A 72,089-nucleotide genomic window follows, 5' to 3' on the forward strand; every position below is an offset into this window, starting at 1 on the left:
ACCTGATGAAGGCCGGACGGCAAAACGACCGAAACGTTGTGTCTATAACAACCAAGATGAGGAAGTCAGTCCGACAATCTCAATCAAGAAATTTCTTACTGATGTGTTTTAAAAGATTTTAACTACCGTGGAATTTCCACGGGACCTGCTAGTTATTATTATTACGCTACGGGATTTCTTCTGTACGTCCTCATCTACATTTTCTCTCTTTTTCTCTTTTCTTTTCATTCCTCTCCTCTCTTCATCGCTGCCACCATTTCCTCCTTAGTCAATATGTACTATTTCTCCCCTCATCTTTATCATTTTATTTCGGTTCCTCTTATCTACATTTCACTTGACAAATTGACACCCTTTTTTCTCTCATTTATTTACTTACTTATCAAATACGAATATTTGGTGTAGCTCACTATATCGAGTAAGTCAGATACGAACATTACTATCCAGCCTCGCTTGAAAACGGCCTATTTTGGGGTTATACTGAATGTATAATGTGATAAAATTAAGTGTGGGTTGTATTTTTCCCTTAGATGTGGCAGCGTACCGGTGATTGTTTTTACATGAAAACTAAGATTTGACACTCATTTCAGATCGTACCCTAACTCTTTATACTATAGTTTTTCCAATCCACAAATCATATTTAATCATAATTCAAATCTAGTAACTAAAAACCGCTTGAATAACAACATCTTTAAATCATAATATAATTTTGAGGAGTAAACTTCACAGCTGATGCTATTTATCCAAACTAACTATGATCGGACATAGAAATACCTGTCTTTGAAGCCAGATGAGAGGCTAAACCTCTTGGTGCTGATAGACCCGTAGATCTGGTCAGTTCACCAATCTAAAATAAGAAAAACTCAGATGTGAAACATGTGTCACTAACCTCATATGTGCACTAAATCGGCGAGGAGGCCTCCTCAGTTCTCGTCGAAACGTTCCTAGAATTGTTGAAACGATCAAATTATCGGTTTGCGAACTTACTGCTTAAGGAGTAGGTAGGCTTTGCCTATCGCACGGCTTCCATACTCCTTTGCCTATAAGCCAGATGTAGAGGTGTGGTAACAGGGTCTCATTAGAGACACCCAGTGCTTAGCCTTGTTTCTTTGCTAGGGCAATGAATGCCGCCCTCCATACACCCGGTTCGTTCCCTCTCCCTAAACCTGGGCATTTGGGGTGCTTGTTTATTACATATGCTAACATAGTTGGAGTAAGCCACTCTTGACAAAGAGGTTTGAGAATACCGTTTTGACAATGCTTCTGGCTGCTGTATTGCGACTGACAGTACAAGGTCATATCTTCTTGGTAGCGCTTCGAGCGGCTGCTCTATCATCAGTTGTATGATATTCGGATGGGTATTGCCAAGAACCCTGCAAAAATATCAAGTATGGCATTCCCGAGCCCTTATTCATGTAGATAAGAAATTGGTCAATCCTCTACTTGCGTTGAATGATGGTGACTATGCGCATTCACTTTCTATAGCACCTCTCACCTTAAAATTAAAATATGAAATAAAATGAAATGACAGCTCAATCCAAATCACACACATACTTACACAGTGATTCGCCTCTTCCCTTGAGGCTTGTGTTTTGAAATATTCGTAGACTTAGATCTAACTTAGACGATGTAGAATCGTTTCGCCTTGGAATCTCCTGGGATATATTAGTGCTATGTGAAACTTACTTGCATCCTATATCTCCTTTAACCACTTAAGCATCTGGTTATCTTCTACTTTGTCTTAAGAACTCTGAGAGACACATGCACGAACTTGGAGACTATATTCGTAACACACTCTTCATGGCTAGAGATCTAAACTGGAATCAGATGATCAGGCCTCCATGTGCTTTAGACAAATTTTACAACATAGCTTTAGCTACTTATATTTATTATCGCACTTCCTCGACCTAGGATTGTACTCTAATCAATTATGTCTCTGACATCATAGATTTATCACTCTTCCTTGACATTAGCGCCCGAATACATGTATTTGGTTACTTTAATGTCATCACAGTGATAAGATTAGCAACGTTAACTACACAAACACAGCTGGGAGCATCATTCATAAAATTTATATATCTTATTCCATGACGCACACAGAGTAGCATTCCCAACTTGTCTCCTAGATCGTCAGGCCAGCGAGCCTAGCTTCTGGACCTGTTTGTAACAAGAGTTCCTGGGGATTGTGTAACAAATGCACGTTGCCCACTTGAGAATGCTGATTATATATGATAATGATAGGCATAACTCTAAACTCACGAACCCAAGTTGAAGAGCTCTTGTTCAAAACTACATTTACGGAGATTCCATTAGAGATAAAAACAAAAGTACCCCATGGGGAAATATATTTTCGCTTCCTGCGAAAAAATTGTGCAAATGAGACCACTGAATGTTTCAAAGCGGCATTTTAAGCACATATTCCCACGCAAAAGTTGTATAGCAAACCCAACTCTCCTCAACGGATCAGTTCTACTTGCGAAATTGACATTTCTCAAAGGCAACATGCATACCGCAGATTTATCGGACGCAGGTTTAGTAAAAATAGACCATAGTTTATTAAAGCTAAAGTAATTATAAGAAAAAATAGCGACAACTAAGAGAGAATATACTGAAACCACCAACACAATGAATTCAAGCTCAGTAATTAGGAACTCGCAATTTTCTGGAAAATTTACAACAGTGTAGTAAATAATGGGCATCAATAATTCCCCGCCAATAACAAAATCAGGAGGTTTTGTGCACTGTAATCTAGAAACCACTCCCTTCCTGATTGTGCTTTGTGGACAGAAACCACACTTAATCATCTGAAAATCACCCCTTCGCTAGTACATAATCCCATACAATACTAGACATTTCAAAATTATGTGGACCTAATCTCATCTCGTCTGTACTATCGAAAACGAAAACATGAAATTGCCCAAGTTTTATCATAACTTTTCAACAAATTCTTTAATGAATCTTGCTTGCCTGACTGTTGGAAAACTACTGCTTTTGTACCAGTTTACAAGGATACAGGAAAAAAAACGACCTATTAAATTATCAGCCCATAAGACTTCGTCGAAATATTTGAGTCCATAAATAACAAAACACTATTCGACTATTTTACAGTTACTAAACTTCTGTCCGACCAAAAATATAGATTTAGGCAAGCCTGTTCTAGTACAGAAATCTTAACTGTAATCTCTGAACTCATATGGAATTACTGGCTGAATACCTAACATAATGAAATCCTTCTTAAATAAGAGAAAGTTTTCCTCGATAGTCGTGCGTACAAGAATTATAATATAAATGCGGGTGTACCTAAGTGGTCGATCCTTGAGCCTTTATTATTCTGATATTCATAAATGGCCTCCCTGATAAAATTATTTCTGAGATCAACATATTTGCTGACGGTACGACGTTTTAAAACCGGCATGCGAGGAAAACGAATGAAAACGTATCTAAGGCAATGGCGGAAACTCTACTGGTAACCATCCAGTCTTTAGAGGCATGAGGAAAAATTACATGGTTACGTTCAATTCTGCCAATACTAAGCTTATTACTTTGAATAATTACAAGATACCTTCTAAACTACCAATATCTATGGATAATTATACATTACATGAAAGTACTTCGTTCAAACTCTTCGAATTAACGTCTCCAGGGAACATGAGTTGAAAGTGATACACAGAGGCCATTGCTGTAACTGTTGCAACGGAGGATAACATTCCACCATGCTAGTAAGGTATTTACGTCTGAAAGTATCCTGCACCTCTACACGGCCACAATTCACCCATGCATGAAGTATTGTTATCAAATCTGGGCACGTGCATCTGCCACTAGTCTCTAATTCCTGGACAGTGTTCGAAAGTAAGTCACCAATCTCATAGGTTCCGACCTGTCAGCTAACCTTCAACCTCTGACCTATCGAGATATGTTGCATCCATCTACATGTTTTACAAGTATTTTAATGGTAGATTCTCCGACGAACTACACGCCGTTATGACGTAAATACTATCGATAAACGTGAAAAAACAGGGATTCTGTTGGGAAGCAAACAAACCCCACCCCATACACAGTAGAGATTGTCAGATACCATAAAAGTTTCTAATCTGAGAGTTTCTTTGCCAGAACTGCTAGATTTTGGATTTCTCTTCCGGGTTACTGCTTCCCCAACTCTACTGACATACAGAAGGTCAGTATAATGTGAACAGAAATGTAAGTTCTCAATGTTCTACAAAATATTCATACAATTTTTGTCGCCAGCAGTTGCATTTGGTTGGTTTGGGGTAATAATGCAATAAAAACATTGTAAAGGATGGAACGATAAATTTGGCGCGTTACAGAAAACATTCCTACCGATTTATTTCCAAATTTTATTGAGAATTTAGTTCAGTTAATTTTACTAATTATGTAGTAGAGCTATCATCTTCTAAATGTCGTCTTTAGCCTCAATCATTACCTCGACACGGGTCTAGAACTGGAAGCATGCCTATTCCACAAGTGCCGGCGGAAATTCACCGAATATTCGACGGATGGTGGCAATCAGGCTGGCTTACATGTTATGGGAATCATGTTGATGATGCTCTCGGCGTATGCCCAAATGAAGTAATCCAGCATATCACCAAACTCTGCAGAACATCCAGGTAAAACTTGGTGTTGACTATGAAGCCGATTTTGGTATTGTGAGATTGCAATTTGGTTCTCACTTGAAACTACTGCAAATACAATAAGCGTGGGTCGTCAGATGCGTTTATCTGTGACCTTGATCGTAAAACTGGCTAGGTTTGGATATTGATGATGTTGGCACTAGCCTGCTGTCATAACTTGGATCAGAAGGAAGGATGAGTGGTACAGTAGCGCATCTCCGATCTCACTCGGTAAATATAGTGCATTATCGTTAGTATTGCGTAATTACAAACTACACCTGTAATCGGTACGTTTGTATCATTTGAATGGAGACATCACGAGATGCTAAAACGTAACGGACATTTACAAAAAACAACAAAAAATGGAGCTCATTGCCGTATTATATTTTCTTCACTAAATGCGTCTCGAAATCTTAAATATATAGTTTTCTCTATGTTTTTTATAGTAACAGAAAATACACTATAGATTCTCAATTTTCCGAGATGTATATCTTTAATCGATGCACTACTAATGATAGCGCGCGAATTTTGTAGGCCGAACCCACTGTGATTACCTTTAACCATTACAGCAAGCAAATTAAATACATTCACATTGTATAAAAAATGGTGGACTATGATTTGGACGTTTTTCAAGGATTATTTAGAGTATATTATATTTTTAACTTTCCTCTATTTTTCAATATAACTTCGAGATTTGTTCACACGGCGCAATATCCATGACACTCCTGTTGACGCACAAGTAATTTGTGAATGTTGTTTCTGAATTATTTTTATATCAGAATATATTTACATTTCTTTGATTGACTTTTTTTTAGTGCCGCAACATTTATAACAATTCTGTTTGGAGACAAGATACATTATATATATATTATACATTATTATATACTTAAACAGATTGGTAAGTATGGGGGCAAGTCCTGGTTGTAATCTTTTTAACACTATACTTGGAACACCGTCAGGACCAGTTGCTTTACTGGAGTCAAGGTTCTTGATTAGCTTGGCGACCTCACGCACAGATATTTGTATGCTGCATAGTCTGTTGTCTATTATAGGAGTTGATGGTCTTCGTCGCACAGGGTAGAATTTGCCGCAATGTTCTTGGCAAATAGTTTGCTCTTGTCGGATGCTGTCGAGATGACCTCTGGTCCATTGATAATTGTTGGGAGAGAACGCACGTTTCTGTTCAGGATCCTATTTGCTATTTGCAAGAACTTGTGGCAACCAAGCCGCTGTTCAGCAACTTTGTATTTAACGGATGGAGCAAATAGTTCTCTTGCATTTTTTATTACTCTTTTACAGTGGTTGTTGGCGTTCTTGAAAGCAGCTTTAGTTTCAGTGCATCTATTTTAGAAAGCAGCTTTAGTTTCAGTGCATTTATATATATATATATATATATATATATATATATATATATATATATATTATGTGTGTGTATATATAAACTACTTCATTTACTCACATAAATTAATACGCGAAAGTATAAATTTATACTTAAAGTTTAAATATTTACTTCAAAAGTGCTCAATACGTAGGTAGATCTAGTTAGCAAGTTATGAAATATATATGGCGATTAAGCTACACTGAATAATCCGCGTTTCATCCACTCTAGGACTCTTCAAACTTATGCTCGAATTTTGTGGTTGTCTTTCGTTTTTATATACGCATCTACCATTGGGATTTTAGTTAGCCAATCAGCTTTCTAGTATCCACCGCGCCCTTCCTATCAGTCAATGAACATGCACTTACCGGACAAAGGCCTATTTGATCTCTGGTTGACCTGTTCCTTTGTGTGTGCTCTATTTAGCCTGGATATCTAGTTTCTGGACCTGTTTTAAATCTAGGCTTGGGTTTTTTATTTCTATTTTTTTTATATTAGTTTTTCTACAAAAAGATTAACATCGTCTGAATGTAGATTAATATATTTATTGATTTTCCCATGTTGATATATTTTTACCTGCCTTAAAATATAACTTCCGAATGATGTTTAAGTTAAAACTATTAAACGAAGAAATGATCTACGTCGATTTTGGTACCCCATTTTTATCGTAAATTGAACTCATTAATAAGAAATAATAAAAAGAAAAATGATGAGCTACAACTGAGCGATATCTCTAGATAACAATTAATCTCTTTGTTCTTTTAGAAAATAATGATTTACGGAAACGTTATTAATCTTCTTGGTCGATTTAATGTAAAATATTCCCGTGTGAGAATTCTTCTTTTTTATCTGTAAGAGACAAAAACTTTTTTTTTTTAGCTCAGATTTGTTTTAATACTTATCGGATGAGTTTCTGTACAAATCATATCTTAGAACACTGCCAGGCATATAAATTACCCTTGTGTGAATTTTGCGAAACAACAAAAATAAAACAAACACAAAAAACAGTAGGCTCAACTCTTTCGCATGCAACGAGAGACGAACTCACAGTAACAAATTGGCTTTTATATATTAGTTTGGTGCAAAAATTATGTCGTTATTGACGGTCAACTTCATTATATTTGCACTATAATAACATTAGTAGAATGTGTATATATAGTTTTACTTATATATATATATATACATATATATATACATATATATATACATATATATATACATATATATACATATATATATACATATATATATATATATATATATATATATATATATATATATAAGCAGAGAGTAAGAGAGAGACAGACAGGCAGAGATGGATAGAGAGTAAGAGAGAGAAAGAGAGTTGGACAGAAAAAGAAAGCGATAGAAATTTATAGATAGAGAGAATGATTTAATCTTTCTTCCAGATAATAGATCGAGCCAATCGAAATATGTGTGCATACGAAGACGAAGAAACTCGAAAGAAATAACAAAAAAGGCCGAACCTGTCGGGAAACGGTCGCTGACATGTTTCGGAAACTTTCCGTTCTGAAGCCACAATTTTAATTAGGTCTTCATGGTGCCATGTTGAATCATTTCCCTTGGGCCATAATTCTAATTGGCGACACTCATTCCTTTGCCAGTGAGAATAAACCAGTTGTCCTTACCGATTACTAACCTCGTCAAATAACAAATGGCGGCGAAAATCTTTCGGTTTCCTTCCCTTTTTACTAGAGCCGCGTATTTTTTGTGACCGCCGGGGGTGCCTTCCTAAATCTGCAGCAACAGGAAACAACTCTTATTCAATAATAGTTAGTGTGGATTCATCACTGACATGAGAATTATTCCATAAACAGTTTAAATTTTACTCTATATTAAATACATATTTTTAACTTCAGGGGCAAGCTTTAATAAGAAGTGAGTATTTTCTTTCTTTATTTGTTTTATGATTCGTTTTGGATACACAATTGTGTCGTTTAAATCTTTAAAATATATATATTTAAATATCTTAAATATAATAAAAGAATTTGTAGTACTTTTTAATCAATGATATATTTTACAATAAACCGTTTAAATTTAAATGTAAATAGTTGTAATAGACAATGTGATGTTTTCATTAATATAATCTCAAATAACGTAGACGTTTATTTATTTGTTTCATTTTCTAAAAATTGCTACTGTATAATGAAGTTTCTATACTGCTGTAGAAAATACTGTCAGGCCGCTCGATGTTCGTCGCTCGGAAAGTACGCTTAATTTTGATATTTAAATAATTGCAGATTGGTATTCATTATTATATCACAAATATTTATTGATTATTATTATTCTGCTAATGATATAGTAACATTTCCAAAGTTTTTTAAAAAGATTGTATTATCAAATATAATCGAAACAAAAACATATATCGTTTGCGTTTATGTACATTTTCATTATTGTATAAACAATTCAAAACGTAATCTGTTTCGATTCACATACTGTTTTAATTGCTTTACTCAATGGTGCATAGATATGAATCCTGATCAGTTTCGTCTGAAACAGATTTCACCACCCATGTTAATAATAAAAAATAACAAAATTACTTACGTTTTACATAGGTCTTCCCCGCTTACATTTTTAATCAATTTTCTATGTGCACATAATATATACATATATATATATATATATATATATATATATATATATATATATATATGTGTATATATGTATGTATATATATATGTATATATATGTATATGTATATATATATGTATATATATATGTGTGTATGTATATATATATATTTATATCTATATGTATATATGTATATATGTATATGAATATATATGTATATATATATATCTATATTTATATATATATGTCTATATGTGTATATATATATATCTATATGTATGTATATATATATATATATGTATATTTGTATATATATATATATATATATATATATATATATATATTTATATATTACTTTTCAAGGTTCCTTTCTCATCTTCGGTGTCTTTTATTTACCTCAATCATCCATATCATTCGCCCGAGGAAGTCCCGCGATAAAATGGGGACAAAACATTGAAAATTTTGTAAAGCTATCACATTTTTGCTTTTCCATTCCCCCTCCCTGATATATTATGCAAAGAAAACGAATACAAGAAAGCTTGTCGGTCTTAACTGACTGTTGGGTTTGACAGTCTGTAGTTTCGTGTCAGGTCATGATATTTTACCACGGGAATAATAGCCCTTTCGAATTTTATAATTATTAATATAATGCATTTTTAGTGAAATGATTTAATATCCCTAAAAGTCACATAACTGAAAACTTTAGAAATGTGGAACACACTGCTACAAATGTAGCAAAGTAAGAGTATGGAAACAAAATTGCTTGGGGAACAAATTAGTTGACGAGTCATCTGTGTTAGCCTTTCCTCCGACAATGGGTTTAATGTTGCTCTCCCTTAAATCACTGTCTTCATTGATAAAATATGATATTTGGCTAAAATAAACTAATCAGCGTCTATATCATATGTGAACACAACATAGGTTAACTTAGTTACTATTCCAGGCGCATCTCGTATATTCTGCGGCAGTGGAATAGTCGCGATTTCCATAAACAAAACAATTGTGACGGAATCCCTGTTCTGGTAGTGTATTGATCAGTAGCGTTGCAATTATACTATTTGGGTTTAACACTGTTTGTCTTACAGGCATGTTTGGATCGACGAAAGAATATACGCCATGCCTTCGACTATATACGTTAGTGCACGAAACCTTCCCACTACTTTTAATCATCGTTTATTGCCGTGTTGAAGTAAGGAGATAATTGCGTACACAAAGGTCTATGCAACGAACCTACCGAACATCGGTGTGCAGCGACATTTATCCGGTTTATATTTAATAGTTGCACGCACGGATAAACAAAGGTGTGCTTATTCCATAATTTAAATGAAAAGCTAAGGCCTCACAAAGTAGGTTATGTTGTTAATGGCCCAAAGGGAGCAAAATACGGCCAGGGGGAGACCAGTAGTCTGCTTTATAATCGGATACATTCAGAGCAAACGAAGATATCTTCGTTGATATTTTCGCGAATTTCGTCAAAACTGTCTGCAATCCCTGTGCTTGACATCTAGAGCGCAATGCAAGATGATGTGGCCGTATCATTCAGATTACAAGCACCGTATAGAAGTTTGTAATGTAAAATTACGGTTTATTATTTTATAAGGCTCACAAAAGGAACCCGTCGCTTTATTCTCTGTGGAAGTAGTTGGCACCCAGTTCTTAGGAAGCATGATGCTTCAACTGAAAACAGCTTCTTTCAACCGGACTAATCCTCGATAACGATATATTTGACAAGATAAGTGTAGTGTAAAACTGAGATTTCGTAACTCGTATGCTTCTACTGGTAATTTCTAAGCAGAGGGAATCAAGGTACGATAAATACTATAGGATGTCTACTTGCACAAAAAATCATGTCTTGAATCTGACCGCGCCAGACATTGCAATTTGTGGTTTGAAATTCGAAAAAAAAAGGATGCACAAGTAGTGCACTCCTCAGCAGATCCTTAACATAATCTTTACAAGGTTGGGTACTGTATGGGTCTCATAAAGACTGAGAATTAGTGGAGCACAGAATTTTGCCAGTGTGTGTTAACAGAAATTAACAGCCCAAAGCCTGTCCTGGTGGAATGTAACGCTGTGATATATAGAAGACTTGTACCCCCTGGTTAGTGTCTTTTCGTTGCAGAAGGGTTTTAACAATATATCAAATTCAACGAGAAAGTCAGGAATTCTATTACATGGCGGCGAAACAGTCAGGCGGTTGACCTTAAGTCGAAGCCGATGCTTCCGCGTCAGAAAAGTCGCACGCTTCGTGCGAAATCTCGTTTTGTGAGGGAAACCTCAGAAAAACACTCGCTGCAAGCATTTGTTATTATGGGGTCATGGAGAATAATGAGGAAGGCGTTGAGAGACAGAGAAACTAACATGATCCCGCTCCAGGGAAATGGTAGCTACATGGGTGTTTGACTCTATAAACGCTTGATTTGGAGGCGATGGGCATGATTATGAGAAACCATCAAAAATAGCTAAATGAAAAATGTAACTTTTGCTCAAATATAAACTGTGTTTGATATCGCATAGTTTACGTGTGTTTTAAACGGATATTGATTATGTCTGCCTCTTTTGACTTTATTGGCGAAAGGTAGAAAAAAGTAATAGTGTTACTGTTATTGGTGTACGTCTGATGTATTTCTTAAATTATATGTAAATAAATAATATAGAATTAATTCTGAAATCACCACCCTTATTAAAATTAAGAATATAAATATCATCCCAAATTTTGAATAATTTTATAAGCAATAAAATAAAATAAAAAATAATGAAAATTTATTAACACATATTAACTTTAATATATAATACGTTTTTTTTTAATTTCAGCGTATGTTCAACTTTATATAAGACAGGCATAATCAGTTGAATAAATATCGTATGCTTATACATTTTTATACATTAAAGCGCCACCGTTGGCATGTATTCTTTGAATAGCCTATAATATTATATCTTTATAGGTTATTAATATTAAACATTCTTTTTCTAAATTATGTTAGCTATTTTGGTCATATTACAAAAGCGAGCTATATAAATGGATCGTAATATATTGGCTTACAAAACAGACTGACACATGAATGTTTCAAGTTCGAATTCAGTTCGATCCTATTTCTCGTAGAATATTTACTCTCGCCTAAAATACGAGATTTTTACTCAAACGAAGGACCGCCTGGCGTAGATCATTTAATTTAAAATCAAACGTATTAAGTGATTGCTCGATAATATCGTATCATTTTAGCCCGAAGCATCTAAAGTTAGCATTGGTTTCCATGATAATTTTCTAGTCAGAATTGTTTTCTAGAAAAGCATCGCGTACTTACAGGAGCGACGAGGAGGACGTTGGAGTTTTACTTAAATGATCTACGTCAGTCGGTCCGTGGTTTGAGTAAAAAGCTCGTATTTTGTATGAATGTTAAATTCTTTATAAAAATTCTGCCGAAGAAACATGAAGTCACTTGAGGTTAAGAGCTAGAAAGAACGAACGATAAGTATCAATTATATAAGTGAGAGGAAAACCGTCACCAGGAAAGAAGCTACTGGAATTGGGCGCTGTATTACGATAATGTATCAAAAACCCGAATTCATAGACACCAGTAAACAAACGATTAAAACAAGTAAAAACAAAAGACGAAATATGTCAGGCATTTTTAAAGAACACGTGTCGAAATAGAGAATAGTTTTTTGCTTTTTATCATGGTGTTCATATGGGGAGCGGCTCTCACAGGACAACACTGCGCCACACAAGATCGCATACTACTAGTATACTTTACTCTATTGCCCATTAGCAGCTTTAATGATAATTTTTTTAGTTGTATTGGCCCCGCTAAAATAGCATCAATCAAAATAGATTTAATATATGACATAGCAGATAATATATAACTCTTCCGGGTAGAATTGATACGTACGTATACAAAGGTTATAACTGAATATCAGTAATAAAGTGTGCCCTTAAACAAATCAGAAATGCTAAAAAGATTTATATTGTAATTAGCTTCAGCAGATATATATATATATATATATATATATATATATATATATATATATATATATATATATATATATATATATGTGTGTGCGTGTGTGTGTATTACATTTTCCTGATAGATTAACTTAGCACGTGCATGCCCTTGGTTATAACACATACCAGCGTTGATGGGAGGATAAAAGATGAAAAGAAAATTAAAACACATATTTGAAATGCCTATATAGATAAGTGTGATTTTATTTCTACCACGCTTATGTGTGTGTGTGTGTGTGCGTGCGTGTGTGTGTATGTGTGTGGGTGGGTAGGTGTGTGCAGGTCTGTTAATTATTGGCTATATTTGAATTTGTACGCAAATTCAGACGTAGCCTTATACATATACGCACACACAAATCACAGAATACACTGACACACAAACAAACACACTCACACACCTATATAACTCTCTCTCCTCTCTCTCTCTCTCTCTCTCTCTCTGTATATATATATATAAATAGATAGATATATACGTATATACAAATATATATATATAAATATATATAAATACATATATATATAAACATATATATAAATATATATAAACATGTAATATATATATATATATATATATATATATATATATATATATATATATATTCCTACATGTGTCCACTAAGAGTATCTAGTAATGTGCATGACGATTTCTCATTTACTATATTAGCATAATGTACATTAGTTTAAGAGGACGACTCTTTATAGATAAATATTTCTGTGGGTTACACCTTATCCATAGTCCTTTCTACCTCTCGATATTTAGCTCGCCTTCGTGCTGGTTGATTCAGCGCATTTTAGTAAATTTCATGTATTTTTTCGTTCGGAAAACATTTTGTACATAAAAATAAAGTAAGGTACGAGTAAATACGACACACACACACACACACACACACACACACATATATATATATATGTATATATATATATATATATATATATGTATATACATATATATATGGATACAGTGAATAATTATATTTTAACAATACATATGTCGCCCACATTTGGTTGTACTTAATTTATCAATAGAAAAAATTATTCTCAACTCGCATTTAAGTAAAAATGCATTTATGTATAAAAATGCAGTCATGTATAAATTACTGAATATATTCTAAACAATCGCAAATCCAATTCAAATAAAATCCCCCACATATTGGCTAAAGAGGCTTTGAATAAGAAAAATGCAAAAATAAAAATAAAGAATGCAGTTTAAATTCCCGGATGGAAAAATATATTAACTTTAACCTATCGCAGACTAAACGCCCACATAATCCGACCTTTAAAGGGAGTTCATTTGTATAAGGATGAAGAAAAGAAAATATATGTATGTGTGTGTATGTATTAAAATATATTAATTATATATATTAAAAATATATTTAAAAAAATGTATATATAATAATATATATAAAAATATATATATTAATATATATACACTATATTAAATATATATATATATATATATATATGTGTGTGTGTGTGTGTGTGGGTGTGCGTGTGTGTGTGTGTGTGTATTAAGAGGTATATTTGAGAGAAAAAAATAGGAAAAAGTGCTGAATACGTTAGTGGAGTGAAATATGTGTTCTTATGTCAATTCTGGAGAATTTTACTTAAAAGTTTTTGCAATAAACAGGACATTTAAATTATTCTGCCGATCTAAGCTAAACAAAATTATAAGGAAATATTCTTTTAAATTACGTATGGGTATAAAAAAAAACAAGAGTTGAAATGCGAGATAGAGAGAGGAGAGTGAGGAGTGAGAGAACATAAAAAAATGGATGGAGGGAGAAATATATTTTAGTTAGACGATATATATATATATATATATATGTATATATATATATATATATATATATATATATATATATATATATATATTGTGTTTGTGGGGGTGTATGTGTGTTTATCTGCATGTACGCCTCTCAGAAGCTACTAAGTAAAATAGGTGAACTAAATGCATAGTAGATAATTTTTGTGCAGTTCGTCTTGATTCTAGCAAATTATTTTATTATTTTAAGTAACGAAAATATATAAGATTTCATTAAGTGTTCCACGGCAAATATCTACTATTGAATTACTACATAAACGTTTGTGTGTAAAATAACATGTATACAATTAAAATAATGGGAATGTTGTACTTCGCCTGGAGAAGTGCATGTATTTGAAAATTAGTTTTTTGTAAGTATATTTTTCTGCCTTTTATTCGCTTTTAGAAATATTTAAAATTACTGAATGATATTGTTTTTTCAATAACTTTCTTTCTTACGTGTTGAGTGTGCAGGGTGTTCTTAGCGTCGACTCCTAATTTTCGGGATTGGAATCTCATTTTTGAGTATGACAGAGGAAAAATATTTTTTCGTCTTTTATGTTTCCTCTCTAGTCGGCTCTTTTTGAAACAAACACAATTGACACAAAATCAAGTTCGATTATTTTTTACGTTGAATTGTTTAATGTTATATATAAGGGTGTCATTATTCTTATTGTTCTTGCCGTTATTAATAGTGAGAGTCTTAGAGAGACTTAGAGTCTTAGTGATCGTTTGTCGTTGAGTTTTACAGAGAGAGAGAGAGAGAGAGAGAGAGAGAGAGAGAGAGAGAGAGAGAGAGAGAGAGAGAGAGGGATGTTGTTGACTTAGAGATTTTTGTTTTATGACGCGATTTATATTTATTTTAAAATGCTCATTCTTAGATGTGTAGATGGAAACTCTTTGAGTGAGGAGACAGTGTTCAGACAGTCTTAGTGTAGATATGAGATGTAGATTCACATTATGGATATGAGATGTGTATGTCAAGACATTTTATAACACAGATATATAGGCATATAATACAATTTTCACTTTACCTTTTTTTTAGAATCACAACACAAAGACGACGTCTACAAAACACATGATGGTTTTATTTCTTCTCACGACCGGCCGTGGTTTTCATCATCAAGAATTCAAAGCTTCACATATTAAGTTTCAAAGTAACCGTCTCGCTTCTAGACGTCCGAATCCTCAGGCTCTCTCTATGTCTCTCCCCCTGCTTCTGTCTGCTTAACTCTAAAGTTTTTCTACCTATCTCTAGAACATTCTATTTTCCATGACGTCATACACACGTGTTCTGGACATACGTGTCCAAAACTTTTCCTTTTTTTACAAAAGGAATTTTGACCTATACTCAGTAACCTATATTTCCAATATCTTAAACACATGTTTATTAAATTATCTTGTAGCTGCATTCTTTCAATTGTATTTCTATAACAAAATTGACAGTGCACATTCTTTTTTTGAAACTATTTTATCTCTAAGCTGTTTTAGATTCCATTTTCTAATTCTCACACGTAATCTATTTCTAAACCTAAATTACGAGGTTCGAATTTCGTCTATTGCTATTTCATTTTCATTTAAACTAAATCTCTCTATTTTTATACTTACATGAAAAGAGGACAACCCTTATCATGTAACATTAACACATGCATGTACAGATAAGTAAATTTTGTATTCATTTGCGATTTTCTATTTTCATTACTCAGTTCGTATTTATAATTCATTTACTATATTTTTTATTTCATCTTATCGTTTTAGTTTTATTTAATTTAACCGCTGTTATGATTCCATTTTCTTACAAATAAAAGTGCGTAACTCGTTACTAAAATTGACAGTTTATTACAGTTGATAATAATTTGTGGATCTTCAATCGAAGTTCTTTATTATCTATTTTAATGTATGTATACACCCATATATATACACATATATACATATATATATACATATATATACATGTATATATATACATATAATTTTCTATTATAATTTTAATATAATCGGATTGAAATCTTTTTTGTTGTGTTTTCTCGTGTCTTTTTCGTGAGAAAGCGTAACTATTCCTATAAAAATGTAGTTTATCTCCAATGAGTATAAGTTTTATTTTATTATTGTAATCATCATCACTATTATTATAATTGTTGTTATTTTTATTGTAGATAAATGTGTACATACTTTTGTCTATTGCGTATTGTATATTGTAGTTTTGTTTTACTGACACTGTATTTAAACGTAAACTCATAACTGTGACTTATCTATTTATTTCATGTATTCTAGTATTGATACGCGAGTTTGTATGTGGTGTATCTATTTATTTACAATGTTTAAATGCCGAGTTTGCAAGTGCAGTATATATTTAAAATAAAGTGTATGTACAATTAGGAAATTATTATTTGGTTCAAATCAAGTGTTTGCACTAGGTGTGGAACTGTTTCCTATCTATGTATTTATATTAATATATATATATATATATATATATATATATATTTATATTGTAAATTATATTATAGGTTTGTAATTCAGATCTGTGTATTATTAGGTTGAGTTTGTTGTTTGTATTGCTTTTTCAACCTTAGTTACCCTGATCCCTTTTCGTGAATGATATTTTTGTTTACATGTCTCTAGTAAGGGTATAGTTTTGAGATATTCGCTTGTAAATTATGTATTGAGATGGTGTGTTCTTTTATACGTATATATATATATTTATATATATATATATATATAAATATATATATAACCACACACACAATTATATATATGCATATATATATGCATATATATATATATATATATATATATATATTCCAAGTAGTGCTTTCTATAAAGAACCCGTTACACATCGCGCATTTTATCTAATCAACGTAAAACTGAGTATGCACGCCCACAAAATTTTATGTTGTTGCTTGGGAAAATCGTAGTGTGCGTGGGTTATTGTTTTTTTTTCAGTTTGAGACCGGAGTATGTGAGATGGATGCTTTGCTATTGTCTGCGAATGGCTCTGCGGATAGCTTATATTCTTTTAGTGTTAAAGTGTTGTTCGTTAAAGAAGCGAGTATTGGAGTGTGTGCGGGATTGTTGTTCTATGGGATTTGTAGTGTTGAGTATGTTATTAGTCGGCTATTCGTTCTGACTTTATATTTCTGGAAATTAAGAGTGGTAGTGATTTTTTTCTATTTCGTTAGTTTTTTTTTTGTTACGGATTAGGTTTGTTTCGTTTATAAAACACACCCTAATTTAGATTTAGTTGGAAGGGCTGATTTATAATTCATAATAGTGAGCATTTTCTTTAAAATGTTGTTTGTATGTGACCTTTTTATTAATGTTTTATTCATGAAGATGAAGTATCCATGGCAAATTGTATGACTGGGCCTAATTTTCTAACTTGAGATTGAGTTAGTTGGCTTAATAATAGAACCATGAGAAGATATATTGTGTAGTTGCAGTTTCGTTAGGAGTGTTATTTTACTTTGTTCATATATGATATTGGGAGTATTCCAAGAGGCTTGAACCCATGGCTCATCCTGACATTTGCTTGGAAGTTTGGTTTTTATATGTGAAATGGGTGTTATAATCTATTATATATAATATTTGTGTGTATGTAAAAGATAGTGATGTCGAACCAATAGATAATTCCTTGTGATAGATGCATGCTATGATGCGGTTTAATGAATGGGTTTGCTGGGAGTGATGTGTAGACGGACCAAACGTTTAGGCTTAGCGATTATTTGTTGTTTTGGAGTTGTTGGGGGTGAAGTCTGTTAATCTACTGATGACCTTGCCATATTTTTTTACGTGACCTGGGTATGTAATGAGTAAGTGGTTGAGTAGTTTGGATAGGAATCCTGATATTTTGTAAAGTGTTCCCTCGATGCTTGATGCGAAAGTTGTGTTCTTGGTCCGTTCTTAAGCGTGTTTTTTTTATAATATGATAGAATCTACTAATGTGTAACATGTATTTTAATATACGACACAACAACCCTATCTTTGTTGGAGGGGAAGAATATTACGTCCTTGTTCTGTAGGCTTTAAGAGTTATTCCTGGTTTTCTTGTGAGGTTGTGTCGGATGTTGAGTTGTTTCTGCAGTAATATAAATATGCCGCGTTTTCATCTTGATGGTGTCCTGCATAGATTTAAGTTAAAATGCATATTTTAATATAATGTATGTCAAAAGAGTACCTGTGTTGACGTAGTATAAGCAAACATTATGTTTATCTTCTGAAAATTTCTTTGTAATATAATGCAAAGTTAAATACACGATGTTCAATATTATCTCTAATAGGGAATATTTTATGAAGAGACTTTTTTACACAGGGATCACCACTTATCGAGCCCAGCAGTCCACTCGAGGATAAGGGTTAATGGTATACATTAGGTAATGTGATTATAGCGTAGTAACCATACGTATTTGGAATTTTGTAAATTGGATTACTTACGGGGATGGTTAATCAAGAACTTGTTTACGTTGGACTTGAAGACTACCAAATTGCAGTCAGCTGGAAAGCAGTCAATTGGAAGAGAGTTCCCCAGGCGTTCAGTTCTAAAGAAGAAGCTTTTTTCGTGGATTCTACATTTAGGTTTGGGCACAGATAAAGAGTGTAGGAAATTATTGATAATGTTTCTGGCTAGACGAGTGTTTTTCGTGAAAGTTTGGCGAGGGGGTGACCATAGATTGAAGCTAATATGAGCAGTTGCCATGAAAATAACGATAAAGTAGAGACAGGCTCGCAACGATTTTCTGTGGGAAAGAGTTTGCAGGGAATAGACAAGAGCATTCCCCACTAAGCTACGAAGTCTATTTTGAACTCTGAAGTGCAACAGTACTCCATCGTTTGCCGTACATGGCTTTTATATAGGTAGAGAATTGCATAAGGTGTGAGATATCTATTGAAGGGATAGAAGAACCACACAATCTTTCAAGCGACCTTGGCAATGGATTAAATATATGTGTTCTACTGCAGGTCAGGAGTAAAGGCCAAGCCCAGAAGCTTGTCAAAACATGGAGCCTCCCCAAGACGACGTTGTCAGCTTTGCTTTTCAGGAGACTACCAATTCAGAAACTTGCAGGTAAATAAAAATTGTGGTTGATATTATATATATATATATATATATATATATATGTAGGTGTATATATATGGGTGTGTGTGTGTGTGTGTGTGTGTGTGTGTTATATGTATATATACTTTTGAATTTGTATATGAACACACACAAACACACCCACATATGTATATATATATGTATATATGTATATATATATTTATATATATATATCAGTAGATATATAACTACATATATAATTATATATATATATCAGTAGACATATAATTACATATATAATTATATATATATATATATATATATATATATATATCAGTAGAGATATAATTACATTTAAACTCCACTCATTCAGTAAAGTTGTATCTCAGATATTACGCTTTTTATTAAAATAGTATAAATCTTTCAATATTAAAATTAAAACACAGTGTATCAAAAAGTTAGTACACTCTCATATTTCTTAAAATATTTAAGTATATCTCTTCATGGCACAATACTAAAAAAATATTTTTGGACACAATGAAGAGTAGTCTGTCAATTAATTTAAGTTAATTAATTTTCCCCTCAAAAGATAATGTTCTTGGTGTTTTGCCATGAAGAGATATACTTAAATATTTAGAGAAATATAAGGGGCGCACTCTCTTTTGTTATTAAATATATATATATATATATATATATATATATATATATATATATATATATATATATATGGGGGTGTATAGAGAGAGATAGAATGATGGATTGATAGATATGTAGATATTAAAAAACACAGTTTATTTGTTTGATTTATATTATTTTTTTAACTTACCACGTCACCAAATTTTTCTTTTTATATTCTTTTACAAACTTGTCTGAGTTGGATTCATATGTTTGTTTTACGTTGGGAGCGCTTTCGACAGGAATATTTCCGTCATCAGCAAGCAAAATGTGTAATTTAGGTTTTTAAAATTAGGTAGTTTGAAAAAATTACGTTTGGTATTGCAATTGTTAAAATATATATATTGTCATGATCACGTATTGGGATAGCGTATTCAATACGTGGAAAATATTGAACAGGGTTAGATTTATATTAATACATTGTGTTAATTTACATTTTATTTTTATACATATTATTTAGACTTTGTGAACCTAAGAATTTGAAAATCTATTGACTGCATTCATAATTAATTAATTTTTTTAGTGTTTTTCGCTTTTATGTATAACGCGTCCAGCAGTTTTTACTCTCTTTATATTCGTATCTCTGTTTAGAATCTTGGTATTAGTTGAAGTGCTGTAATATTGAACCGGAATCGGAGAAGTTGTAGGTACACCTTTGTGACAACGCGTTGGTAATCTGGCAAATGTAGTAAGCAATGCAGGAGATACATTTCAGCTAGCAATGAAATTGACAAATTACATTGTTTTCATTTTCAGCAAATTATACTTTGCGAACTGTTGTTGTTCATGACAAACTTATGTGTTTTTGATTGTTTATGTAGCTGGTCGCGGTAAAATCTCTAAACAATATGAGGAGTTTTTGACTTCATTAATATTATCAGCTAGATTTAAGTTGATAATAGAAAGCATGTTTTGTTTTTTGACAAATGAGTTTTGAAAGTAGTTGCTGAATAAGATGTTATATTTTTAACTTCGCCGAGGAATATATTTGGTTTGAAAAAAAGAAACACTTAACGTAATGTATGAGATATTTTGTTATTGCAATTTTGTAACGAATCGGATATTCGATTTTGTAAATTAAGATGCACTGACTAATGGGTGTAGCTTTTTAAATACAGAGGTAAGGAATCTATCGTTTCTGCTCGTTTCGACCACGATTCCTCGGAATAAGGTCGATAATACCAAGGTCCTAAACAGCGATACTAATGCAAATAGACTTGAAATAGTGGAAGCGTTATACATTAAAGCGAATCAACATAAAATATTTAATATAAATTATAAATGCAGTCGAAACAGGCTTGCAAAATGTGTATCAACATCAGATACGCCTGTGGGTTCATTAACAATATGCGTTTGATCATAGCTCAATGATAAATCATGACAAAGCTCCAATGCATATTCTGTATTGTGTTAGTATGTCAGCCATTTTACTTTGTAAAAATTGAAATCTCCACACATGTGTTGTGTGTAGGGGGAAAGATTAGACAGAATATGGTTAATTTTCTTTATTATATTTTCAAAGATAATGTGTTAATCGTTGTGGGGGACACTATATGGCAAATATGGGTATTTTTTTCTTCCATCGTTCTATCACCATGAAGAATCCCCCTGAAAATTGGGACGAGACGTTGATATTTTCCTAAATCTACAGATTTTTCTTTTTTTTAGGTTCAATCTCATACCGTGGAAGCTATTTTTACTTATAAACAGAAACCATAATTCGTTAAGAGCTGTAATTTGCTACATAACCCGTAGAGATTGAAGTCTTTGGACATGCGAAATTTCAGCTAGATCAGACAACTGAAAGTGGGTCAGGGGCATTACGTATTGCACATCCCTCGTATATATATATATATATATATATATATATATATATATATATATATATATACATTTGTTTACTTTTTGTTTGGGGGGAGGATCCCAACGAAGTGCTCGATTACAAAGAAAAACTTTTTTGATATAACAGCTTAATATTTCTTTATTTAATTGTACAGAAGTTCAGAAAAACATTGGTACCGTCGGGTTCAAGCCCAACATAAAGGGGACCAGTTAATGGTAACACGTAAATGATGTTAGTCTCTCGTCTCTCTAACATCATTTACGTGTTACCATTAACTGGTCCCCTTTATGTTGGGCTTGAAACCGACGATATCGATGTTTTTTCTGAACTTCTGTACAAATAAATAAATATTAAGCTCTTATATCGAAACAGTTTTTCTATGTAATTGAGCACTTTTTTGGAATTCTTTCCCCCCCCAAAATGTAAACAAATACATAACCCCCGCTAGGAGTGACAGTTGAACACTGACATCCCGGAGGTCGAGCACTCTAGGGAAGGAAGCCCACATCACAGAAGAATCTCCTGCTCACATACCTTTGCAAAAGAAGGGAAAAAATGGAAAATGAACCTTGGACTACTCCGATAAGAACATACCAACCCCCAGTAACCAGCTATACACGAGGATCCTCTTAATAAAAATAGAAGAGGTCATCAAGAGAATGAGATGGAAAGTCTTAAATAAGGTGAGCACCCAGAGGAAGACAGAGAAACCACTACTTTGGGTTAAAATCAATTGAATACCCAGGAAAAATAGACGAATTAGATACATTTGAAAAGGACTTATTAGATATTATCACCGGCATTAGAGTTCAAATACAAGCCAAACAAATTCCAGAGGTCTTTAGCCAACGATATAAAGAGACTGAAAAGGAATAATGACACAATAGTATTTTCCGATAAAACCAAAAATTTATATACAATGGATAAAGCAAAGGAAACACAACAGACATTATACTCTATCAACGATAAATACCAAGTAGCAAAAAAGAAACACATAGATCTATTAACTTAGAAGCCACGAACTTAGGCATAGAATATAGAGCTAACCGCCTGGCAAAGAGAAATATATTAAAAAAAGAGAAACAACATGGCTGACGAGAGTCTTACATCAGTTACGTGTTACCATTAACGAGACCCCTTTATGTTGGGCTTGGAACCGACAGTGCCAATGTTTTTTCTGAACTTCTGTAAAATTAAATATATATATATATATATATATATATATATATATGCATAATATTGTTTCAGTGTGCATTACTGATGATGACCAATTATATTATTGTTAGTTTATGTAAGTTAAAGGAATTTACGATGCATGAATTAACTGACCTAATGACAGCATCATTTTTCAAGAAAGACCCCTTTTTTAGATTTAAAGGATTAAAGAAACTTCTCAAAGTATATACATATATATATATATATATATATATATATGTATATATATATGTGTGTGTGTGTATGTGTGTGTGTATAAATGTGAAAGGGTATACGAAAATATAAAACAATAATATTAAGTTCTCTTCCAATAACGACACATGGTAGATTAAAAAGGCGTCCTTAATACTCTACTTAGAGGCTGAATTGAACTAATAACTGATGCCTCTTTTGCTATGGTTAAATGTAATAGCACATTTACAAATAAAAATAATAATGGTAATAAAACTGTAAATAACTATAATAATATTAATGACAGTAGATGAGAACCATACTTGCATCAAGATAATCAAATAACATAATAATTAGAATACCAAACAAAGTCCTATTTCTGCTTAACAGCTAAACTAATTTACCCCTCCAATTTCCTTTTTACGATATTTTTCTATTAGCGGTATTTTTAGTCCGTTTTTTTTTTTTTTTTTTTTTTTTTTGCAAAAGGAATGTCTGCGCGAAATATTTAAGACTTTCAACATTCCGGAAATCCTAAAATGTAAGTCAATAAACATTATTATGGGTTGTTTATATATCAGATCTCTTCCACACTTTTTCCTTGTAGTAGTATAGTTTTTCTACCCTATATTTGTTTTCAGCAATGTTTTAATCAAACTATATATATATATATATATTTCTGTTTTTCTCTGTGTAATATAGTAACTATATGAGACAATATATAATCTGTTGCATTCTTTATGCATTTGGCTATATGTGCATATATATATATATATATATATATATATATATATATATATATATATATATATATATTTACAGACACGTGCATATACATAAATGTGCGTAGGTATATTGTCTTTGTGTGGCTTAGTGAACAATGATTGTTGTTTCTGTGTGAGTTAGTGCATCCAAGTGTGAGCATGTTGGTTCATCTCCGACCAGACAAATCCCCTCGCCGAGGAAGCAAATGACTCAAAAATAAAGCAATCAATCGAAGTGAAGCTCCGGCGGAAACCTTATTATCTGAAGCATGAAATCAATAATCAACGAAACGGAGAGATTGGTGCAAACACCCGACAACTTGGCCGACCGTTATATTGAACATTGGTTCACAAGGCAAAAGCCGTTCGATGAAAAGGTTTAGAAACGGAAGACCACGCACTGAGCGCAAGCTGAGGGGGATTACTCTGACAGGCACCTACGATGGACACCAACACTAATTTTATTCGCGGATGTCTGTCCAAACTGGGATATTTTACAACCAGATAACACATTGAAATATATTGAGTAGAATGAAAGTTGTGTTCACGTCTATTGATTTAATATCACGTTTACAGATTTTTACTAAACCGTTTTGGATCTGCTAAGCTATTGTTTGTCTCAATATTTGAGTACGCTTTTGTTGAAACGTTTTATCTATATGAAAGCTAACCGAAGTTTATTCTAGTTAGCATTTAGATTATCTCCTGATTACCGAAGTCGGTGATGAAAGGTGTAAAGAAAGGAAGACTTGGCTCGATCCTCTCTTTGACCCTTCGATAGTCCCATGGAATGATTTAACCCATATTTTGCTAGTGTTCATAATTCCTATTTTCTGATTCAGTGGAGCTAAAGCACACGTGGTATGGCGCAATTGTATCTCAGTTTTCCTTGGACGTGAATCAGATTGAAAAGTAAGGGTGTATGTAATGAACTCCTATTCACGCCCCATTGCTAGTTCAATGTATTGTAACATTTTGTGTTCATCATAGATGTTAATAAATAACAGAAATTGGTATATGATGTGGGTATTTTAAAATAAATTTGATCTAAATCTTAAATTTATTTTATTTTCCTTAGTTTTTTAATGTATTTTATTGTATTGTTTTATATTAATATTAGCAGCTACAAGTGCATCAAACCTTTAAACAAGGACGGTATATATGTCATGAGCCAGCAGGATAACTATATTTTATAAAATAATAATACTATGGCAATTTGTGTGTCAGGGTGTATAAACCTGGGACTAACTATGGTTGAAACATCCAGGTGAGTAAAGCAAGGTTAACTAGATTATATATGATGTGTATCTCTGGGCCAGTGACATATTCACTTTATCTAGTTAAGCTATAAACATAATACAGGAAAACATAAAATACACTTCAAACTGTAGAATTTTTAGCTGAACAAAGTAAATCAATTAACTAACACAGGATTAAAGATGTGTTCATAACACTTTATATTTGGACGTTTTTGGTCTTATACCGATAAAAGATTGTGTCGAGAGTGATATATATTCCGTCACAATAGGAAGACACAATCGGTTTCTAGTTTTAACAAGGTTTGATTTAATTTTCATTTCTAAATCTAAAGTTGTTTAGAATACTTATATGTGATATTTAGCAAACGTTCAATATTTTTAGTTTAAACAATCTTATTTTGTATAATTCTTGTACAAATGATGTGAACCAATTTTGTATGAGCAATCATTGAATTATTTTGTGAATATATATATATATATATATATATATATATATATATATATATATATATATATATATATATATATATATATCGCGTTAGAATAGCAAGTTTCGACAATTTTCTATAATGTCTATTGCTATAGAACGTGTTTTGGGAGGAACATTATGAAATGTGCCCGATTTTTGTTAAGTTGATTTCAATTATTGCAAGAATATTTTCTCAATAATTTATTGAGGTAGCTAATAAACGGTTATATAAACAAAAACAAAGTACCAATAACATCATTATAATCATCGTTATCAATAATAATAATAATAATAATAATAATAATAATAATAATAATAATAATAGTAATAGTAGTAGTAATAGTAGTAATAAACCATGTAAAATCGTAGACTTTGCTGTTCCAACTGACCCCAGGATAAATATCAAAGAGAATAAGAAACCGAGCAAATGCACAGAGCTAGGCAGACTACTGAAATGGATATGAAAGGTGAGGAAAATCAAAATATTAACAATAATAGTAGTAGCACTAGGAACAACCCCGATAAAGAATGTGAAAATTGGAATCTAAGGAATGGCTGGAAAAAAACAACGAACAACAATAATGAAATATTAAGGAAAACCCCTTGAATGTTGAAACTAACACACGCGAATCACAAACGCAGACCAGACAAACTGCAGCAGAGAAAAGTATGAAGCGCCACATGGAACCAAAAACATTGAAGCTGCATACCTATAAGTTCTCTAACACCACGTCCATCCCCCATTCCCACATCACTGCCCCTCCCTCTAAAAAAAAGCGTGAGAGCAAATAGCCAAGTAGTCAAGGGGAAGGGAAGACAGAGGAGTTAGAACTGACTAGAACTCTACTGTATAAGTGTGAAGAGAACTGGAAAATCTGGGGAGAGTTGTTGCCACTCAACTTCCAGGGACACCACAGGTTGGATTCAATAAGATTTTTGACAACAGCTAAACCCATCCATACAAGAAATCAGTACGTCATAATAGTTAAAAATATTGAAAAGTCTTGTCAGATCTTCGATTTCGCCGTTTCAGCAGACCATAATAGGAATATTAAGAACACCGAGAGACGAGACACCCCACACACACACATAGAGCTAAATTGGATATATAATGTTAGGAAAATGAAGGTCACACCAACAATTGTCGGAACATTCGGAACAATCCCGACAAGACTTGACTAAATATTGAGAAGGATTGGAAACAGGAAAATATATGAGAAGACACAGATTGTAATAATAAAAATGAGAAGTTTAAACATTAATGACAAGCCTTAAATGCAGAGACTAATACATATGAGATACGAACGATCCAGCCATCAAGAAAGTGCAACAGGAATAAAACAGAAAATATAGAACACCATAGAATAAAGAAAACTAAAACAGTATTATGAATTAAATCCCCTGACCCCTGAAAAAATGTATCGGCATACACTGGTATCACAAGAAAGATGAAAATATCGGCTAGAGAAAGTACTTTTCAGATCTCAACTGGATCAGCGCAAAGAGGGTTGGGTTTATAGCGGTAAATGGGTATTGCTATCACGCAAATTTATCAGCAAATCTTGTCAAAAGAGGTAGAGAGTACTTGAAATCTAGAGAAAGTTAGTCTACCTTAGATCCGAAAGAATATCACAATTTGTTTAAAGTGTGTACTACTGCTACTACTACTACTACTACTACTACTACTACTACTACTAATAATAATTATAATACACATAATAATACAAATAATAATAATACTAATAATAATAATAATAATAATAATAAATGAATAATAATAGTCTGATGATAAAAACGTAATAATAATTATTGTAGAAATAAGTGTAATGATATTACATATACATAATGAATATATTCTAGGGTTGCTCCATAAAAATGCCTTCCACATTTTTATTCTCTCCGAATGGAACAAAGGAGTTTGCAAATTGCAATTTTATGATGACTGAATATGCTGAACAGTTCATCTTTCTGTTGCAGATATTGACGGTGGAAGACTATAAGAAAGCAAATTCTGTCATCAACGTGTGTCAGAAAAAAGATGGATCATTGAATTCCCCTAATCCAGAAACATATAAAGCGACTAATATTCACCAGATACTCTTGAACGATTTCGAAGCCGATGCATTTGATGTCAGCACAGTTCTGAGATTGGTGAGTTTTTTCTCTCTGCCAACCGGACATCTAAAGTATCAGGAAGATTGTGTCCTTATACTGCACCGCTTTGTTCTGACTTAACAAACAATGAAATCAACCTGTTCGGAACGTACACGTTTGGCATATTTGTTACGCACGGGTCCTTGGCACAGTGGTTAAAATACTGGGAAAAATCAATTGTAAAAGTGATATTCTCTTGAAGGTTCAATCCCCAGTGTGGGCGACCGAAATATACATTTGCGAATTACTTATGACCTCAATCAAGTAATGGCTGACGGAACAAAAACACGTTATCCCCGTGAAGTAAATAAAGGGTTCCTCTCAAAGTTTCCTCCAAATTCCAGAGTTCGACAGAAACATTCCCGAGTTCGACAAGATACACCTGAAGAAGGTCGGAGGTTATATTGACCGAAACGTTGTGAAAATCACACTCACGATGAGAGCAGTAGTCCGATGAATAATAATACATAGAATAGTCGTTGTCCGGGATTGAATCGGGGTCATCTGATATTCTACTCTCCGATATATCTATTTTCACCAGCAAAGGTAAAATAGCCCATTTTTACTCAAATAAATCAACTGACTGTTCTAGTCGGGGGGAGGGCACCTCAGTGTAGCTGGAGTAAGCCTCACATGCCTCCAACAGTAAATTATTCACGTTATATTGTAGTTTACATTGTACTGTAGAGAATCCACTGATTTCCTGAAATAAGCGGTTTATACTGGCTTCACATAACGTTTAATATGCAGGAATCGTGTACTCTGGTTCAATTGGGCACTAAACAGAAGCATCCATTTTGAGCTCACTTTTGTCTTATCAAAGAACCAAACGTGGGTTTTATGAAATTATTTTTACATAAGTACTTGAATAAAAATAAAATGTTCAAATATCAATTATTATGGTCAAATTCTTATCTAGAAAAGAAACATTTATTTCGAACGCGCAACTGTTTCTAAAAGAATCTACAATTGATTTTATAGATTGCGATTTCTGCTTGTATGGGGATAAAAAAATTTAAATGCGCTTGTAATTTAAGGTTATATAAAAGTGTTATGTTTTCTAGAAAATCGGACATACTCCCTTTAAACTGATTTTTTTCGATTATCGGTCATCGATATTTATCAGAAGCATTCCGACACAAATCCTACGTAAGAACAATTCTAGACCCATCACGTACTTTCGTGTGAAATTACAAAAAAAAATAGCCAAGCTGTTCAGAGTCCATAGATAAAACACACACACTCACACACACACACACGCACACACACACATAGACACATAGTTTCTTTTATACACTAGTAGAGATGGAGATTGAAATTTCCTTGTCGGATTTCTTTATGCTACGCGGGGTGTTTCATTGGATCAGGTGTTCAAGATCATCCTTTTATATTGAACAGATTTCAATGCAGTTTTTGTCATGCAATACAATGTAATATAGAGTGTTCTTCATGTGAATTGTATAGGCGTCTCAGTTATGTTTGGAGGTTTGTCTAATAGATTTTCCATGAGATATTTTGACATTATTCGCCTTTCGTTTCCACTTGTTGCTTTGAATTTAGACTTGACTGAATTCTTTATTCTACTAATTTCATTAATGGTTTTTCAGACCGCTGCAAATTTTTTGTTTCATTTTCAACTAAAAGTCGATTGATTTTGCTACTGAATAGATAATTTTCCAAACGCTAGATATGTACCAGATAGAAATTTCAAAGGGTTTATGTACCATTTTTAGATTGCTTCTCTTGAGTAATTTATTAATTTAATTTTGGAAATTCTTTGAAGCTTTTAATCTTATGTCCTATGAAATATGATTTGTAAGGTTCGATTTGATTTCAATGCTAGTTATGTTGTTTGATCCTCAAGTTTTATGTACGTATCGTTGATGTTAAAAAATCGATTGTTGATTTTGATTAGCTTTTATTTCTGATTATGGCTCCATATTATGGAAAATAAATGCACGTAATATGCGACCAGTGTTCATAAATACTAAACCTTCTTTGGCAGTGTGTCGAACTCTTCCGTATATATGAGACAAGGAGAACAATCTACTAACTTTAAAACTATTCCTAAACGGTAGTATTTTTGAATCTGATTTCGATGTTAGTAATGTCGCTTTATTTATTTTTAAAACATCTAGTATATAAAATAATTTGGCGGATTTTTTGTAATTTTGAGGGAAATATAATTCATGCAAAGCTATGATCTTGTATTCTTATTAGCCAAAACTTTGTGATTGTTGCTTTATATTTTGCAAAACTGATCTACGTACTCAGAAACATTTTTATAAAATGTTTATATTCATTGCCAGTTAGAAATTTTTTCCAGTATTAACGTGAAAGGAAAATGCGGATAAGTTTAAAACATTTCATAAAAAAAGAGTTTCTGTTATGTGCTAATTTTAACTTATACAAGGATTCTATTAGCAATGACGTGGTTACAGGACATAATCATTAAGGATACTAGCAGATAGCGCGGCGTTGCACGTTCGTAAAATAAGCAGAAATATTAAATTTTAATTCATACAGAAAGTGAGATATGAGCGTGCGATATTATATATATTTATTTCTAAAGAATTCATTTATTGAAAGTAAAAATAAATTCTCGAGCGGAGATGAAAACCAACACCTAAAGAAAGTGAATTTCCAAACCTACTTATTCCTAACATAAGGACACTGTCAGATGAACGATTCAAGCATGCGTATTCGGGAAACGGTTGACCAGCAGATAAAAATCCGATGACCTACACGTACCAATTTTTCGATTTGGACCCATCAGCAGTTTTTTTTCCGGGTGAACCAGATTAACATATTCCCTACATGCTTGAATACCATATATACCAAATTTCAAGTGAAAAATTCGTTGAGTATATGGGTTGAGAATTGTTCACACAAACACACTTGTATAGATATATAGATATATACATTTTAATTACACATCGGTTTGTTATCTATAACCGAGACTAAATTGAAGTTAATAATGATTACTTGATTGTTATGGAGTTTCTTGTTTAGGGACGAAAATCGACCGGTTGTGACCTGCATGCGGTCAAAAGAAGTGGGGCATGTGGATCCCGCTAGAGGGATATATGGAAACTAGAGACTTTCAATTGATGTCGACACGGTAATAAATGCTTGTGTTAAGAGAAAATACGGATCCTTGATTTTTATTAATTTCTTTCCTTTATTTGTGTGTAACTGAATCATTACATTAATAAAAAAATCCAACTTTGTTTTCTCGTCTTAATAATACAAACCCTAATACTATAGACAATTTAGCCTTGTTAGGCGTTTATTCCTTCAGTAACAGAAAAAAAATCTTTTTTTTAGTTTGTGGCATATACAATGTACGTGCGTCGTGTTTAAATGGATACATTCGCTTTTTCTCTGCGCACACATACTGGCAAAGCTGCAATGTGTGAACCAAAGTAATGTACAGTTATATTGAAAAATAAATCTTCATTCAAATCTACAAAACCTAGTTGGAAGTATTTATAGGTATTTAGCCGTATATATATATATATATATATATATATATATATATATGTATATATATATATATATATATGTATTTGTTTCGATTTTTGTATAGTTTTGCGTGAATTTCCAGAGAGAAAAATTACAATACTCTAATATGTGCCGAAACAACAAGACGAAATTCAATTGAACGCGCCCATCCGAAAATACGAAAATGATAAATTGATCTGCTATTATGAAGAGCGAGGGAAGAAAACACATTAAACTAAACGTAGCTTTAAGGAATATTACTTGTCGATATCGAATGTGTCTAGATACGCCCCTCTGGACACAAACGTAAATTTATATATATATATATATATATATATATATATATATATATATAAATTGTTTATATCTATGAACATATATATATATATATATATATATATATGTATAAATATATATATGTATATAGATATATGTGTATATATACACTGAAATTTGAACATATTACATTATTTTACATTAAAACTATGCCTTGAGAAATAGTTACGAATAATTACACTCATGATATTGCTTGTTCAGACATGGATTCATTGGAGGTTTCAGGCGAATTATACTCGTACACTTACATATTAATTCACACACTACATCAGACACACACACACACACACACACACACACACACACACATATATATATATATATATATATATATATATATATATATATTATGAGGTGTAGTGCATCCTTTCTACGGTTTGATTATATATCCAATACGTTCGAACACGTTTTTGTCTTATTTGTGTAGAAATTATTATACCCTACCGATGAGCCGGGTTTATTTTAACTTACAATTTACTTCAGTATCAAGTGTCTAGGGATGAAATAAATATGCGCCAAGGTTGCAGTTAAGCGCGTGGTTCAAAGTTTTATAAATAGTGGATGAGCTTATATAGAGTGAATGTTAACCCCGAGTCGTATGTAAGTGCAATTTTCTATTTATATAATTACTTTAATTTGTATATAGATTATATTCTCTATTTATAGTGATATTGTAATTTGTATATAAATATTAATTACTTTCATAATGATATTTTTTTATTTTATATAGATAATGTTTTCTTTTCTTATTAATACTTTAATTAGTATTTAGATATATTGTGATTTATAATGACACTTTAATTAATAATTTATATTAATACATAAGTCTGCATATAAATACGATTTCTATTTATAAATCTACTTTAATTTGTACACAAATGATATTTTTATAATCTATATATATAAAAATGTAAAGTTGGTTCGTTCTAAACAAATAAAACCATGTTTATACGTTACCAATTTATTTGAAATTTTCAGACAACCCAGTCTTAGTGTCGAGGTATGTTTTTATGTTATACAAATAAATTTTCCTAATTAAAATTAAAATATTAAATAAAATGAATATATTTATTTAATCGTTTCTACGAATCTGTTCTGTTGATAAAACTGAACTTCCGGTTCGATTCATTTCACAGCCACGAATTGACGAAAGGTTTCATTTTCTGTTAACTCGATAAGTAAAAAAAAAAATACCATATTTCATTTGTTTATCTTCCAAATTTTTTAATTTACACATCTTTTCTTTATTATATAAGGCCAAAAAAAAGTTTGTTGCTTGCTTTTGAGTTTATTTTTTGTTTTTCTATATAAGATTACTCATGCAGAGAGTGATTCGTGCTGAAATAATATTATTATTTAAAAAGTCATTCTTAACATGGGGAGGTAAGGATGTTTTGTACCTATTCTGTACTTCAACCTTACAATTGAATAAATAAACAAAAAACATCATAAAACGTTATTTAAACGTGGAAATATGATTTAAAAAATAGCGCGGATCGCTCTCTGCATTAGCACTATTTTTATTTATTGCGGACTATTATTCTCATCTTTATTAGTTGTTGTTTCACGAATTTTCGGCCAACTATTCCTCTGGCCTTCATGAAAAGAAGTCCTTTTATAAATGTTCAGTAACTTTTTCCTTTTATTATTCTTAAAGAGTAAAACTTTTCTTATTCATGAAAGGAGTTAAGCCTACGTAAATAAATAAATGTTTGTACACGTGACAAATTATCAATAAATGGTTTAGTTACTTTTTTTAAAAAAATGTTTGTAAAAGTGCGAAAGGCGACGTTGTTGTACAAACATTACTCTCATGCTTAATTTCTATGCTTACAGGTTTTTGGAATTTTTTTTCTCTGGATTATTATTTACTGGACACTAATTAAACATATTATTAAAAAAAAATGTAAAAAAGAAATCATTATTTCGACATTTGAAAGTGGTGCTCACTTTTTAGTTATAACGTTCCGATAAATCAGTCACCCGTTTTGTAAGCAATAAAAACGCGGTATATCAAAACCATAGAAAGTAAAAATAATGAGTCTATACCGCATTTGTAAGTCAGAAATATATTTGTTTCTCAAAGAAAAAAATAGAGAGAACAGGACTTTTTTTTATTGTTTTCATGAAAATAAAGTTTCGAGATTTTTAATTATAATTTTTTTTTACTTATTTAGTCAGTTTGTGTTTTTTTTTAATTGTGTTTATGAAAGGTGAGTTTTTTTCAAAACTTTTGTTTTGTTTCTTTTTAATTTTTTTTAAAGTATTATAAATTTCACTAACATGCTGGAGAAATGTTTAATAATTTGGTATTTTTTTAGATTAGGTCCACCTCCACAATTTTCCTTTCAATGACGACATTTATAGGTTTCCGAGTATGCTGAACACGCAAATTGCATTGAAATTTTGCGGAAATAAATAGTTGTATTATGCATTGTATTCTTCGGCGGCCATCTTTTTACGTGCACACGCGCCATAAACAAATACACACACGTAAAAAAGATGGCCACCAAAGATTACAATGCATAATACAACTTTTTATATCTTGATAACTACTTATTTCTGCAAAATTTCGATGCGATTTTCGTATTCAGCATAGTCGAAAACCATGTCAAGTCGTCATTTAAAAGAAAATTGAGGAGGTGGAGGTGGACCTAATCTAAAAATTTATCAATAATTTTTCATCCCGTACGACGTCTCCCGATACATTGCTTCGTCAACATGCGACCATTTTATATCTCCCGAAGACACTTCCGTATTTAGAAAAAAAAAATAAATAAATAAAAAGTGACCGATTTACAAGAACGTGGTAACTAAAAAGTGAGTACCCCTTTCAAATGTTGAAATTATTATTTTTTTTTCAATTTTTTTTTATAATCTGGTTAGTGTTCAATCAATAATAATCCAGTGAAAAAATTTCAAAAAACCTATCAGTATAGAAACTCCACCACGTAAGTAAATAAATAAAAAAATGTTACGTGCGCATGCGTTAGCCTTGACAAGGGGGGTACTAAGGGAACGACCATTAAATAATTCTGCGGGTCGCCATGGAACTCAACGCCCAAGGAGTACCAAAATTGTTTTCATGATCTGAAGAAATTTTTTTTTGTAAAAGTGGGTGATCACTTTTCCATCTAAATTTAACTTAAAATGAGCACCCACTTTCTGCCCACCTGAGGAAGGGCCATTTATTTTCGTGTTTATTGGCTTAAAGGTTTTTTTGACAAGGCAGTTTGGTACGCGAATGCATATTTAACAGTTTTCGTTTATGCTCACGCATAGCATAAACAAATGCTACGTCTGTGAAATGGAAAATAGTCCCAGAGTTCAGGGGTTAATACCATGCAAAATATATCAAACAAAAAGATTTTTAGCTAAGAAACACATAGAAAGAAAAAAAAATAGCATCCATTTTTTTCTATCGAATTCATTTGCTGTTTTTATTGAAAACTAGTTTCCCCCGGATTTTTGATATAATTTTCCATTAAGGGCTGTGCGTCTCACGTTCATAAATAACAACAATTTTTTTGTAGAATTTGGTGTGCTAAAACCGAATCTGCAAACCGTTTCCGTCGCAAAAAAATAGTTTTATGATATGAAGAAATTACTTTTTCGAAAAAGTGGCGATCACTTTTCCATGTAAATTTAACTTAAAATGAGCACCCACTTTCTAGCCACCTGAGAGAGGGGGGGATTTTTTCCCATGTTTATTGGCTAAACATCTTTCGTTTATGCTTACGCATAGCGTAAACGAAGGCTACGGCTGTTAAATGGAAAATAGTCCCCGAGTTCAGGGGTTATTACCATACAAAAGAAATCAAACAAAAAAACTTTTTAGCCAAGAAACAGAAAAATGCCCCTCTCTCAGGTGGCCAGAAAGTGGGTGCTCATTCTAAGTTAAATTTAGATTGAAAAGTGATCACCCACTTTTCGAAAAAGTAATTTCATGAATGTCATGAAAACTTTTTTTTTTGCTACATAAACGGTTTGTAGATTCGTTTTTAGCACACCGAAATCTACAATAAGATATTTAGTTATATATGAACGTGAAACGGGCCTTAAAGTAAAATAATACCGGATTTTTTTGAGCAGATTTGCCGTTTAGTTGTACAAATATCCTCAAACCAGGTAATCACTAAAAGGGATTTTTAAAAGTCGTCACCTGTATCGAGCAAAAGTTTAAAACCACCGATTATATGCCAGCCTACATCATCGTAACATATATTGAGTGAGTTCCTAACAGTATTTTGTATAGTTTTTAGTTTAAACTCATTTTCCCAAAATTTCCCCAAACTTAACGTGTTCGATACAGTCTGCCGCCATTTGTATTTTTCAGATATACCGATAAACATTGAATGTTTTTGAACCGATTATACATTACATAAAAACACTAAAATCTTATCCAGTTAGGTAGAACACTTACTTTTCTTGCCTTTGATAACATTTATTTGTTATATATTTATTTTTGACAACTTCTTTGTATCTGTGTTTAGTAATATAAACCCTTTTCATTTAATGTAACGTTTAGTCGGCTCGAAAAACAGTGTTTATTGGTGTATTTGAAAGCTACAAATGGTGGTGGACACTGTTGATTACTTTAAGTTAGAGAAAGTGAGTTAAAACTAAAAAAAAATATAAAAAATACTGTCAGAAACCTACCGATTATGCCAGCCTATGTCATGGTAACATATGTTCGGTGAGTTTCAGACACTATTTTGTATAGTTTTTAGTTTTCAACTTACTTTCCCAAACTTAACGTATTCAACAGAATTCGCGACCATTTCTGTTTTTTGAGCCAATTAAACATTTTACATTACATAAAAACACTAAACAATTATCTAATTAGGTAGAAACGTAAATTACCTTACCTTTGCTTTCATTTATTTGTTTTTGGACGACTTTTTCGAATCTGTGTATAGTAACACCCCTCCCCCCACCATCAACCAAATATTAATTACTAACTCACATTTTTTAAAACAACAACAAAAAAAAGCATTTAGCGTTTCAACATTTTTGCTACGTTCGGCTTCATCCACTGATTGTTGGTCAAGTCCAAAACATGAATGTTTGACAGAAACCCTCGAGGATCCAGATCAAATTCTGCAAGAGTACCATTTTTTTCAGTTTCGCCTTTTTCACTTTTTGCAATGGATTGCTGTACTAATATAAGAAACATGCATTTTCTCTTTTATTAAATGTTTCCATTACACCAAATAGAGCCAGGGTACAGCTAGTTATAAATAAATCATTTTATATATATATAATATTTTATATTTATATTAATACATTAGTTGTATATAGATAATATGTTCTAATTATATTTATGTTTTAATTTGTATATAGTTTTTATTATAATTTATATAAATACTTTTATTTGTATATAGATAATATTTTCGTTTCGTTCATAATAATGCATTTATTTTGATATAGAGTAATTTTATTTATATTAATACATTTTTATAATATATATATATATATATATATATATATATATAGATAATATTTCAGCTATACTAATACTGTAATTTGTATATAGATGACATCAAAATAAATGTTATTAGCCTTTATATGGATAATATTTTCTATTTATATAAATACGTTAAATCATATATAGATAACATACCCATTAATAGGTGTATGTGTATATAAGTAATATAATTATTTATATCAATGGTAGATGTGTACATAAAAAATATTTTCATTGTGCTTCATGTTTATATTGATAATATTGTAATTAATATTGATACTATAAATTGTATATAAATACTATGTTCCTTTATATTACTACTTTATTTGGGTGCTTGTGATTAATTTTATGGGTTTATCTTAAAAGGAAAGTGTTCGAAAGTGATTCACCTAGAATAGTTCCGGCTCTCAATAAACGCATTAGAAACAAGATTGGGCAATGGAGGTAAATATGTTGCAAGAAGTCCTGGAGAATTTTTACATCCGAATCAATGAATGGCATGCCTTTAATATTACTTCTCTGCCACCAGTAGCAATGGCCAAATACTCTTTATCTGAAAGTGCATCTTTTAAACTCGTCGGTCTAATGTTCACATGAAACATAAGTTGGAACAATTACATTGAATGTATTGCCAGGACCGCTGCGAAGAAAACAGGTTCTCTCTACCCTGATAGAAAGCTAATAACGCCAGAAAGTATTCTGTGCCTTTACAAGGCCACCTTTCGGCTATATATGGGGTATTTTTGTCATAGTTGGGCTCGTGCATCTGCTACTAGTCTATCGCTCCTAGAAAAGGTTCAAAAGAGTGCTGTCAACCTGATAGGTCCGGAAGTGTCCTCTAAGCTTCAGTCTCTGTCCCATCGACGAAATGTAGCATCCTTCTGCCTTTTCAACAAGTATTTTAACGGTGAATGCTCTGACGAACTGCAAGCACTTGTATTTCCTCGACGAAATACCCCCGACAAACCAGAGTAGCAGCTAAATTTCACCCCTTCACAGTAGAGATGCATAGATGTAAGAAAGCCTTCTACTCCAGTAGTTTCTTCCCCAGTAAAACTAGAGGTTGGTATACCCTTCCAGGTCCCTGCTTCCCCAGCCGTACTGACATGCAGAAGTACATGTGTAACGTGAATCGTCACCATTCTTCCCACCTTCCTACATAGTACCCATTTAGCTTATGTCCCTGATAGTAGCCCCCTACCTCAAAGTGGACACGTGCCTTAATTTGGGTTAGGGTTAGGGTTGAGGGTTAGGTTAGAGTTAGGGTTAGGGTAAAAAATGTATCCATTGAAAGGAGTAAGTAAATGATATAGATTTATTTAATGTATAATAAAGTTGTTAAAATGTACTTTTTCAATAACTAATTAATTCTAAAAATCTTCCCGAGGCATTGGTGGACCCTGTATATACATTTGTTTGTATTTTACATAAGCATTTGTATGTTGCAATGCATTCAAGCGGTTACCATTGATAGCCAGATACAAGTAACTAGAGGCCTAATTCACGGGATATTTCTGAGACAATAGTTGTCTGTAATCAGTATTATTGAATATACTTTGTGTTATACTATGTATATATTTCTATATAATTTTTAGGACGTTGTTTCGAACTCTGAAGTTTAAAATCTTTGCGCAAATCAGCAAGGTTATGCAAAATTCGTATGCAAAACGTTTTGGGGTACAGAGCAAGACATCTCGAAATAATGTAATAATTTACTCCACTTTTATTGCCAGTTTTAGGAACATTAAATATTAATATTTTATTTACGTTAAACATTAAATTACTCCCAGTTATTGAAGCGCTATCTAAAATCTTAAGCATTTCTTTCAAAGGCGAATTTATATATAAATGTGTCAAAGTATGTTTTCTTTTAAATTCAAGAATGTAAACTTTTTAATCCGCACACATATATATATATATATATATATATATATATATATATAAAATATACGAATTTATATATTTATAAGCCTGACGATTACTAACGAAAATGAATAAGAGTGTATTAATAAACATATTAATTCTTTATAATTTAACATCAGCCACTAATATCGTATTCAGCATTGTGGAATTACATACTGAAAATCAATAAATTCTATATTGCCTGAGAAATGCGCATGAGAATATATATATATATATATATATATATATATATATATATATATTCATATGTATTTAAAGAGGATTAGAACAGTAGTCAAAAGAGCAGAGTGCATTTTAATGTGATAGTAAAATTACTAATTTAATTAAAATATAAGAAAAGAACAGTGCGCGTTGTAATTCAGATATATAATAAGCTCGATAGGCAAATATCCTAGAGCTACTTTAATATTTAGTAATGTGATTGACAATTTAAAATTCAAATTAGAATTAAAAATTAAAAATCTGTTTCATAAGAAGGAACAACAGCAAAGGCAATAATTTGTACGATCGTTTCGGAAAGCAATGTTTTTATTGTGATAGACATTAAGCCACGGATAATAATTTTGACGTATAGTTTTTATTAAACAAAGTCTCCTAATTAGCAAAGGTATTGGGTTGGGTCTTTTAATATATATGCAAAAGACACCATAAATAAACCTAGCATTTTTAAGTAAGGCAGATGTATCTTTTAATTCTTCGCCTTTTGGAAACCGTCATTATCGTTAAAGCATTCATTTCGCTGTTGATTGTAGCTTCTAAACGCATGCGTTATAAGCTACGGTGATAATGCACTATCAAAGAGAACAAATTTATATATTTCTAAATATAGTCCGATCATGCTACGATATGCAACCGTTTCGATCATTATTGATCTATTAACCACTAAAAAAAGTCTGAAACTTTTTTTGAAAGTATATATGTATTCTTGGTATTTTACAGGAGAAAATATTTTACCATGTTTATGTTGAAGCATAGTCTAAAGATCTGTAAACCGTGCTATACGTTAGACATGGCAAAATATATAATCAACTTTTTCCACATAAAAAAGTAGAAGCAAACAGGAAACGTTGCACAAAAACATATATAGTGTGGTTAAAAGTTCAAAACAAAAATATTGATTAGGAATGCTGTCTTATTAAATATGATTATTCGTAAAATAGGGATAGACTCGCCAAAATAAGTAGAAATGTTAAACATTATATGTGCGTATAAAACTTTGGAAATACATATTTGTGAAATAAGAATGTATGTTCGGAAGAAGTATACTTTTCTATTATCAAGCTCAGTTATAAAAATAACATAACTGATAATAATAGTAGCTTCTATTTTTTAGCGATATTCTACTTTATTTAAATGTGATGGAAATTTGAAATTTCGAAAAAGGAAATAAATGTTTGAAAAATTATTATCTGACTAGAAAACGAGCATACTATTTCGTAAAATGAAGATAGTACTGTAATTTTGTTAGATGAAAAGAGATATATGAAAAGCTGTGGCTCAATTTCGAAATAAATATACTTTGAAAATTAGAATGAAAATTAATATCGAAAGCTTATATTTGTAAAATAAAGATGACATTAGTAAAAAAAGTATATATATTTAATCTGAAAAGTTTACACAAAAAAGTAACTCCGTAAGTGTGAATATTTCGTAACGAAATAAAGTTTCATAAAATTCCGTTCAGATTGGAACAAAATTATGTTTTGCAAGTGGTATTCATCTGTCAAACACACTTGTTTGTCAAAAAAGATTTAAAGTTTTCTTATAATTAGTATAAACAGTAGAATCAAATATTCGGGAAGTTAAACTTTTAAATAAAAATAAGTGGGGGAGACTGATCATTAATTATTTAAAACTCCGGTTAATATCTTGAGCGTTATTAGTACAACATTTCAGCCGAATTAACATCCAAATTTCTCCAATTGTGTTTTGTCGAACTCGGATATATTTTCGTCGAACTCGGAATTTTTTATCAACTAGGAAATCTTTGTTTAGTTGGAAAACGTTTCTATCGAAATTGGACTCTTTTTTTCTATCAATGTCGTTATTCTGCATACAGAAAGTAGGAAATAGAATTTGTCTAACTTTTCACAGCTTTCTATTCCTCATTTCCATTGCAATGTCTCTTAGTCATTACATTCTATGAACGAAGTTTCTGACAAGGGAAAGGATTGCTGTTTTCTAAATTAGAATATATCCATAAAATACATATGGTAAGCTACTTTTTTTATATTTAAGTAATAGACTTAGATACTTCAAGTAGCTTCTTACCTTGTTCGGAGAGATCTCGTTTAGAAAAATTCTAAGTGAATATTTTATTAAACGCACAAAGGTAGTACGCTCTTATTCCGTGATAATGAGTTCATAGAACCAATTCGATGTGCTATTTCTCGGTATCGCCCGTGCTGATGATTGAAACTTAAATATACGGAAAGGATTCTACCAAATACTCTATTCTTAACCATACGCGCCATTTGGAAAAAGCATTCAAGTTTAGTATAGTAATCGGATTAAGGCAAATAATGAAAAATGGAGATGGATATTTGTAAAATTAAAATGGGTATTGGAAAGGAAAATAAATGTTCTGAAATTTCAAAATCGAAATAAATCTATCGAAAAGAAATAGTGAATAGGCCGACAATGAAGTAGAGTGTTTAGGTTTCGGTGGGTAAAATCATTCATTGTCAGGCCGTGATCCTATTAATCTATTTGCTATTTTCTGCTTTAGACCTTTCAATTTGGAATCCCTTCTTTTATAAATGATTGTTTCTTAGTTGTGAGGAATTTGCAGAATCAGAGTTGGAATAATGCGTGCTTTTTCAAAGCTGGACGAAGGAGGAAAGATACGCATAATAAATTGGATCTGCAAACAAACGGATTTCCTGCAAACAAATCAACTGAAGGATCTACAGTGTTGTTTTGAATAATGCAAGTAAAACAGTCGATTGATTGTCACGGTTGTCAATACAAAGGTTACAGACAGAATTTTAAATCAAACCTTTGCTATACACAGTAGCAAAGAAACAGAGTGACATCTGAAAATAAATCAAAAACAATGATAGACTAAATTTATGCACAAGATAAAACAAGGAATAAAGTTTTAAAAGGTATTCCTAATTACTTATGTTCATGTTAGTAATATATTTTCCAGCACGGAATGCTAATCGATAAGGTCTGAAACATTCATAAGCCAAGTGCGTATCCTAAAAAAAACATTACTTATTATTCACTGAAAATATCCCCGTAGCCGCGGAAAGTCATGCGTATTTGCGTTTTATGAAGAGTGATGCTTCTTCCGTCTAGGTTATAAAACTACAGTATTGTTGAATAGATTGTGTTACTACACAGTTTGAACTAATCTTAGAAACATATACCAAATTACTGTCTCCGCCTAATAGCATTAATCGTAGCGTTAAGTTAAGGTTGTGTAGAAATCAGCTATTTTTTAAAACATGTCTTATTTGTACTCATATTCTGGTATTCAAATGTTTGTATAGTTAAATATTCTATATCATATATTTGAATGCTGTAGATTTTATGTTTATTCTTGATAGACTAAATAAGAACATGCAGCATTAGCTATTTGCTTACAGCGATTTATTCCGTGTATGGTCATTTATCACCGAAGATATATTCGCATTACCAGGAATTAAATAAATAATTTAGAAATATATTCCGAAAATATGAATTAATATTTGCATAACAAAAAGAGAATATTTATATATACATACATACATATATATATATATATATATATATATATATATATATATATATATATATATATATATATATATATATATATATATATATATATATATATATATATATATATATATATATATATGAATATATGTATATATTCGTATATATATTTTAGACAGTTATATAAACTAGTCGCTTACTCTGCCGTTGTCCGTGATTTAATGATGATCAAAGAATATTCTACACTCCCATTTTTTCATTGTTATGGAATTCAGTGAGATCGCCCAAATCGATTGATGTCTTCTCTAATTAAGGGATCAATCGCGGTACATTTTAAAGAAGAATGACATACATTAATCTGTTACTTTGTTTAGTTATAGCCTAAATTGTACTGTATAGAACTTACTGTTTATTTTATAAAATTTATTTCGTATATAATAGCTTGAATTAAAGCAATAAATGCAAAAATCTATTACCATGCTTCGACTGTGCTCTAAACAGACACCCTGATTTCAAACGCGCCTCTCTCACATTAAAAAAAAAACAAACTTGTATTTATTTCCTATCGCCGAAGTTTGTGGATGTGAGGTTATAATTGCTTGAATTTAAGATAAAAATGAAAATGTCAAGTATCGCATTTCAATCGTTATTTAAACACAAAATATTCATTTCGAACGCGCCTCTGTCATATCAAACTCTGTTTATTGTGTATGTCGAGTCTTTTGGCTTGTGGGTAATAAATCTTTTCAAAGGCACTTGTGATGTTATGATGCGTATGGACAACTTTAGTCATAATCGCCTGTTCTCTTTTTCATCGTATTACTTCGATTATCGATTATCGACACTTATCGAAAACATTCCAATACAAGACCGATCTAAGTTTATTGCCAGACACATAACGTACCTTAGTTTCAAACTTCGTATAAATCAACCCACCGTTCTCGACTACAGTTGCTTATAGGCTGTATTTATATTTGATCATACCAGAGTTTCACACTTTATTTAATAGTTTCTGAAATTTAAAAATAGAATATATATATATATATATATATATATATTACGTAAGAGTTGCGAGATATCAATGTACAAAGGACACTCGAGAATAAGGGTTACTGAATTTAAGGTGAGAGCGCAGTAATAGTTAATGGTGTAAATTAGGTAGAATTTGATTATTTAATCCAACTTAATAACTATTTGATTATATTTGATTTGAAGACTACCATGTTGTATTCAACCGCGTAGTAGGCCATGGAAAAGCTGGCAATTCTGGGAAAGTAGATTTGTTCATGGAATCTGCGTAAAGATTTAGGCACATGTAGAGTGTAGGACAAATCATATATAGAGGCAGTAGCTACTTAAGTGTTTTTATAAAAGTTTGGCAAAAGATGACTATAGATTGGAAGTCAGTCGAGCATTTGCCATGAAAACAGCCATAGCGCAGAGACAGGCTCACAGCGTCTCTTTTGTAAGATAAAGGTTGCATCGAAAAGTAAATGGCATCGCATAATCTTTCAGAGCCGGTTTTTCACTCTGTCAAAGCAGGATGATGCGAGCCGATGTTTAAACGATACTCATTTTAAGGGCAAAACCGTCTCTTATGAAAATAGAGGATTGCATCAAAAGTGAGTCACATACGAGAACGGTAGATTGATACACTATTTTTCCAGTGACAACCAATATAATTTTGGTGTTCAATTTCAGATAGGGAGTGAAGGTCAATTCCAGAATCTCCTCGAGACATGGGGCTTCCGTAAGATGAGGGCCATTTATTTCATTAAGCGCGTAGTGGGGATCAGAGTGATTATGATGAAAATAAAGAAACCCAACAACCCTTTCGCCATTGCACAACGTTCTAAAGATCACAAGAAATGGAATCAGAAAAAAAAATCTTCTTCTTTTTTTTTGCACAGTGATCACCACTTATCAAGGCCCGGAAGCAACTCAAGGATAAGGGTTATTGCAAGTACATTACGTTAGTGTGGAGATTTCGTGAACTGCTTACTTAAGGGGGCGGTTCATTAGGAATTTGTTAACGTTGAATTGGAAGACACGTTGGTCATCGCTAGCCATTGAAGTGTTACTATTCATTGTGTCGTCTGCATACGTCTACTAATGATCTCAGAATGTTATGTGGGAGATCATTGATGAATATCAGGAAGAGAATGAGACTTAAAATGGAACCCTGAGGGACGCTAGCGTTAATACAATGAGTTTCTAAGCTTTGCTCAGCAACGACGACTTTTATACGCCTTCCAGAGAGAAAATATTGAATAATTAAGAGCTATTCCATAACTGACGATTTTGTTAATTAAAACGTTTTTTTTATTATATTGTCAGCCCAAACAAGGCGCATTGCCACTTTGATGTAGGGGTCTACTATCAGGAATATAAGCTAGGCAGCAAGATGTCGGTTCACGTTACACTTCAACTTCTGCATGACAATAGAGTTGGGGAAGAAGGAGCCCGGAAGGGATTTCCAAAGTCTAGCCGTTCTGGGGAAGAAACTGTATTTAGGTCGAGGGGGTACAAGTGCTTGTAGTTCGATGGAGCATTCACCGTTAAAGTACTTGTAGAACAGGCAGAGGGATGCTACATTTCGTTGATTGGACAGAGGCTGAAGCTTAAATGACAATTCAGGACCTATCAGGTTGGCGACTCTCTTTTGAGCATTGTCTAGGAGTGAGTGACTAGTAGCAGGGTCACAAACCCAAATATGACAACAATACTCCATACATGGCCGAAAGGTGGCCTTATAGAGGTACAGTATACTTTCGGGCGTTAGTAGCTTTCTAGCACGGTAGAGAGAACTTACCTTCTTCGCAGCGGTCCTGGCAATGCTGTCAATGTAATTTTTGTAACTCATGTTTCCTGTGAACTTTAGGCCGAGGAGTGTAAAAGATGTACTTTTAGACAAAGTGTCTTGTGCCATTGCTATTGGTGGTAGAGAAGGTTTCTTGTAGTTATTGAAGGAAACAAGTTTAGTCTTGGCAGCATTGAATCCATTTTTGTCCCTATTCCATTGCAGATTGGAGATCGTCATCTAGTATTTCTGCCATTTCTTTAGATATGTGTCCATTTGTTTTCCTGTGGTGTCATCAGCATATATACCCATCTCACAGACAACTTTGTCACACTCTATCATAACCCTTGCATATGTCAAGAGCTATTGCTTTAGAAACAAACCCCCTGTCGTGAGATTCACTAATTCTGTGCTACATAACAGTTGGTACATCAGCTCTAGATCTCGCAGAATGGAATCAATATTGCATGTCGCAGAGCAGATTATTGTGTTGAGGTGATTGACTACTTCTCTTTTATCATAGATTCTAGAAGCGTACTACTGGTTCACAGGAGACTTATGGAGAGATGACCGATGTCGAGAATTTTTAAATGCTTGTCAGACCGATGAAGTTTTTCCAGGGTTTTGGAAACATTTCTCTTAATGCAACGTTTAAGCCGCTTTTTATGTATGGGAGCATGCTCAAATATTAAGCTTTCTTGAGAATGTCCGTACTATGTGTCAGTGACTGTCATTTTACATTCAGAATTCGCCTTAGACATTTTTGATGGAATATCATAAGTTTTTTTAAGTAACGACGTTGCGTAGTTCAGCATTCTCATGAGTAAAGTAAGACAAGATGCGCGCAGGTCTAATAGATACTTTTCTTGGTTTTGAAAGAAATCCAACGATCAACCCACAGCCGGTTTTCTAGTATTACAAATACATTGACGTATCTCTGTATCCAAGGAGTCATCTGTGGAAATTGTGCTGTCAGAATACATAAATGTGTCTACAACATTCAGCCTTCTTTCCCCGACATAAATATTTGGTTCAATGTATGTAGAACCGAGTGCACAGCTGAACGCCAGTTTTGTTCTCTTAATGCTAATAGTTAAGCGAAAAGCGTCCTATTAAGTTGAAAAACAATCCATTATGTCTTCCTTATCTCGGTCTGAATGACAAAATCAGCATCATCAGAATAAAGTAATTTTCTGACAGTCTCCAAACCTTCGGGATTCGTTGTAAAATTTTCTTAAATTAAATACTTTGACAGTAGTCCTACAGCGTAGAATGACATATTTACATAATTTTAATATCGTATGATACTGGTATTGATTTCATCTACTGTTAAATCGCAAGTTTATGCCAATTTTTTGAATACTGATGCAAGAAGCGTTACAAAATAAATGGAGAATGGAGTAGGAGCCGGAATGGTAATCTGCCTCACGCCGTTGCCAAGAATCAAAATTCCCAGATAACTGATCGTTAAATGCAACACGAGATTCCATGTTTGTGTGGAGTTCTTGAAACATCATGAAATACATTTTCCTAAGAATAAACTGGCATCTCTGTTTACGGTATTAAACTCTTTTGAAACGTCCACAAATACTTGATAAAATGGCATCTGTTGTTAAATACATTTTTCATACACATGCACTGAAGTAAATATAATATCCTCACTATATCGTTTTCAAAGTGTGGTAATCCCAATCACATTTTGTTCCTTTACCCTTAAGCGAGAAACTAATGCCACTTATTAAACCTGTCTATATTAGTGAACTCAGCCAAAACTTCTTGATCAGCTTATATAATGCATTGCTTACATGTTTACCTCTGTGGTAACGCAACTCAATAGGAATGCAGACTAGTGCATTTCTTGTTTTTTAGCTTTTTCATAGTAAAAACAAACTTATTAACTGAAGCCACCTATGTGATTAAGAATACCAAACGGACGTATACTATTGATGACATTTTTATTCATAATTGGTCGCTTGCAAAACAAATCAGCAATCTTATCTGAGTCTTTGATGAGAGTTAACATATATTTGGGCAGTAAAGGTACAAAGAAGCAGGTTTTGAACTATACTCTAGCAAAGTCATTTGATATGTCAAGAGCAATTGACCTAGAAAGGTAGCCTCCGTCGAGAGATTCGCTAATCCTATGAGATATAACTGTAAGCACATCTGCTGTGGATACAGCAAAACGGAAACCATATTGCGTGCCACTGAGAAGATTATTTTTGCTGAGAGGGTTGATTAATTCTCTATTTAACACAGATTCCAGCAACTTACTCATGACGCACAGGAGACTTATTGGCCTATACTGAAAGGGAGATGAGCGATCACCTGAATTCTTAAATGCAGCGCATACTGATGTGATTTTCCAGGGTGATGGGAAGCAGTTCTCCTTAAGACAACTTTTAAACTGTTTTGTAAGGATGGGCCCTATTTCTGGTTGAAGTTTTTGAGTACTATAATTGGAATACCGCCAGGGCGTGTTTCTTTACTGGAATCAAGGTTTTAGATTAGCTTGGCAACATCACGTATATATATATATATATATATATATATATATATATATATATATCACATAGCGTATTTTTTTTTTGTTATACTTATCTTCGAAGCACTTCATAATAACAGTAGCCACTCTCTATTGTTTGGTATTGTTAGCAACCAATTTTGATTTTTAGTCGACACTGATTGAAAAAAAAAAATCGAATCAGTAGATACAGTACAACACCGGTGTACAGTGGCCCTAGGATACGTTTTTTTTCGTCAGGTTATGATGCGGAGTAAGATGTTATACCTGCCTCTAGGTAACGGTATTTGCCCTGTCTGGCGGTGTTATTTATTTGATTATATGCATGTGTATTATATACTGTACTGCATTTTGTTACTAATTTTTAATGCTGTATCCCTGGGTTCTACTGTATACGTTTTATAATTTGTTTATTCTTGTTCAATTATAGTTTAGCTGCTACTTATATGCTGTATATTAGTTAAATATTTTGATCATAGTACAACCAGTGTATTGATATCGCATTAATTTCTGAGTTATATTTTGCTGATGGATAAATGTGTGGGATTTTTGCCCGACAGGTTATGTAAAAACCATTGTATTATATTTAAAAATTGACATTATCCTCTAGGATAATTAGAATAATACAGTAATCCTATAGTATTTGCATGTGAAACTACGTAAAGATGTTAAACTTAAAAAAATAACATTCGTTATTCTACTTCGCCGGGTATTGTTTTCATTCGTCTTGGACTTATAATCGCCTTTAAGCTGAAGTCATGGCGATGAAACTGATGTGCCGTGCAGAATTGCGCAACATCAGTTTCATTACAGTTTCTATGGGTAGTCACTCAAATAGTGAATATCTACTATAACTGTGTTCAGATCGAAGTCGAATGACGCTGTCAAAAATAAGAGCATTGTGAAATCATTTTATTGACATTGGCGTATAAACAATAATCGAGTTTGGAATTACTAATTCTGTTAAAGAAAAAAACGTTGAAGAAGATAAATAAAACGAGAGTAATGATTTATTGGTCCAATCTGAAAAATGTTACCAGTAAAAAAAACAAAAACAGATTTTTGGTAGGACTAAACCACTTTCATACGGCTTTCGTTACGGCGCAACTGGAATCGCCGAGATTTAAGAGCTAAAAGGATGTAATGTTTATTTAATCAGTTGTTTGCTTTCATAATCAAACCCGCTCCGGTTCAAGTGGTAACATTCATCTTAATCTAATAATTGCATTACTCTTATTAACGTCTGCAGAATGCCGACCGCCGCCGACGAAAAGTGTTGATTACGATTGCCGACATTTTCCTCCGATTACATTGATGGCTTGATTAATTTCAAACGGGTTATGTTTTGCAATTTCTACTTTTCTCTATTTTCTATTTGAGAAAGAAAAAAAATGGCGATTAAGCATATTTATTTTCCTTTCAAGAGACTAACTAACTTCATCATTTGCTAATGACTTAATTTAAGTAGTCAATTTTCGCATGAATTAATAAACTGTAAAAATATCAAATTAAGAAAATACTACTACGACTATTAATAATAGTAATACACCTTATAAGGATCATAAAGTAATATAGAATTGAGTGTCGTAAAAATGTTAAAAGCTGCGTCAATATATAGTAATAAAAAGGCTGAAGAATTGTCTCCAGAAATTCACTATGTAGAATTACAAAGAAAATACATATACATAAAAAGCATATTTTAGCACCTATATTTATGTAATTATCTTATTTAAGTGATAGCTTCTTAATCTATACTTAATATTATATACGTTTTATCTTTTTTATCGCAATTTTATATATCTTTTTATATTATTCAATTATTCTTATATATATATAAATATACATATATGTACATATATATATATATATAAGAATAATTGAATAAAATAAAAAGCATATGTATGTACATATATATATGTGTGTGTGTGTGTGTGTGTGTGAGTGTGTGTGTAAAAAAAGTATATGATACATTGATTTAATATTTCGTTGTGTAGCTTCTGTTGCATTAAAAACTTCCCAGTCTATTTCTGCACGTGCACACATTTTTGGGCAAAGATTTGAATGTATTTTGCGTCATTCTGTGGGGGAATCAGCGAATACTCGGCAGATTGCCGGGATCAGGCTGTCTTTACTGCTGTGAGAGGTCATGCTGGTGATGTTCTCGACGGATGACCAAACGAAATACTACCGCGTATTCTGGTCGAAGGAGGAGGGAGGTTAGTGAGAAAAGGGGTACAAAGTCGAAGCAAACTTTCTACAGTCAAGCCTGGATCTCTTTGACGGTGCCGAGTGCTGCTGCCACACACAAAGTCTGCCAATGGATGCTTGATTAAACAAGTGCCTTACTATACTCTTCAGCACATACAGATACACTTTGATGTTTACTTCAAGCTGACTTCAACGATGTGAGGTGGCATGATATGGTCCTCCATATGGTTCACCCAAAATCATGACCCTGACAGGAAGCATTGAGTTCATCACCTTGGGCACGCCCTCAATCGATAAACCCTACGGACTCGCATTTTGAGGGTGTTAGCAACGGTCCTGTTTTCATAACTTGGATCGGTGGAGAGCATAAGTACAGGAATGAATGTCCCATCTCAGTCGTAATGATAGAAATCCCTTTCCCCGCTTGCAATTTGCACACAATAGATGGTCTGTAAAAAAAGGCGGCTTTCATCAAATGAAACTGAAATCATGTCGTCTTTTCTAGGACAACGATTTCATGGTTTTATTCCCTTATTGTAAGTATCTACGTCTCTCTTTGTCAACACACACGAAAATGACTATAACTATTAGCTTCTTATAGTAATAACAATCATAATACTTGTAACGGTACTAAAAACAACACTAATTATACTAATTGTAATATTAGCGATTTATGTAAGACCTGGTTTTATACAGAGTCCAAGAAGAGATAGAATATCCTGATTTGCGTTGTATGTAATTTAACAAATTTCAAGATAAAAAGTCGGTGTTGGTTGCCTTTATCTTCTATGTATGTATGCCGAGAAGCGTCTTACAAAAATCACGAATGGTTTAACTTGTCGCTTCATAATTGTGTACTAATGTTGTCGATGCGCAAGATAAATGATATAATTAAATTATGGCCTTCTATGTAAAAAAAAAAAAATAAATTAAACGTAAGATAAACGTAGTATAAGTCGCTGGAAAGATGGTGGGATCCTTCTACCGCTCCAGAAGATGTTTCACTACTGATGCAATTCTCTATCTATATAAAAGCCAAGTACGTCCAAGGATGGAATACTGTTGCCATATCTGGGCAGGAGCTGCTAAAAACAGCATATCCTGCCTTGACAGAGTACAAAATAGACTTCGTGGCTTAGTGGGGGATGCCCTTTTCTCTACCCTGCAACCTCTCTTCCACAGAAGAGACGTTGCGAGCCTATCCTTGTTTTATCGTTATTTCCATGGCAGGTGCTCGTCTGAACTCCAATCTCTGGTCCCCCCTCGCCAATCTTTCACGAAAAACACCTGAATCCACTGTGAAAAATTTCCCCCACTCTATATCTGTGCCTAAATCAAAACGCGGATTCCATGAACAAAGCTTCTTTCTTAGAACTGCACGCCTGTGGAACTCTGTTCCGTCTACCTGCTTCCCACCGGACTACAACTTGGATGTCTTCAAGTTCAATGTTAACAAATTACTAATGAGCCGCCCCCTTAAGTAAACACTTCATCAATGTACTTGCAATAACCCTTATCCCTGAGTGGCTTCCGGGCCTTGATAAGTGGTGATCACTATGCAAAAAATAAATAAATAAATAAATACGATTTGTAGTAAGAGTTTTCTGTTTGTTAATTGTATTCGTAGTCGCCACTGCCAATGTTTTCTTCGTGTTCCAAATATTCAAATTGTTATGATGAAGAATGATTGATCCTAAATTTAATATGTGTATCGAACGGCTAATTGCCGTCCATACCGTCATTCTCTTACGCTTAGTATGGGCACAAACGGTTGTTAATACACGCTTTTGTCTAATGTAATGCACAAAATGAATGCAAATAAAAATACGATATTTTTCCAATGGATATGAGCGTCTGGATTGTTAAAAATATAGTATCTTTTTTCAGGTTCCATGGAGGTAGTCAGTTTTTAGTTTACCGACATGAAACTTAATATATAGGGCATTTGAGCTCATTCAGAATTTTATATATGAGTTTTAGCCTGGGTTTTGTGTCTGTGTGAATAACAACACGAACGCAGAAAGTAAAGGTAAAACAAATATATTAAGATGAAAATATAATAAATATTTACAAAGTTGCAGTTGTACTGCAGTTGGAACATTGTCCGGCAGAGGGCGTGTTAAAGTCTTTCATGGAGCAACCGGCACATGCGTCTTGCCTATCCGGCGTTCGAACACAGCTCCCCGATCTTGCTGACTTGATACCCTGATCTATATCTTGTTCACCCACGTATGCTAATTAGTGGGCGTCTCCACAACACTGGGAAACGCGGTGCAAAAATGTGTAAATTAAAAAAAAATGGAAGTTGCCAGGCCAACATCGAACGAATGAATTACGATTATGCTTACGTAACGTAATGTCCATGTTTTAATTTTTAGGCTTGCAGAAAACATGCCTTCATAGCTCAGGCATTAACGCAAAAGAAAATGTAAATTGTAAGCTAAAGGTTTTGGTTTCGATGTTCGTTAGTGGAGCACGGCGCCTTTTTTTTTTAAATCATTGCTATATATTGGGTCCAATGTTACGTAATAATAAATACGGAATCTGCATTAATCAATATATTATATTTAAGTGTCTTTTATCACCGGAAAATGCCAGGCGATCTGCTACCATATTTATTATATATTGTAAGATGTTTAAGATTTCCTGGTGCAGGTGGTCATGCATGATTTTATCTCCTGCACATTAAATACATATTAATAGACATAAATAAGATATAGCTGTGTTACAATAAAAAAATTAATGTCAATTCCATATCTATTATTAAGACTATAAATTATGCGTTGAATCATCCTCATGTTCATTTTCCTGCAAGCTGAAAATACGGTAGCAAAGATGAGATAATGCTCCTGATATGAATTGAAAAATACACGTGGTGAGACGACAACAACGAAGGAAAGCAGTAATTGCAGTGAATGCAGTCAGGAGATTCATAGTTCCTATCCGTCGTGATTACCTCCTGACGAAAGCCTGAGGGATATTTGGCGGAAACGTCGTGAAACAGCTAAGAAAATATGAGAATAAATGTCAGAATTAAATAAAATTAATAAATGATACTAATCTCAATAATGAATTCCAATTAAATAACATATACCATTATGTACGGACCGACCATGGAAGATCAGATAATAAAATAGACTTGAATTTATAAGACCAAAAAAATTAACCTTGATCGCCCTTCGAGGCCCCTGGCGCAGTTGATAGAGACGTTGCATCTCTACGGTTCCAGGTGAGAAGTGTCTGAAGATAGCGGTTTCAATCCTAATCCAAGCCGGTCAGAGGCCTACTTGGCTAACAGGTTGTGAGACGACAACAACTACGGAAAGCAGTAATTGCAATCAGGAGATTCAGGAGTTTCTATCCGTCGCGGTTGCCACCTGACGAAGGCCAGAGGATTAGTTGGCCGAAACGTCGTGAAACAACTAAGAAAAGATGAGGATAATAGTCCACAATAAATAAAATAAAATAAAAATTATAACAATACACGTTGGTAAAGCAAACAGAACATAAGAAATATACACACACAGATAAATATGTATGTGTTCTATATATATATATATATATATATATATATATACATATATATATATATATATGTGTGTGTGTGCGTGCATCTTTAAGTTTATACAATCAGAAAGTTATTAAATAATTTATGGAAACTATCGTAAAATGATACACGCGTAAGCTCTAGGCAAGAATTCTGTGATGCTTGCTTAACGGACTATAGTATAATCTATGTCCTTTGGCTATTCTAGAATCAAATATGCTATACAGGTAGAAGAGGCGCAGATGATATGGCATTTGCTGCAAGGCATATGCACGATAAATGTAATCGAGAAATGTACGCCTTTGTGTTGGGCTTTTGCTGACTTCACAAAAACCTTGATACAAACCACAAAGATAATGTATAATGATTATCGTGCCCGTCTCAATATTCCAGCATATCCGAAAATTTGTATTAAATTATTGGAACCTATCACGTTGGATGTATCATGTTTTATGTTACATTCTTATTCAAGTGATATATCCAAGAGTCTACGCATGCGCCTATGTATTTCTTTATATAAGAATGTAAAAACGATGACCGATATGTTGATGTACAATCAGGAAATACAGGAAGTGTTTTCCACATATGTTTTAGTCTGGAATCAACCAATAGCAAGACGATTATAAATATATTACTCCAATCGCAATGTTGAGGCCATGGATAATTTCAAGGTTCCAGGTGTGTAATTCATCTTAAAAACTGGATCACCATTATTCAAATATTGTTTCTCCCCTGAGAATTTTATAATGCGTCAAATAAATTAGTTGATGAAGTAAAATAGGGTGTTGTTGACAGTTTTTCTCGACTTTTGTAACACACTCAGAAGAGATATATTAGGGATTGACCAAAATATTCTAATAAAACAAACGATCATTTTGCTTTCCGCTAATCAGAAAAAGTGTATGCACGTCTTGTGCTATAACATATACAAACTAAACGTTAAAGGGAATTTATTTTTGACACATATTCCTGTAGTGATCTTATATAATATTGATCTAACCTGTCTTCTTTAATATATGTATGTATGTATGTTTGCATGTCTGCTAAAACTTTCGACAGAGGCGACGGATTTTCACAGGATCGGTTCCATTTTGAAGTTGGGGGTGATTAATATTGAACAATTAGCCCAAAACATTAAACCTTTCACAATCAACCGGGCAAATCTTGCAGCAATATTTTCTAAAGTCATCCCTCTTTTTGATTCTCCATCCTTAATTTAAACATCTGGAAGGAGCTGCTATAAAGGACTTTTTCTGCCTTGATAGAGTTCAAAATAAACTTCGTAGCTTCGTAGGAGATGCCCTTTTCTCTTCCCTGCAACCTCTATCTAACAGAAGAGATGTTGCGAATTTGTCTCTGATGTATCGTTATTTTCATGGAAAGTGTTCGACTGAGCTTTAGTCTATAGTCCTCCCTCGCTAAACTTTCACAATAAACACTCGTCTAGCTGAAATCACTATCAATAATTTCCCCCACTCTTTATCTGTTCCGAAACCTAAACGTAGATTCCATGAACAAAGCTTATTTCTTAGAACTGCACGCATGTGGAATTGTCTTCCGTTTTCCTGCTCCGGCTGACTACAATATGGTTGTCTTCAAGTCTAACGTAAAGAAGTTCTTTATGAGCCGTACCATATAAGTCAACAAATTTACCGAATCGATTACTATATTGTCTAATTTCTACTTTACACTCTTTAACCCTTATCCTCGTTTGACCTCTTGTGTCTTGATATCGTGGTGATGCCTGTGTAAATAAAACCCTACGTAACTTCCGGTTTGGCAATGGTCGCAACTTTTGGTTTTAGTACTTTTGTTGATGGGAAATTTAAGTGTATTAGTCTATTATTGGCATCGTAAACTTATCTTCATATATGCTCAATAATAAAAAAATAATAATAAATAATCGATCATCTTATTTTTACTAAATCGATGCTTAATCTTTACATATGCATAAATAAGTATATTTTCTGAAGCATATACATAAAGAGAAAAGTTCTTTTAAAGAGTATATATAAATAGTATAGGACAGTGCTACTTGCACAAATATCTACCTATCTATCTCTTTTTCCATGCCCCTAATTCTACTATTATGCATAACAACTTTGTGTGAGTTCGTTCGCCTGGAGTCGACGAGGCCGATCTATTTTTAAATTTTGCATGATTTTACTTGTGTTAGTTTTGTAATACAGTGTTTTTCTATCCATGTATATATAATTGAAGGAGAAAAACTATTATTAGATAAAAAAATATATATATACAGAAGATTAACATAATATAAAACTAGATCATTGGGTGAAATAGGTAAAAGTAGAAATGCAAAAATAGGGCGATTACTAAATTCTAAGGCTAACGAATAATATTTAAAAAGTTGAGGTATAGTTAAACTGCTTGTACTCTTAAATTAGAGATGGCAGCTATGTGTATATATATATATATATATATATATATATATATATGTGTGTGTGTATGTGTAAGTGTAGGGCATCTGCGTAGATAGTATTGCACATAATCATTAACTAATGATGATCATCCCATAAAAACCGAAAAAAAAATTAATAGGTAATAAATAAGGAGCTGTATTTAAAAGAATAGCAAATTAGCTAGATCTTTACCAGATTGATGCAATTCCACGCATTATATAAAACAAATAGTATTTTCTGATTAAAAAGAGGTTTTAAATATGAATATCAATATACCAAAAAACAAATTTATAGGAGTGTATATATATATATATATATATATATATATATATATATATATACAAATACTGACTACTGACTTAGTAGGCCTTTTCATCCTATATAATATCACAAAATTTATCCCCAACAACAACGTGGGACTTTACAGAGATGATGGCCTTATCATTGTTGAAAACGCAAGCGGCCCAAAGTGCGAAGGCATTAAAAAGAACATTATCAGGGAACTGAAGAATATGGATCTAAAGATTGAAGTAACTTCCAACTTAAAAACAGTAAATTTTCTAGATGTTACCTTTAACCTCCCTAATAATACTTATGAACCATACACTAAAAATAATACATACCCCCTATATATACACCCTATGTCCAACCACCCCAAACACATTATTAAACATATCCCTAAATCAATAGAAAAAAGGCTTAGCACAAACTCATCTAACTCCAGCATTTTTAACCTACACAAACCCTTCTTTGAAAATGCTTTAAAGGAATCTGGATATTCCAACCCTAATATTACATACTTGGACCCTAATAAACCCAACAATACAAATAGGAATAACAGATCCCGCAAAGTCCTCTGGTTTAACCCTCCCTATAATAATATGATAAAAACTAAATTAGGTAAAAAATTATTCATGCTTCTTAATTACCACTTCCCCCCTAGTAATATTCTACATAAAATTTTTAATAAGAACACTATTAAGCTTAGCTACAGTTGCACAAATAATCTAGAAAATAAAATTAAAAAACACAACAATAAAATACTAAATAACCACAACTATAATAACAATGGTCAAAATAACTGTAACTGCCTTAACAAACCCCAATGCCCGCTCCAGCAAAATTGTCTCTCAACAAATGTGGTTTACAAAGCAACTATTGCCCCTGCTGAAGACCCACAAAACAAAAAAATTTACATTGGCCTCTCAAGCACCACGTTCAAAGACAGATTTAGAGTGCATAAATGCTCCCTAAATAACCCCAACCACCCAAATAGTACTTCATTAACTAACCACTATCTACTACTTACCCGAAACAACCTCACCCCAATTATTAGCTGGGAAATTCTTAATAGAGCTAGTACCTGTAAATCACTAAACTCCCCATGTTATTTATGCTTAACTGAAAAATTACTGATTACTAATTTTAGAGATAGAGATACACTTCTAAATAAAAAAAACTGAAACCTCACTTAATTGTAAACATTATAAATCCCACCTCTTAACCAACTTCTCACCCTTCTAATAATAACTATAACCCACCCCTAAAATCTAACACTAACGAATTACACACACCCTATTTACAACCTAAACTATATAGTCCCCCATTCATTTTAAAAGAACCCCTCCACAGAACCCCCACCTATTTATCCCACCATTTTTTAGCTACATCTCTCTTTACCAAACTCATTTTTGTACCCCCCTTTGCCTTAATCACTCCTTATGTCATTATTTAAAGGTTCTCGCCCCATAGTCTCTTATTGGCTATTTCCATAATTAGGTCTCGATTTCTATTATTTCAATTACGTACTTATCACAATTGGTATCCTTCGACTTGCCTCTCGGTCTATTATCTACTTGTTAACAACTAATCATTTACTTACCTTCTATTTTAATTAATTATTTAATTTACCATCTACATATAACATATATAATACGCTTTTCTCTTATATTTACCTCTTACTAATTCTTTCAATAATAATTATCATATTTTTTAACACGAAGCTTATTTACATATTTTTCGTATTTGTGTTTGTACATATACTCAAGCACATGCTCCTCCCCCATTGATGTGTGTATTTTTTACATGTGTACTCATGTGTATGTATTTGTGTGTTTTTGTTATCTACTTACTATCTACATTTTATTAATAATTATATTAATTTTTATTATTTAATTAACTTACTGATATCCTTAGTTTTTTTACTTTATTAAATAAACCTATAACGTATAATTCACCTATTTACCCTTCTATTTCTCATTTCTTTCTTTCAACTTAACGCCCGACAATTCAAAAAACTATAAATAATAAATTAAAAACAAAAAATTATTTTTTTCAATCTCTCCCTGCCCAGCTAATTTATATATATATATATATGTATATATATGTGCACATATATATATATGTGTGTGTGCGTGTGTATGTGTGTGTGTTTGTATATGCATGTATATGTGTGTGTATGTATGTATTTATATGTGTGTATATATATATGTGTGTATATGTATGTATATATATGTATTTGTGTTTGTGCGTATCTTCTACATGTGTGTATATGTATGTGTTTATTTGGTTACGTATCTTCTACATGTATATTTGTGTGTGTGTTTTTCTGTGTGTATGTGTTTTATTCACTTATTATAAATATCTCCCTAATAATTTTATGAATTTTATTATTTGATTAACTTACTGATATTCTTACCTATTTCTATATTAGTAAAATAAACTTGTAACTTATAATTCATTAATTTATATTTTTCTCTTTCTCTCTTTCCTTCAACTACAACGCCTGAAAATTTAAAAATTATTTATAAAATATTTTTCAATTCCCCCCCTCCCAGCTAATTTATATTTATATATATATATATGTATGTATATGTATATGTTTATATATGTATGTGTAAGTGTTTGCATCTGGATGTATGTGTATTTGCATATATGTTTATATATGTATATATGCGTGTATTTTTACGTATCTGTGTATGTGTACATATATATATGTGTGTTTGTATATGTATGTTTGTGTATATATGTATATATATATATATATATATATATATATATATATATATGTATGTGTGATCACGCATGTGCTTTTCCCCCATTTACGTATGTGCATTTGCTGTACATATTTATGCGTGTGCTTATATTTGTGTGTTACTTATTAAAAATGTTTTTTTCTATTATTTAAGTTACTTACTTAAGCTTTCACCTATTTTATTTTATTTCATTAAAATAAACCTGTAACGTATAATTTCTACCTGCCCGGCTAATTTATTTATATATATATTATATTTAATTATATATATATCATTACACTATCAAAATAAACCTGTAAAGTATAATTCATTAACTTATTTTTCCTTTTCTTTTTCTTTCCATTTTATAAACAATAAATATCTTTCAATCTCTCCCCGCCCGGCTAAATTACTTTAAACCCCATTTCAACCCGTTCCTTCACTAACATTAACTCTCCAACCTGTTGCCACGGTGATCCTTTAAATTAACTGTTACTTATTCCGTTATCAACAAAAGTAGCGTCTTTTAAGTTTAAACCGTTAAAAAACACGTATATAAGAATTTACACATAATTAATATTTAATTATAAACCCCTCTCTTTTTTTTAATACACTCCTACTACTTTAAACTCCAACGTCCTCTCCCCACCACTCCCCCTTCTTTTCTAACTCCCCTTTATCTACGATCTTTCCATTTTTATTTGACTTTATAACTTAGTCCATCTATGAATTCTGATGATGCTAGTTGGATTTTTCCTCTCTTTGAGGATTTTCCTCTAGTTGAAACAATTTGTAAACTCATTCTGGACTCACAGTAATAAATTTCCTATATATACAAATATATATATGTATATATATACATATATATATATATGTGTATGTGTGGATGTGTGTGTGGATGTGTGTGTGTGTGTGTGCATATACCGGGTGACCAAAAAACAGAGGACATTCAATCGTTTTCCTTCGCAACGAAAAAAAAAAGGCCAATGACCCTAATGTGTTGATGTGATGTTTGGAATTTAATAAACTATCATAACAAATAGTTCATTTCATTCGGACAAAACAATAAGAAACGGGTCCTAATTAGAGTTGGGCCCGTATTTTTTTGGTCACCCTGTATATATATATATATATATATATATATATAAATAATATGTTTGATAATATTTCCCTCTTCCCCTAATTACGATAGTTTTGCAAGAATACATGTCACGCACAAATTTATTATATTTAGACTAAGTAGATCGTATTTTTATTACTAATCAAAAGCACCTTCCACTACGCTCAGTTTCACCGGGTTTTTATTTAATCATTAAAACTAATCTGGCTAGAACTCTTATTAAGTGGATGATCCACGAATACACATAAACCTACCTATAAAATACACTAATCAAAAACAATTTCTCCCCACTAAAGTTCAGGCTGTACTCATTGAATTGGACCATAAAATGCTATTATTCAGAAATACATTCATTCTTAAAAAATAAACCCGTCAAACCATAATTCAATATGATCGCTCAATCTACACGAATCATTTCATTTTGCACATATTAAACAAAATAAAAAAAATATCACGCTCATATTCATAACTTTACGTTTTTATACATTTTTTTCACAGTATCAACACGCATATTTTTTAATCAGTTTTAATTTCTCGTCGTCAATTTTCCGCAATGTTACATGCTAATGTTTACAAAAAAACTATCATAACATTTAGTGTTAACCTACAGAAATTAATGACAGTAACTTTCATATAAATTACTCAGCGCAGATTCCTCTGCTGTTGCTGCGTTTGGCTTTATCCTTCTGAATTATGCCATATAGTTTTATATCTGTTAACATTATTTACAAATTGGTAGAAAAACATCATCGCAGCGTTCATTTTTATCACGTTCAGTCTCAGCGTTCTCAATTATGAGATGATAACATAAACTGCTCTCCTAGATAACGAATACAAACTGTTTTCTGTACCTATGTAGGAACAGAAAACCATCGCACCAACGATGCTCTCATTATATTAACACAGTTACACAATAATTTTCCTTTGATTTAACAGTAAGTTTTATTGCACGGTTCTTTAAAAATCACTAGCAAACAATTTTTCCATGAGATGAAAATATTTACACAGTAGGCGTCGGCAAATGTTTAGGGATTTTCTTTATTAAACAGTAAATATTACGGTAGTGTTGCTAAACATTTTCCTCTAACATTAAAAACAATCGTAACAGTTTTCTGCCAATAATATTTTGATTTAATAAATAATATTCTTGGATCGAGCATCCAAACTTACCAGATAAAAATATGAAAAAAAAATTAAAACAACAGTAATTATTTTTCGATTTTGGAGCGTCTTCTTAACCCTAACACCGCCCTATTTTCTTTTCTTTTGATTTTTTTTCCTTAGTTAGAGACTTTAGGATCTATTATTTCTGCCTTTTTCTGTCGACAGATTATCTAATCATGACGATATTTCTTTTGATATATTTTCTACAGTCGGTGCCTAAATAAAATCAATAAACTTCACATATTCATTAATTTGCATTCAGTTTTTATCTCATTACATTTACGCCAGTTTTGCTTATATTATTTCGTCTGTCAACTAATTTACACGGCTAATGTACAAATTCCCCTTCAGAACATTACCTACTGATAGACTTATTTTTTATATATTGGTTTTGTTGTTTTTTTTTACTATAATTGTGTTTTTCTCTTTAAACGAATAATTGTCGACACTGCCCATATATTAAATTATTATGTTTTTTATAAAGATATATTAAACTTTAGCTCTAACTAAAGTATGTTCTTTACACTGACACTTTATATGCAGAATAAGACAATCTCTTTAGTAGGTTTCGAAAGATAAACACATGCATTATGCACGGTAAATCACTTTTCTACACACGTGCGATAAAAAAGTTTCCTCCTCTCCGCACGAGACCGCGCCCGTCTCATATTTTATTTTTGGGATTACATGCTTAAAACATATATGACGGTTAAACAGGGGGCAAATATATTGACTATCCTTCTCATAAAATTAAGTATCTATTCCGAAAGCCGTTCTTGCGATGGAGAAGTGGGGCGAGTTTATTCGATACGATGTTCTTTTCATAAGGAGGTCGGGGGGTCTATTCCAAAACCCCTTCTTTACATAAGTACCAACAACAACCGTACTCGAGGTGGGGGCGCATGCTTCCACCGGACAACGCCGGTTAACCGGTTCTGCTAGTATATCTATCTATCTATCTATCTTTCTATCTACCTATTGTGTGTCGTTTGTGCGTTTGTTTTTTCTAGATGATATAATGTGTTTTTATGTTTTAACATATTACATATAGAATGCCCGGACTTGCATAAACATACTAACAGTTTGTAATAATCTTTAGAAAATCTGTGATCGATATAAGTCTATGGTTTTGTTTGTGGTTGAGCGGATAACCCCAATTCCATTTTGTAAATGCCATAGTAAACAGCAGAAAGAGGAATTGAGCGGAAATAATACTTTGTTAGTTTTTCTGTCTGCACAAGTATGTAACCGTAGCGGTGACCGAATCTCTTACGATGGGGGTCATATTATTCATTATCGCTATCTTCTTTTAAGTAGCGCTTCATAAACATGTATTTTCGCTAAAATGCAATGCCGTCTTTTGGCATAGATATAATCATCAGTTACACATATACGCAATTTCTATTTGCCTTAAGCTCTATCTCCTATTTGATTTTATCGAGCTTTTACATTTGGTTGAGATTACTTTATAAATATTAATTCTTCATATTTATAATATACTTTAGTTTTACCATCTTGGATCATTTTGGTAAATTTGATTGTAAATTTAATTCTATATACAAATATATATATATATATATATGTATATATATATATATATAAATATATTCCTATATATAATAATTTGGTTGCATAAATTCCCATTTAGATCAAATCACCGTAGGTTTACCAGTGCCGCATACAAATTTATGTTTAAATTATTACTAACCATCTTATGTAGCTTTTGCACGGCGTTACATAACAATTCAGTCGTAATATAAAAATGCTAGATTTCAAACGTGGAGAACCACCATCACAATCGAAAAATTATAAAGGGAAAGAGTCCCTACTTTTCTCTCTATGTATTTAGTTCGACCACTGCTACCAGTTGTAACGGGGGCGCTTTTACATTTTTCTACTACAGTTCAATTACACCCTTCGTAACTGCAATATTGCATACGTAGACATAATATATTCCATTCTATTTCCGACTCAGAATAAATAACTTTTCCCCGGCAATGTTCCTGATAATACGATTTGCTAGAACCAGTCATTCTCATACTGTAGAATGAAACGAATTCTTAGATTAACGAACACTTCTAAAATTGGCCAAAAGATGGCGTCGCCCTCAACAGAAGACACTTACGTTAAAATGGCCCACACATACCAGTGCTTCACAAACATACATTTATATTTTTTCTAGCATCATATAACGCCACATATATTCACGGCTAAAAAAAAAAAACGTTTATGAATATGGTCGGATTTTCTTATATCAATTATCTACACTTGTGTCGTTATCCACAGTAAACATAAGCTAGCGCTGAAAACAAAGTAATAAAAACTATTAACCGCTCATAAACAGACAGTTAATAACTTATAGTCTTATTTCATGAAATTAACGTTCGCAAGTAAAATAATTTATATACACACATTCTTCTCCGTATATGCTTGGAACTATTAACAAACAATTAAAATCGCTTTGTTTACACAAATGAAACACAATAGGTAGAGCCTAAAGCTGTCGAAGCATAATTCACGGCTTCAATATTCTTAGTATATTCTCATTTGATATCGGATTATCATAACCAAATCAGTGCTAACAAATCGTCTGCATCCATAAAACTTAAAAATTGAATCGGAAATTCGAAAACCAAATGAAATGAATTTCATATTTATTATGACAATTTGCTAAGAATTTTAAAGCCAACACATTCTATGCGACAAGTTAAAGACGAAGTAACTACTAACAGATGATTAAAATTTATTTGCTTAAAAAATAAATGAAAATAGAGAAAGCTTAGTGAACTAGTATTTTTTACACATGAGACACTTCATTAATTCAAGAAATGTAAATATAATTTTAACTGAATCGCGTGAAACCATCCAGGATTTAACAAAGAATAATCAACACTCTCTGAAGACGACTGTTGAAACTTAGTGAAAAGTATTTGCAAAAAAGAACCCCAAAAAGACAGATGGAAATTTATTGCACGGATCGAACCGTGGAATAAGAAAGACAATCCGAAAGATTGAAAAATTACAAACGTAAGCTAATTAAACAAGAAGACTTCGGTCTATTCAAGAACACTTGTCTAGAATGAACAAACTTTGCCTAAATACACAATATATATATATATATATATATATATATATATATATATATACATATATATACATATATATATATGTATATATATACATATACATGAGATAGATAGATAGATATATCATATAGATATAGATAAAGATAGATAGATAGATAGATAGATAGAGAAATATATTATATAGTTATATATTACTAGTAAAAAGACCCGTGATATAATGGGGATAAACACATGCTCAATCATTCTATCCTTTTTTATCATAAATGTCGGTGAAATCCTCCATCTGTAAATCAAAACGATGAATTACCTGCTCTTGTTAGGTATCATTACGCAGTGTACGGGATGGAAATTTATCATGCATCCCCGCAGTGACAAATTCCAAAATACATTATAGTCCACATAACACTTTAATTTATCTAGTGTTGATTTACTTAATTTTCTGTAAATAATAGCTTCAATTATAGATTAAAATGGAAAAATTAAGTATCAGATGTAAATTGTACATAATTAAGTAACATTCAGTTCATACGCACTCATGCCCTATAATAGAGCCAACTGCTGGTTTTATTACATACATTTTAAATAATAAATTGATTTGAAATAAAAAGTTCAAAAGTAAATTATAATGGGTAAATTGTGCTCTAAACATTAATTATGAACGCATCTCTATCTTATAAAACAATGTACAGTTGATTAAATAAATTGAGCCTTTCTGATTGTGTGATGATAATATATTTCAAATTTACTAGTGATGCAATGTTGTACAAAATCCTTAATTTATCTGATTTTTCGATTATCGATTTCGATATTAAATAAACATTTCCATACAAAACCTACGTAAAAAACAGTCCCAGTGACATCAAATACCTCCGTGTGAAAGTTCAAACAAATCAACCATGCCTGTCAGAGAGCATAGCGTAATACTGTTATATAGTTCATTATTATTAGTAGTATTCTTATTCTTGTTATTGTTATTTATAGTGAGAGGCTTATTAAGAGGAATGCTGTTGAGGAATGTTGTTAGAGATTGTTCGTGTTATGACGATTTTTATATATATCAAATGTTTATGCTTAGAGTTCTAGAAGCTATTTGAGTGAGGAAACAGTGTTCAGACAGTCTTAGTGTTCACATTGTGTATGTAAGATGTGTATGTAAAGACCTTTTAAAACACATGATATACAAGACATATAATAACAATTTTCACTTTACCTTTTGGTAGAATTACAATACAAAGACGACGTTTATAAAAACACATGATGCGTTTATTTCTTCTCCCGACCGGTCGTGGTTTTCATCATCAAGAATTCAAAGCTTCACATATTAAGTTTCACAAGTGACCGTCTCGCTTCTAGACGTTCGAATCCCAACTGCAGACTATTGGCTGTCGTCCTCAAACTCCCTCTGGCTCTCCTCTAGTTTCTCCTAAGTTTCTAACTATATCGAGAACTTCCCGTTTTCCATGACGTTATACACATGTTAAAGCATGCGTCTTCTTTCACGTGTTCTGGGAATGAGTGTCCAAAACTTTCTCCTTTGTTTACAAAAGGAATTTTAACCTGTATTCCCAGTAACCTATATTTCCAATATTTTAACAACATGGTTATTAAATTATCTTGTAGTTGCATTCCTCAATTGAATTTTTCATAACAGAATTGACAACGCATATTCTTTTCTTAAAACTATTTTATCTCTTAGCTTAACAATGGGTTGTTTTCACATTCCATTGCTAATTCTCTCTCGTAATCTATTTCTAAACCCAAATTACGAGGTTCGAATTTCGTCCATACTATTTCATTTTCATTTTAACTAAATCTCTCTATTTTTATAATTACATGAAAATGGGGCAGCCCTTATCATGTAACAATACCTTACACACATGCACACACATAGAAAGTTCTGTAAATATGTTAACATTGCGATAAAATTGCAAAAATACACTATAGATATGATTTAATTAATTGTATGCATTCAATGTGTAAATTCGGGAATAATAGATGAATAATTCAATGACAATAACTCATTTTCTGTTTTCTGTGGATTAATTATCTTAGATAATTCGATCAATGTGTTCCCTTTTATATATTATGTTATAATAGCTGAAAGCATTTCGCATAATCTACTTTAATTGTTCTAATTCCATCTCTTTTACTCGCACTTGGTACTTTTAAAATCTTAGTTAATATCTCATAATACTACACGTTAAGTAAATTCCCAACCTCATAATCACGATAAGGAAATCAAATATTTTAGTGTAGTTTAGCAATTACACATTATATATGCAAAGATATATTTACAGGCATTACTTTAAATTATCAACTATTCAAAAAACGTCGGTAAGGTGTTCTCCATTTCTTACAGTTATTTAAACCTAAAGAACGGACAGTCCGACTTGGACACAAAGGCCTAGTATTTGGCACTAATCTGACAGACATATTATGTACAGAATTCGACAGCTAGATATCTGTTAACATTACCTTTAAACTTCTAAATAAAAGGGAAACATGGACCCAAGAGTGAATTCCAAAGTGGAGAGGTAATGAATTATTAAAGAAGCATACTTTCCTGCATCTCGAAAACTCCATATCATAATGGTGGGATCTGGCAGTTTGTCATTTTATTCGGGTGTATTTTCGTCGAAAATAATATGGACGTCTTGAGTTTTTCGATGCGTATTCTATTAAACAATTTGTAAAAAAGCGCACTATCGCAATATTTCGGCGATGGATCAGGGAGAATGAATTTGGAAGAGAGCTCGCTAACTATTAGGATGGAGATGGTTTTTATGGACCCTGTTTAAGAGCGAAATACTGGTGACAAACGACATAGCTCAGATTCTGCATTAGTACTTCATGTAGAGAACTAATGGTGGTCTTGTAGAAATATGGGACCTTTCTGGCACAATAAAGAGAAACCACGTATTTGCAGCCACCCAATGCATATTGATTGTTAATGTAAACCCGATGAGTTTTAAGATAGAGTTTCAGATAGCATTCGTTATAGCCATCGTTGGCCGGGTGTTTGGAGGTGTGGGTGGAAACTCCAGTGTTGGGGGGTGGGGGTTAAAATAAGTAAGTATGAGTATCGAACCCGAACCCTTGAGGTAAAGTAGTAAATTAAAGTGTGAAAGAAAACCTGCCACGTAAGCCAGTGTCCCACCGCGACAGGCTAACGGAAACACGTTTGAATTTATGTAATTACTTGGATTTGGCAGGTGCCCGTTTTAATGAGTTAATGAGGTCAAGTTTGACTGAGGGCCGGGAACGCTTCTCAAGATGTTATAGGAAAAAGACTAACCCACATGCGGCGAGCAACAAATGTTGAGTATTTATCTTACCGAAATCGAGCAAATAATCTAGACAGGCGAGCTTCGTTGTTAACTGTGAGATATTACGATTTATATGTGATACAAACAGATTTAAAAAGTTGTGAACCGATCGACCGCTTCTCTGACAAAAAAGCCTTTTGTAGACAAACAGAAAATCGAAAAAAACATACATACATACATTTTCGCTTACATATATATATATATATATATATATATATATATATATATATATATATATATATATGACCAGTGTACAAACTGGTAGCCCGCAAGTTCAACACCTATATGATGAGACACCTCCAGCAGATTTTAAATGGCAATTAGCATGGCTTTTTCAGCAACAAGGAGATCCTATCACAAGGCACACGCCCAAGCATGTATGACCTGCTCATCCGGAAAAAAAAGCTAAGATTGGCCGGGCACGTAAACAGAATGGAGAACTCCCGACTACCAAAACAGATACTGTTTTCACAACTAGAGGATAGGGTACGAGGCATAGGCAGACCTAGGCTCAGGTTTCGTGACACCGGCAAGCGAAATCTAAAGGACAGGCTGATCCCTACTAGAAACTGGAAGACCCTCAGTCGCGACCGTGACAAGTGGAGAATGATCGTTCACAGGAAGTCGTCATCAGATGCGAAGGACAGCACATGATATATATATATATATATATATATATATATATATTCATATATATATATATGTATATATAGCACTAGTTTTCAAAAAATAAAAATGACCTGGATACTATTAGTGTAATCGTGCTTTAGCCACATTTCGTATCGTTTGAGATATCGAAATATAGATCAGAATGATTGAAAATAAAACCACATCGACCTATAAATTAATGTTCTTATGCGCAAAAATAATAGAAATATGTGGGTAAATAAGAATAAACATTTTGTATTTTCTTTGCCAACATTTGTTCTGTACGCATTAATCGTGTATTCATACAAGGAATTGACTCGTTATAATAACCCTTTGTGTGTGATTAGTATTTTCTCCTAATTTCAGTTTAATGTGGAAAGTAGCATGGAGTTGATCGTCTCAGTATTTTACCAACATACTTCTAATGTTTCATTAATATAGATGACGTATTGGACAAGTTCTTGTATGCTTAATAACTCCAATTCTTTACGAAGCGAAGAAAAGACTTATGCGGCATTAATTGAGCGGGGAAGTTCTTTCACCATAATTCTTGCAGACTAGTACAACATATGGACTTTTCTATCAGTCAGGAAAGCGATATTCTGTAAGGCAGTTGTCGAAGAGTTTGCAGAAGAAGGCTATGATACATGGAATCCGTCGGTCGTAATATTGTCAGAATTCTCGAAATATTAGGTGTCCTGCATTACGATAGAGGAAAAAAATACATATATATTACCTTATTGGATGGTCGAATTTCATAGGAAATCATCTAAATCCAATCTCTAGATCTAGTAAGAAATGTTGGTGAGAGTACGGGTGTTGAAATTCAACTTTGAATGTCGTGTAATAGACAAAATAAAGTGAGTCAAACATAGAACACACTGATCAAACATGACTTCAATGAGTAAAACATATCTGGATGTATATTAGTTATTAAGTATACACAGGTAAACATTTCCAAAAATACATCTTCCAATATACAATGGATTAATTACTATGACACATAGTTTATAGGCTATTTATTTCAGAAGTCTTAATAAAAGTGGTCAATATCCTTAACATAGCACATCTGTCCAAAACGGTGTCACCAGGGAAATAGATGTAATTGTGCTTGGCTATTCCGTTTTTTTTATACAATACGTTCTTCTCGGCTTTACTCGGGATAGAAAATAGTATATATACCTCAAAAATCACTTACTATGCTAGGAATAGCAGTATTTTTTAACGCAATGTCCTTTCTTATTCATGTTTTATAGTATCTCGGGCAACACCAGGAAGCCCTGTAAGTACTCTACTGGAAGAGGTGTAGAAAAACCGCCACAAATACCCTATTACAGTGGTTTATACTCTATATTATATCAATGGTCACCCATTTCATACTGGCCAGGCTTCATGTAACTTCACTTCAGTGATATTACGCGAATATGATGTACATTCGTATATGTATTTGCTCCCGTTTCTGCTTGCTGTTTCCTACAAGCATTCATCGTTTATTTCTATATAACATTTCGATATATATATATATATATATATATATATATATATATATATATATATACATATTTACCGTTAGCATTGCATAAAACTTGTCAATGGTGAGACCCGTATCCCGTATATAGACAAATGTGTTTTTTATAAATATATGCATATTTGGTCTTTCATAAAATCAATATTGCCGAAAATGTACATGGACATGTCAGTTCTTTAAAATAGGCCTCTAGCGCTGAATGTACTGCAACCTCATCGACTGAAAATTATTCAGCCGGAATTCAATATGTTTAACAATTTAAAACTCATGGTTGAAACGAATACATTGAAATCTGACAATCAAAACCAGAAATTAAACTACTCTTTCTTTTGTTGTCGAAATTCAATTTCTCTACTTTTGGTTAGAGATTATTTCCATGATCTTGTTCTAGATCCAGATTGAGATAGAAAGTTTATACTGAAGTTTTTCAATAGAAAAATATCAGTACTGATTACACAGTTTTTATTTTTAAACTACTGTTTAAATAATCATATCTTCACAAATTTTAACGGATCCAAATTTTCAGAAGTGCTTATATCTTATAATTTCACAAACAAATATTTATATAGTAATTATCTTTTTAATTTTTTTTTGTTTTTTTTTCGATTGTTCGTATCGTTAATCATGATAATTCTAGTCGCAAGAACAACATTATAGATAGAGTAAACTCTGACATTATTTACACCTTAGTTTACCTATTCATTACATGAGAATAACATGCATGCAATGTAAATCCTCTGTTAAATTGGAACTATATATCACGTAAACATGGCAAGATGAAGTACAGACAAAATTATTTTCATAAATTAACAAATTATAAGCAATAATAATAATAAAAAAACATAGTCAAATATCCGGTTGCAAAAATCAAATACTTTCGATGGTTTATTACTTAGTTTCGACATAAGTTTAATCAAAATATTTGTACATTCTCCCTTCATATTTTCGCCTAAATCTTAACATTTTTCTTGAAAATTTTCTACAGATTTTCGATTGCATTCAAGTCGCGACATTTACTTGGCCACTGCAAGACATTTATTCTTATCTGGCAGGCATTTCTTATCAGATTTTGCAGTACAGTTAGGAAGCTTTTCAGGATAAAAAGCCATTTTGGTTTTGGGATTGAGAATTCTACTGGAATTCATTAAATGTTTGCTTCAACTTTTGCATATCATTATATCAGTCTTGATACATGATTACTACAAATTTTACGAGTTCTTTCGTAATATTTACTGAGAAGTAGTCTGGAAATAGACGGCTTCGCCCACCATGATTCACTGTCGGTATGGTGTTCTGCAGAATGTTAGCTTAACCTTTTTTTAGACAAACAAAGGAGACAGCGCTCTGGCCTACATGTGCGGATTAAGCTAATTCACGCACAGAAGCGACTCAGGATGTCGAATTCTTATCAATGTTCCTGTGCAATCTGACCATTTTTTTATGAAACAGAGGACTCTTGTTTGTGCCCCTAGATCTCTTAGTTTTGCAGTGTTTTTTTCCCGTTTTGAAATTGAAATACCATAGGTATAGGCAAAGTAATGGCTGAACTGAGAGGGGGACACAGTTTTGAAAGCTTATGCTATTTTTTTTACGTTCTCGATTATTTTGTCCTTGTATTTTTAACTTTTAAACCTAAAGCTTCTTTTCAAAAGTGATACCATAGACTGACAATACAGCTAAATTTGGAAGTAAAATAGTCCCTCCGAAACGGGAAGTTGTGATTTGTACAATCAAAATGAGAACATACTAACGTAATGTACTTGCAATAACCCTTATCCCTGAGTGGCT

Source organism: Euprymna scolopes, chromosome 25 (assembly GCF_053919585.1).
Source record: "Euprymna scolopes isolate OS-2025 chromosome 25, ASM5391958v1, whole genome shotgun sequence".
In the NCBI taxonomy this organism is placed as follows: domain Eukaryota; kingdom Metazoa; phylum Mollusca; class Cephalopoda; order Sepiida; family Sepiolidae; genus Euprymna; species Euprymna scolopes.